Source organism: Cricetulus griseus, chromosome 4, assembly GCF_003668045.3.
Source record: "Cricetulus griseus strain 17A/GY chromosome 4, alternate assembly CriGri-PICRH-1.0, whole genome shotgun sequence".
NCBI classification, from domain to species: domain Eukaryota; kingdom Metazoa; phylum Chordata; class Mammalia; order Rodentia; family Cricetidae; genus Cricetulus; species Cricetulus griseus.
This window is the reverse complement of record NC_048597.1, coordinates 121,936,874-122,008,234: the sequence shown is the minus strand read 5'-3', so window position 1 is coordinate 122,008,234 and position 71,361 is coordinate 121,936,874. Positions and strand designations below refer to the sequence as shown.

The window sequence follows — 71,361 nt, the reverse complement described above, 5'->3', positions numbered from 1 at the left end:
GCATCATACAAACAGAGGTACAGCAAAGCAGAACGCCTAAGCCAAGGTACGTGTGTGCAGTGCAGGGCTAGTGAGATGGTGCAGCCCTGAGTTCCATCCCAGGGACCACACAGTGGTGTGCACATGGACATCACACACGTAGATAACTATGAAATAATTTAAGAGATTAAAACACCATGGCCTTGAGAGCAGCTCAATGCTGAGTCACTTCCAGTGGGGGTTACTACTGTTTATCTCATGATATAAATGCCTGCAGTGGGACTAGGAGGCTCAGTCAGAAACTCCAACTGTTTCTACTTCACAGCCGGTTCTGCGGGTGTTTTGTGTGCCCTATTTGGTGCTTTGTTGTCTATCTGCCGCTTGTTCTTTTACTGGAAGTCTCACCTAGAGGACATTCTGCTCTGCATCAACTCTCAGTTGGGACCTGCAGCTGACTTCTAGGGGATACTTGCCTGGTCCTGATTTGACGCTGTTAACTTTTTACTTGATCTCTCAATGGGGGTATCCAGTCATCTCTGCTGGCTTGATAATGCTTTGCTGTCTGCCACTCACTATTTATACTTTTACCGGTTGCTTTTCTGGACTTCATAAACTCGAGCACTCAAAACTGAAAACACAGCTATTGTTGCAGCAAGGGCAAGGCGACTGGGCCAGCCCTCTTGACACAAGATGCAAGTCTCCAAAGTTCCATTCCTGCTGTAGTCACACAAGATGTCTGTCAACCAGGCGTGGGTTGAAATGACACATATGAACTGATGATGATCAAGGATGCTCATTAGTGATGCAATATCTAGGATTTGTTTTTCTCCTTTTTGCTAGAGTCTGGTGAGACGCTCTGTGTGCCAGCCTCTGCCTGGCACATGCCCAGGGTTCCAGAAAGAAAGCAAGAGTTCAGAAGTAAACTGTGTTGTTTGCACAAGCTGTTCAGGCACAGCAGGCACAGTGAGTCATTCTTATCTGCTAGCAGTGTGAACCATCTGAATTCTGGGTTTCTGGAGGGCAACTAAAGTCCCATTTTATCTGTCTGTCTGTCTGTCTGTCTGTCTGTCTATTTTTTGTTTTTTGAGACAGGGTTTCTCTGTGTAGCTTTGTAGACCAGGCTGGCCTCGAACTCACAGAGATTCGCCTCCAGGGTGCAGGGTGCTGGGATTAAAGGCATGCACCCCCCCACAAGTCCCATTTTATAAGCAGAGATTTCCTTATTTTAAAGAAGATCCATTTTTATTTGAAATTGTGTGTATGTTTGAGGTGTGTGTGTGTGTGTGTGTGTGTGTGTGTGTGTGTGTGTGTGTGTGTGTGCAGATCCAGAGAGTCCAGAGGAGGAACTGGAGTCACAGGTGTCTGTGAGCTTCCTAGCATGGGTCCTGAGCACTGAACTAGGTCCTCTGTGATTAGAGTTTACACTCCCAGCCCGGAGTCACCTCTCTAGACTCTGGAAGACCACCTGAAGATAGCCATTCCCTCATGGCCATTTGTTGCTTCTTCCCCGTGTGTGGCCCTTTGGACATTTGCTGCAAAGGGACTAATCTACCCTGTGGAGGAAGGCCCCTTTGCTGCTTTTGGAGAGAGTCTAACTCTCCTAGAAATACCATTCTGTCTAACCCTGGAAGGGTAGGAAGAGCCACAGAGGAAGAATCTATAGTTATAATAAATTAAAAGCAATTCTTCAAATGGGCCAAGTGAGAATCTTGTCCACAGGGGCACCACAACTTGACCCAATAAATATCTTCACCACAACCCTCCATCTGCCTTGACTGCATGTTGGAACAGGAAAATACACTTGTGCATGGCCTGGGTACACACGTAGAAGATCCTGCGGCTGCCAACCTGCCCAAGTGCTGCCCTCAGGTTTAATGCATAGTTATCATATCAAACAGTGTGTGCTTGCCAGGTCTTCGTGGGTTTGGCTCTTACGGCAAGCTTCTGTGTCCCACCTCCTCACCCAGATGCCCTAGCCAGCACATGGTCAGAGCCTGATTGCTCTGACATTAAGTGGAAAATCCTCCAGGAAACCCTGTGGAACTAATACCAACATCTTTCTCCAGTGAGGAAAGGAAGACACAGACAAGAAGGCAATTACGTAAGCGCACGATTAGCAGTATAAAGGGGATTGGGTGCAGGCATCTAGAGCCTTCGATGCCTACAGTGTCCTAACTTACAAACCCTCTGCATTCCTGTAACTTTCCATTGGTAAGCGGCAGGTGTGTGTAGTTCCTGAGGTAGGCATGCAGGGTGAGCAGGGAATGTAGATGCAGCTTCAGCTTTTCTGATGCTTACATCCTGAGGTAGGCAGCTAAATGCTTCAAGCAATTGCTCAGAGGAAAGGGGTCCTGGAAGAAGTGACCATGTTAAGTACAAAGGGTTTATGACAGCTACAAACTTGGTTAAGTGAGCTACAGCCTTTGTGGAAGAAGTCACCATTGATCTTCTGAACATTAGCTTTCTCACATGCCCTGGGATTGCATATGGGGCCCCAATTTCTGAGATACCAAGTAAAGAACCTTTGCAGGACCCCACAATTCGTGGGGAGCTCTGGCCTGGAGATTTTAGGGCCTGCCTTAGCTCAAATGTCAGGGTGTGAATGCCATCTAGTGGGAAAGTGAGGGAACACACTTTGTAACCTGAGAATGGGATTGCAGGTGTTTCTCAGCTCAGCATTCTGTTCCTTCCTCAGTGCTGTAAGTGCCAGCATTCCCTCTGGCCTCAGAGGTTTTGGCTACAGTAAGAGAAATTGAGACACCTCTACGTATTGTTTATGTTTTTGATAATCTTATGTCTAACCACAGAGAGCTTGATTATAAATGTCTTTGGACAGACTTGTAAATTAAATTTGGCTGGTGAGCTTTGATCCTCTCCACAGAAACATTTGTATCTTTCTCAATGCTTAGGACGTTTTCTGCTATGGAATCGGCTTTCAACCTCTTTGGCTTCCTCATCTTGGACCCTGATAACGTGAATATTTATCATTTTAAAACATTTACTTTGTTTTTAAACATGTGTGTTGCTCTGTGCACACAAGTGCTGGTACCTGTGGATGCCCAAACAAAGGCTCCACATCCCCCTAGAGCTGCAGCGACATGGAATGTGAGATGTCCCACATGGGTACTGGGAAGTGAACTCAGGTCCTGTGAAAGACTGGTGCATGTTCTTAACTCTGAACATCCTTCTGGCTCTTTTATTCTTTTCACACTGCTCCAAAGTTGCTGACATCTTTGTTCCTCCACCTGCCTAGTGCCCGATGTTATAGGCTTGTGCCACCACGCCTGGCTCTCAATTCACCAATACTTTCTTCTGTTTAGCCTATCCCATTGTAGGTATTTTCTATCAAGTTTTAAATTTAATTGAATATATTCTTCTTCCTTAATAATTTCTATTTTTATTATTTAATGGCTCCATATGTTTCTTCTAGTATTTAATCCCCTGTATTAAAAAGGAAACATGCAAACCGCTACTCCATGGTGTTTGTATTCTCTGCAAAGTTTCATTCTATCTCCTATACCTTTGCATGTATGCTATTTCCCTTGTGAAGAGACAGAGCTGAGAGGCCATAAGGAATGATACCCTATTTGCCACAACAGCACACTAAGGAGAGGCTCCCCCCTTCTCCCCCCTCCCTTCACCATTTCTCCTCTGCCTCTCTTCCTCTCCCCTTGCCTGGCCAGCAGTGGAACTGCCCCTTTATGGGCAGGCAGAAAGGAGTCTGCTGCAGGTGTTGATTTAGTCCTCTGAGCACAGCAGAGTCGAGAGGCCACTCAGCTGCTTATCTGTCTGCTCAGGATTTCCTCATAATTAGATCTTCCCACAGCAGGACAGGATGCTTTAGCCAGTAGACACACGTCTGTCATGATGAGGGGAGGGAAGGACAGTTTTCCCAGGCTATGCCTTGAAAACATTTGTATTTTAGTGCTTGCCTGATCATTCTTTCTAGTGTCCTCCCATGTCCCTGCATTACACACCTGGCCTGATGAACCCTACCTTCCTGGACTGGGAGGCAGGTGTTGCTCTCTACCACATAGTAATTCATGTGTGATTTAATATATCTCTGCTATCCTGTCAGAATGGCTAAAATAAGAAAAAAAACACCAATGACAGTTTATGCTGGAGAGGGGTTAGGAGAAAGAGAAGGGGAGAATAGGAGGGGGGAGGAAGACTTGAGGGACCAGAAAGATTGAGTCAGGGGAAGAATAGAGGAGAACAAGAAAAGAGATACCTTAATAGAGAGAGCCATTATAAGTTTAAAGAGAAATCTGGCACTAAAGAAATGTCCAGAGGTATACTAGGATGACCCCAACTAATAATCTAAGCAATAGGGAGATACTATCTTAAATGCCCTTCCCCTATAATGAGATTGATGACTACCTTAAATGCCATCTTAGAGCCTTCATCCAGTAGCTGATGGAAGCAGAAGCAGACATCTACAGCTATGCACTGAGCTGAACTCCTAGAATCCAGTTGCAGAGAGGGAGGAGTGATGAGCAAAGGGGTCAAGACCAGGGTGAGGAAACCCACAGAAACAGCTGGTCTGAACAAGGCAGAGCTCATGGACCCCAGACTGACAGCTGGGAACCAGCATAGGACAGATCCAGCCCCCCTGCATGTGGATATCAATTAGGAGGTCAGGGCAGTCTATGGGGCCTCTGGTAGTGGAACAACATTTATACCTAGTGTATGAAACGACATTGGGAACTCATTCCCATAGAGGGATAATCTCTCAGCCTAGACAAATGGTGGAGGGTCTAGGCCCTGCCCCAAATAATGTGACAGACTTTGATGATCCCCCATGGAAGGCCTCACCTTTTCTATGGCCCAGAAGAGGGATGGGATGGGGGTCAGTGAGGGGCATGGGAGAATGGGAGGGAGAGAGAACTGGAACTGGTATATAAAATAAGATCGTTTATAATTTAAATAAAAAGGAAAAAAGGTATCTTTGTTATGTGTTTCTTTTTTATTATTTTTATTTTATTTGCATCAATATTTTGCCTGCATGCATGTCTGTTTGAAGGTGTCAGATCTTGGAGTTACAGACAGTTGTGAGCTGCCACGTGGGTGCTGGGAATTGAACCCGGGTCCTCTGGAAGAGCAGCCAGTGCTCTTAACTGCTTAACCATCTCTCCAACCCTGCTATGTGTTTCTTCACAAATTTGATGAGCTAGTAATATGCTTAAATTATTTTCTATTTTATAAGTTTTCAGTAGAAGGATAATGTAAATATCAACCCACTATTACCATAAGCCCTTTTCTGCACAAGTAGATAAATATCCAAATGAGAGAAGGGCAGTGACAATAATTGGCATCTATTGAGTGTTAATTATCAGTGACCTAAACTCTAGGTTTCCCGGTTTGGTGGCTTTGTTCATGTCTTTTCTCTCTACCATTATGAGTTCTGACTTCTTTAGTCTTTAGAAATATCCTCTGCTCTAGGTTCCCCCAGTCTGTCATCCAGGAACCACTTTGTCCCTTTTATTCTGTCCCTTAAGAATTTCTATAGATACATGAGGATAATGTGGTGAACAATGGCTGTCAGCTGGGCAGCCTGCATGGGACCCGGCTAGGCCCTCTGAATGTGGGAGACAGTTATGTGGCTTGGTCTGTTGTTTGTGTGTGTGTGTGTGGGGGTGGGGGGCGGGGCAGTTGGACCAGGACTTATGGAGCTGGCCTGAATGAACTGGCCTTTTGGAGCTGATTCCCTATGGTGAGATACATTGCTCAGCCTTGATACAAGGGGGAGAAGCGTGGTCCTGCTTTAACTTGGTATGCCAGACTTTGTTAATGCCCCAAGGGAGGCCTTACCCCTTCTGAGAAGTAGATAGGCAGGTGGGATGGGGGGGTGGTTGGAGGGATAAGAGGAGGGAGGGGTAACTGGGGTTGGCATGTGAAATGAAAAAAAATTAAATAAAAGAAAAACAAAAGAAAAAACAATGGCTGTCAACTTGACAGGGTATTGGTTGAGCCAGGAGGCACATCTGAGAGAGGGAGTTTCTAGATTTGGCTAATTGAAGTGGGAGGACCCAACCTACACAAGAGCATCACCCAACCTTCATGTGTGCAGCACCCAACCTACATGTGTGCAGCACCCAACCTACACCTGTTCAGCACTGCTATGTGGGCTAGGGTCCTGGACTGAAGCACAGCAGAGCAGGGACGCATCTGTCATGCAGGCTCAGCGTGCACCCTTTCTGCTTCCTGGCTGCAGCTGTAATGTGATTGGCTGCCTCAAGCTCCTATTGCCATTGTAGGCAGAGTCTTTGATCCACCATCCTACACAAACCCTCCCTTCCTTCAATTGTTTTGTATTGTATTGTGTAAAACTACCACAAAGCCTCTGTCTTAATTTTCTCTCCCCCTTTTACTTTCTCCCTTCCCCTTCCTCCTTCTCTTCCTCATCCCCTCACTGTTGCAGAGGTTCTTATACCACCAGGTCCTGCTGCCCTTCTCAGCCCCAAATAAGTACACAGACACTATATTAATTCTAAAATTATTGGCTGGTGACTAGGGATTCTTATTAGCTAGCTCTATCTTAATTATTAACCCATTTCTATAAATCTGTGTATTTCCACATGGTGTGTCCTTTCTTCCTGGTCCTTACGTGGGGACTGTTTGGCTGTCTTCCCCTGCCTACCTTTCCCAGAATTCTCATCTCCTCATCCCACCTATCTTGCTGCCTCGTTGGCCAAACAATGTTTTATTCATTAACCAATAAGAGAAATATATATATATATATACATATATATACATATACATATGCATATACATATACATACATACATACATACATACATACATACATGGACACCCCCCATCACCTCACCCCCTCATTACTGGCCTAAACCAAGGCACACTCTTCCTAAACCAGTCCTGCAGTGTGTCTTCTTGTCTACTCTCTGGGTGCTTGCTTGCTGACCTCCAGGATGGACTTTCTCTTCACCTCTCTCCTCCAGGAAGCTGCTGAAATCTACAGCTTGCCCCTCATGCAGGGTTCTCTTTTAAACTCCAACAGTTGTCCTCAAGCATTAAACAAGTCTTTATGACAGCTCATGAGATGGCCCAGCAGGTAAAGGTGCTTGCCACCACGCCTGATGATTATCTATGGTAGCTAATTTGTGTGTATGTGTTCAAGTATATCTCTCGTTTAATTTCCAGAAGCAATATGAAGTAAATCAAAAGTTGTGTTTCTTTTAATAGTCCATCACCATACTTCAGGTCTGTGTTAGCAGGACAGGGAGTGTCTTTAGTCATTCTTATATTCTCTTCATTAAACAAATGCGTTGTTGAGCTCAATGCCCTTCTTCAATTCCCCACTGCTGAAAGACCAAAGTCCCAAACCTCTACCGCCATAAAACATTCATGTGAGAATAAAAAGAAAAGAAGATTAACACTTTTTTAAAACTCATTTCTTGAATTCTGAGTGAGGCTGATGTTTTCTACCAGTTCCTGTCCATGTCACCGATGATTTTATTGGCTTAATGCTCATTTTCTTGCTGATATTAAAAGACCTTTCAACATTAAAGAAGGAAAAAAAATCCCTTCCCATAAGAAATTTAACACTTTGGTCTTTGTAGTTTTTTTCTTTTGCCTTGTAAAAATTTCAGTTTTATTTGGTAAATTCTTCTGCTTTTTCATAATAATTTATTGGTTTGTGACTCAGGCAGAAAAGAAAAAGAAACAGTTTAATAATCCCTCCTGTGTCTTCTTTTGTTATTTTAACACTGTAACTTCTAATCCCAGTTCATATCTTTTTACTCCAAGTTTCTTCTGGAGGGTAGAAGTGTGAGCATATTTGCAGAACCCTGGACAAAGTTGGTCCCCATCCCAGTCCCTGGTTCCTGTCCTAGTCCCTGTCTCCATTCTTTCCCCGTGTCCCCCTAGGCCACTTCTTGTCAGGAGTATGGTCACAGCAACAAGAAATTAGCAATGTCTTCCTTCACAAGACTCCAACCCTGAATCAGGGAAAGTGCTCAGTGGCGCCCTTCTTGTAAAAGAAGCTTGTAAATGAAATTGTCTCACAAACAGGCACATCCTGTTCCCCTCCTGCCAACCCCAGGCATCATGGTGGGAAGATGCTGCCTGCTCTTGTACTATCATAATAAACTCCCTTTCCAAGTTGTTTATCATATTGATTTAATGAGGGTCCATGAACTTCAACTAGATTCCAGCTCTTGGGGCTCAGCTGGGTGTTGGCCCTTTCTGGAAAAGATGTTTCACAATTGGCTGCAATCACTCATGCTTGCAAAGTCTCAGCACCAGCCAAGACTCCAACCCTAAGTGCCCACCCTCTGTAGGGACTGCATGGCTGGTAGTGAAGGAGCCAGGGTGAAAGCAAGGCTGGCTTCCACTTCATACATATGTGGCATTTAAGCAGGAAATTTGGATGGGAGACTGCCTGGGTAGAAGCCAGCTGCCTTTGTCTTGATCCTGAAGTGAAGTTGACGGTGAGACCCAAGAACAGATAATGGACGGGAGCGCCCCGCCTGTTTCCTTGCTCTGCAACGTCTCGGGGTTCTACCACTGTAGCCACTATGGAGCTAGAGAGGTAAAAGGGGACACTAAGGATGGGCTAGAAAGGCACCAACCATAGTGTCTGCTAAGTCTGATCTCCAAGGGCATGCTGCCCATGATGAGGGTTGCTTTTGCTAGAAACCATCTCTTAAAAAGGACATATATATGTACACACACACACACACACACACACACACACACAGAGAGAGAGAGAGAGAGAGAGAGAGAGAGAGAGAGACACAGAGAGACACAGAGAGACACACAGAGACAGAGAGACAGACAGAGAGAGAGAGAGAGAGAGAGAGAGAGAGAGAGAAAGAGAGAGAGAAGCTATGTACTGGGCTTACACCGGGCTTACAGATACATCTGACTTGGGAACAAACCTTTACCTCCTGAGAGCTTTAGGGGAAATTCAGAATTCAAATAATTCTATCTGGGAACCTGTTGGACATGCAGATTCTGGAATTCACTTAAGACTGACTGACTAGAAAATCTAGTCACAGTGTCAGCCATGCTTGTAAACAATCCCTCTAGGTCATTTTGACACACACTAATATTTGCAAATGGCCATTTCAGAAGTAAGGGCCATTGAAAGAAAGCGAGAGGGGAAACAGCACTTTTGAAAACTTGCTAGAAACTTCTCAGGCCCCACCCTCCTGAGACTCTGATTCAATTGCTCAATAATTGGTCGTTTCTTTCTGTTGATTCTTACTGAATCAGGGATTAAGAACCTCTGCTTTAAGACAGTTAAATGCCAGGAGAAAGATGCACCCTATTCACAGAGAGAACAGGCACGAGGCATTTTCCTTTGTACTGCGGTTTAGCTGGAATAGCTTGGTCAACACACCCTTTTGCATTGAAGGGATGGTTCAGTGTCAGTAATTGATGAAAACAAGGGGAAATCAAAGCAGATGTGGTGAGAGCGGCATTAGGGAAGCTTACTTTTCAGCTTCTCTCATACAGTGAAATGAAGCAAAAACCGTCAAGGTCAAGTTACCACCTTCGTAAGGTGAAAGCCAGGAGCAGCTGAGCTGTAGATTAAGAAAAGGGCCAGGCAGCCCCAGGTCAACTGTGCAGCCGAGGGTCAGCAGCTTCAGCCAAGGGGAGGCTGTGTTTGCCTCAGGTTAAAGGTGTGGGCGCACGGCTAGGCTCCACTTGTGCCCACTGCAGCGCCGGTCACTGCGGGAAAGCCTTGGCTCTGATTGTGACCTCTGGATGGCAGCACTGCGCTCCAGTTTCCACTGCAACCACGAGAGGCCTGCACAGCCCGGGTCTGCTGTCTGGTGCTGGCCTTTGCTTTCAGTGTTTCACAGTCCTTGGAATGCCCCTCAAGGCAGTGACGCCTTTTGGTATTAAAGTTTATAAGTTCTGAGTGTCCTCTTTTTCCCACTACATAAGGCAGTCGGTTGTCATTTTAAAATTCCCAATCAGCACTGATACTGTGGGCCTTTGCTTATCAGAATAAACACAGGGAACACGAAGACACAGTCAGGGCCGCGGAGTTACTCGTTTCACTCCAACATGTGCTCATCTTATTCCACACACTCCTGAGGCCTCCTTGGTCTTGGCCAGTGCCGTGGTCTCCTCTCTGTTGCCATGATAAACATTCTGACCAGAAGCTACTTGGGAGGAAGGTGTTTATTTGGCTTACACTTTTATAGGTCATGGACTGTCATTGAGGGAATTCAGGGGGAAAAATTGAAGCAAGAGATAGAAGCAAAAAAAAACATGCAGGAGCACTGCATGCTGGCTTCCTCTCTGGCTCGCACACTCTCATGCTTAGCTAGCTTTCTTATTTATGGCCTGCTTTTAGGGATGGTGCCACCTATAGTGGGCTGGGTCCTCCTGCATTAATTAATAACCAAGGCCATGTCTCACAGATATGGATGATCACAGGCCATCCTGATCCACACAATTCTCAGTGGAGGCTTTCCTCTCAGCTGACTCTAAGCAATGCCAAGCTGACAATGAGGGCCAACAAGGGCAGACATTGTACAGAATATACAGAAGCCAAAGGCACACTCCCAACATTCAAGCAGGGTGGGGGAGTGTGTCATAGAGCCTGAAACAAACAACAAAATTACAAACTGGAAGGTAGACATTGTTGTATAGGAAAAAACTGAAGTAAAAAGAAGATGGCCACTAGCCAAAGTATGCAAATTCGAATCTCATCTTTGCCATTAGTGAAGACTTAGTTTTCTCCTTTGTTACAGGGTGGAGGGATCACCCCCTGTGTTTTCCTCCTTTCTCTGAAGGGTTGAGAACCAAACAAGATCATGGGCATACAAAAAAAAATTAGTGAAACACAAGCTTTAAATAACTACTTGAATATCCCTATAATCCATTTCTACACAAAACCCCTGCAAAACAGTGTTTTCAGTCACTTGTATTGTGAGTAGAGAGTCGGAGCTTCAGTAGCATTGCATTACTTTTTCTGAGATGTGAAAAAATGTCTGTCCACCGAATACAACCAGTGTTGACCAAAGCAGCGGTTCCCAACCTTCCTAATGCTGAAACCCTTTAATATAATGTTGTGGTGACCTCCAATCAAAATTATTTTGTTGCTACTTCATAACTGTAATTTTGCTACTGTTATGAATCCAAATGTAAATATGTGATGTGCAGCATATCTTATATTTGATTCCTAAAGGGGTTGTGATCTACAGGCTGAGAACTGCCGGATTAAAGAAACAATCCATCCTCATCCAGCATAGCAAACAGGTTGGTAGGTCTTACCTACAGCAGCATGGGTGAGGGGTCACCTGCAAGAGCATAGGGGAGGGGTCACCTACAGGAGCATGGGGAGGACTCACCTCCAGGAGCATGGGGAGGCATTATTTATAGGAATACGGATGACCCCAAACAGGGACATCACTGTAACGTTCTATCACAGCACAGAAGAATGTACATCAGTGGAGCCCATCCCTCTCCGCTTAGCTGTCTGTCTTCTGTATAAGCCAGGACCTCCAGGAGCTATGTGCATCTATGGTGGGATTCTGTGCAACTGCTGAACGGGTTGGCAGAGGAGAGATTGATTGACTGGAATATCAGGTGAGGGTTGAGTTACCTTCCCCACCTGCTGCTACAGGGACTTGCTAATTATGGGCTGGATCTTTGAGGCTATGTGAGGGTGGGCGAACAGCTTCACTCACTGCAAGATGACAGTGGCTTTGTCAAGGCTGGAGAGTTGAGTTCCACTCAGGTTCTCCAGAGCTTGTTTGTTGACCACATTCTTCAGGGAGGCCTTCATGAATGGACCTTGGAGTTGGGGTCAGCATAGTCTGGGTTACCCTCACTTCTCCCGTACGGCATTGCACGATTGCTTAATGGGGAATGTAGCGTGCTTCTTTTTTCTTTACACATCTTGAGAAAAGAAACCACAGCAATGATGAAATGAGAGCTATGGTGAAACACATTGCAGAAGAGCAGGAAACTAATGGAGCCTGCTGGGGTCGGCTGCAAGTTCAAGGGTAAACAGGAAAGTCAGCTTCTCATGGGAAGCTGAGTGGTGAGTGGAGGGCTCCTGTCCTGCCTGTGATGTTGGGGAGCAGTGCAGGCCATGATGCTGCAAGAGTCTACATGTTCCAGAAGACTGTAAATGACATGACACAGATTTGGGTTCTAACATGACATTTTGCTTTAAGTGAGAAAAATCTCCTCCTTACGTGCCATCTCTTCATTTTAAAGCAATAACTCACATGCTGGGGACACAGTAGTCAGTCAGTAAAAGGCTTGAGCTCTGCAAAGTCAGGTGTTGGGGCACAAGAGGTTCCGTGGCACACTAGTGTAGTTCTAGTTCTGGGGAATTGGAAACCAAGGTAGACCTTGGTGCTTTCCAGGGATCCAGACCAGCCAGAGACCTGCAAGAGCAAGCACTCTTAACCACTTAGCCATCTTCTTCAGCCCCCTGACCTTAATTCTTTAAATTTATGATTTTAATTTGTATTGAAAATATATTTTTCCATACAATGTAGTCTGATCATGGTTTGCCCTCCCCAAACTCCTTCCAGATCCTCCTCATCTCCCCACTTATTAAAATCCACACCCTTCATTTCTCTCCTTAAAAAACAGGTATCTAAAAACAATAAAATAAAATAAAAAACAAACAAGAATAGGACAAAAAACTAAAACACAGAAAAAAATGAAAGAAAAAGCATAAGAAATACATACATGTGCAGACATACACACTTGAACTCATAGAAATCCCATAAAAATACAAAACAGGAAACTATAATATATAAGCAAAGACCGTAGGTTAAAAAAAAAAAAAAGCCCAGACAAAGCAGTATGAAACAATGTATCATTGAGTTCATTATGGTTTAGGTATCAGGATAACTGAGGGCTCTTAAAAGGCTGTGTTCCTCTGGTTTCTGGTGCAGAATATTTGGAGGAATACCAGCATTAATTCTTTGAGTTCTTCTTTCATCTGGGTGAATTCTGTGCGAAATCCACCTGGCTCTGAATTTTTGTTTCCAGCTAGGAGACATTTAATTACTTCTTCTAGTCCACTAGGGCTTATTGGTCTGCTTAAATTGCTCATCTTATCTTGATTTAACTTTGGTAGGTGGAATAAATCAAGGAATTTATTCATTTAAGTTTTCTAATTTGATGGAGCATAAATTTTCAAAGTATGTCATTGTGATCTCTTTATTTCCCTGGTGTCTGTGGTTATCCCACTTTTCACCTCTAGCTTTGTTAATTTGGATTTTCTATCTCCACCTTTTAGTTAGTTCAGCTAAGGGTTTGTCAATCTTATTGTTTTTCTCAAGGAATCAACTCCTTTTGTCTTTGCATTGTTATTTTGTTTCTCTCTATCTTAATGATTTCAGCCCTGAGTTTGATTATTTGTCATCCATTCCTTTGGGGTATGATTTCTTCTTTTTGTTCTAGATCTTTCAGGTGTGATGTTAAGTTGCTAGTATGAAATTGCTCCGTGTGTGTTTGTGTGTGGGGACTTTCCTCTTAGAACGGCTTTCATTGTGTGCTATAGGTTTGGGTATGTTGTATTTTCAATTTCATTCAATTCTAAAAAGTTTTAAATTTCCTTTTTAATTTCTCTATTGATTCATTTGGTAGATAGCTGTTCAGTTTCCATGAGTTTGTAGGCTGTCTGTTGTTGTTGATAGCCAGCTTTAATCCTGGTGGTCAGATCTGATACAGGGCGATATTTCAATTTTCTTATGTCTGTAGAGACCTGCTTTGTGTCCAGATATGTGGTCAATTTTGGAGAAAGATTCATGAGCTGCTGAGAAGAATGTGTGTTCTTTTTTGTTTGGGTGATACATTCTGTAAGTATCTGTTAGGTCCATCTGGTTTATAAGGTCAGTTAACTCCAGAATTTTTGTTTAGTTTTTGTCTGGATGACGCGCCCATTGGTGAGAGTGGGGTTATCAGTGTATGAGGGTCAACATGTGATTTAAGCTCTAATAGTGTTTCTTTTATGAACTCACGTGCCCTGTGTTTAGTGCATAGATATTAAGAATTGCAATGTTCCCTTGGATTTTTCCTTTGAGGAATATGGAATATCCTTCCCTATCTCTTCTGATTAGTTTGATTTGAAGTCTATTTTGTCAGATATTAAAATGACTACAGCAGGTTGCTTCTTGGGTCCATTTACCTGGGGAGTTTTTTCATTCTTTTACCATGAGGTGATGCCTATCCTCGATGTTCAGGTATGTTTCTTAGATGCAGCAGAAAGATAGATCCTGTTTTTAAATCCAATCTGTAAGTCTGTGTCTTTTTATTGGTGAATTGAAACCATTGCTATTGGAAGCTACCAATGAGTGGTGCTTGTTGATTCCTTTTATTTTTGTGTAATAGTGTGAGTTTTGACTTGCTGGTCTGGGATGACTTTTGACTTGCTGGTCTGGGATGATTCATTCCTTTTGTTTTCTAGGATGTGGTTAACCTGAACAGATTGAAGTTTTTCTCCTCGCTCCTTCTGTAGAGCTGGATTTGTAGATAGATACAGATTACATTTGATTTTATTTTGAAATATTTTTCTTTCTTTATCTACTGTGATTACAAATTTCGATAGGAGCCTGGGCTCACATCTATGGTCTCTCAGACTCTGCAGCACCTCTGTCCAGGTCCTTGTGACTTCTAGTTTCCATTGAGAAGTCAGGTGTAATTCTAATAGGTCTGCCTTTATATATTGCTTGATCTTTGTCTCTTGAAGCTTCTAATTTTCTTTCTTTGTTATGTACATTTAGTGTATTGATTATGTGCCAAGGGTAGGTTTTTTTTTTTTTTTTTTTTTTTTTTTCTGGCCCAGTTTATTTGGTCTTCTGTAAGCTTCTTGTATCTTGATAGGCATCTCTTTCAGGGATGTTGTTAAAAATATGTTCTGTGCCTTTGATCTGAGTCCTAGTACTGTTCATAGATTTGGTCTTTTCATAGTGTTCTAGATATCCTGAAAGTTTTGTGCCTGGGTTTTGTTGTTTAGATTTAATATTTTCTTTGACTGAAGTATCTATTTCTTCTGTCTTGTCTTCAGCGCCTGAGATTCTCTCTTCTGTGTCTTATATTCTGTTGCTGAGACTGGCCAGGTTTTTGTTTGACTTTCCAATTTTTCATTTCAAGTTTTGTCTCAGCTTGGGTCTTCTTAAGTGATCTATTTCTACTTTCATATCACTAATTGTTTTTATTATTTTATTCTACTGTCTGATTGTGTTTTCATAGACTTCATTAAGGGATTTATTCATATCCTTGTTAAGGTCCTTATATTAGCTATTTTGAAGTCTTTGTCTTGTACTTTGACTACACTGTATTTCTAGGGAAACCTAATGCAGTAGGTTTCCTGGGTTGTGGCACAGGCACATTGTCTTGGGTGTTGGTGATTGTATTTTTGCACTGGTATCTGGCTTTAGGGTGGTTGTGATTCTGGGTGTTGATACCCAGTCTTTGTTGATTGGGTGTTTCTGGGTTTCTGTTGCCCTCTCTGGATCTCAGGAAAGTGTGGTGGCCATGGGCTGTCTGGTAGGGAGTGCTTCTGAGTTACTGCTAGATGTGGTCACTGGGGGTCCTAGGTAGAATTTATTTCTAGGTATGGGGGCGGACAGGAAGGAATGGGGGTGGGCTAGAAGAGAGGGACTGAGAAGATACTTAGGAAGTAGGAAACTAGGATCTGGATCTCTAAGGCATAAAAATTAAAACTTGGAATGTTACTTTGGCTTTCATAGAATCAACTTCAAAAGGTAATCATCCAACTTTGGGGTAAGAAAATTTATTAAGAGGACAGAAAGATAAAGCCCAACTTTCAGAGTTCACAGACATAGCAAATGCTTGGTGTGAGCAAAAGGAAATGAACTTTTTGTCTGCAGGCTCAAGTGACACCCACATGTGGAGCACATATGAGATTAATGTTCACAAAACTTGATTTCATATTATGCAATAAATTGCTAAAATGCATCGGGCAATGTATTGAAGGATTAGGGGGACATTTCTTTCCTACTCTATCTAGCTCCTTAATTGTTAAGAACTTGCTTCAAGTTCAGTCATCTAACCCAGGTGATCACTCTACTTTTGGGAGGCGAAATGGTTTATTTGATGGGTGAGAATGAGAGATGCAGTTTTCTGGGCCTTTGAACTGGCCCCCAAGGGCCAAACAAAATGGAATGCTGAAGATTGGATTAAGAATCATCCTTAGTATTTAGTTTTAAGACATTTTGCTTTTCCAAGTCTACAAAGCATGAAGTAGGTTTAAATAAGTCAGAGATTTTGTTCATATTTAAAACCCCACTGTTAGAAGAAGCAGATGCTCAGACTGGTTACTGAGTCTTTACCCAGCTATTAAGTAGGATTAACAACTTGCTGTTAAAGAAGTGGTTCAGTTTTCTTACTTTCCTTTTCATTTTATGTGTATAGATGTTTTACCTGCATGTATGTCTGTGTACCATGTGTGGGCAGTGCCCTTGAGGCCAGAGAGGGCATCAGATTACTGTGGGCCTGGAGGTATAGACAGTTGTAGACTGCCATACGGTGCTGAGAACCCTCTGGATCCTCTGACAGAGCAGCCATGCTCTTAACCACCGAGTCATCTCTCCTGCTCTGGAGTCTTTTTGAAGCAGAGTTCAGGTTAAAAGATTCTTTGTGGAATTTATTGTTAACTGTACATTTTTGTCAGCACATGAACAATACTGAAAATGAACAAGCTTAAACTTTTATGATGGGATATCACTGCTCCAATTGAATGTGCTCTTTCTTTGATGTCCACATTGAATGATGAGTTTAATGGTTCTTTACACCTGAACCAAGTATTGGTTCTCATCACTCGGGTGATATTCTTTGCCTTAATGTCATACTCAAATTGCCTTGATCCACGGAAGAAATAGAAGAAGCCTAGAATTGGAGAGGCATGGTTAGTTACCTTGCATAGTGCAAACTGCTCCTCTGTGTTTTAATTTTATCAATGCAGAGTCCAATAGCATTGTAAAGAAAAAAAGTCACTGTGGAGTTATCGACATGTATTGTGCTTTTACCTCACTCTATGCAAATTATGGAGAAGGAAGCCTAGTACAAGTTTCAAAGTGTTTTTGAGTGTGGTAGCTAGACCCCAGCTGTCAGGCTAGATTTCAACAAGGCATCTCACTGAGGGGAAAAGAGGGGTCCCCTAGGTTTATGCATGGACCCTACCCTGATTTCTATAGATCAGCAACCCTTTTAATCTATTTCAGGCTTTGAGGTGCTGGTTTGATGTCATGCAGATAACCAATTGTGGCATCAAATGTTTTAAAAAGTAATCATTATAAGTGTGTGTGTGTGTGTGTGTGTGTGTGTGTGTGTGTAAATGTGCATACCATAGTGTATGTGTGGAGGTTAGAGGACAACTTTGAGATTCAGTGATTAAATTTGGGTCATCAAGCATGTAGCATCTATGTCCACTGAACTGTCTCACTGGTACTCAATTATTTCAGTTATTTCAGGCCTAAGTCATTGTCTTTGAGGATCCAGTATGTGGACTTTGTACATTAAATTACCTAAGGTTCTGGACTGAGGTAGAACATCTCAGTGGCAGAACATTTACCTGGTACAGTGGGACTTTCAGTTCAATCTTCAGTACATTGAAGGACTGCAAACTCAACAAAACAAACCCAACCAACCAACCAACAAAGCCAACTGCCAAATAGTCTTTTTAAATATCCTGGGTCTCATCCTGCTGCCTCAGATACTTGAAACACATAGTTGTCTCATACATGCATTCCAAGCTATGTATCTTAAAGTGTGTGTGTGTGTGTGTGTGTGTGTGTGTGTGTGTGTGTGTGTGTGTGTGTTATGAATACATCTATATGTATGTTTGAGAATCATTGTTCATCTTGTGAGTTTAGTCATCTTTCACACATTGGGGGCTCTTTTACGGAGTATCTTAGGTCAACAGAAACTAAAATTGATTTTGGTTCTCTTTATTCAGAGTTCAGTTCAGCATTCCTGGTTCAGTTTAATAGTGTCTGCAAGGGTAATGTGTATCAACTGGTGTTGAGAATGATAGTTATACTAAAATAATATGTTTGTTGCTTTCTTCTTTTGTAGTCTTCCAAGCATCCACACAGTGGAAGCACTGACACTCACCTTTGTGCTGGAAGGCAGAGTCCACATGGAGACCAATTCCTGGAAAGTGCTTCACTATCCTCTGCGGGAACCCTCTGTCCATGGCTTGCGCTGTCTCATCAAACCTGCATGAAAGGGTTTCAAAGGCTTCTGCTTGATGCCTGTTTGGTGAATTTAATCAACTTAATCTTTCTACTGCCCAGTTTAGAGTCAAGCAGGGTTATGGGAACTGAGAAGGCATAGTGGAGGGAGTCATCTAATAGGACCAATGATAAAACATGGCAAAGACTGTTTGATTGAATTATTTCCGTGTGTGTGTGTGTGTGTGTGTGTGTGTGTGTGTGTGTGTGTGTGTGCATACACATGATTGCAAATGTACACGCATATATGCTAATGTACCCAACTTTTGACATAAGTTCTGGGAATTGAACTTAGGTTCTCACATCTGTTGACTGCACCATCTCGCCACCTCTCTTACCATCTCTTAAAAACAATAACGACACTGCTAGGGGCCTAAGATAAAGCTTTGTGGACAAGGACTGTAAACCATCACTACCACCATCACCAACAAAGTAGTTTAGGAAAAGGGCCACACCTTCTGTCAGAGTAGTGCTTTCTGAGGGATTGCTAAAGCAAGTGGAGACCCACTTTGTGCCTCTTCTAGATTCTGAATGGCTATATTTCTGTCATGGAAAACTTGGTTGGCATTGATAGATTCATTATTTTTTCTTATTTTTATTTAAATTGGAGGGAGATCATCATCCAAGCATCTTAGTTTGATAAATGCCATACACTGAAGATGGCCCTCAACACGATCCACCAGGAGACTACAGACTCATTTTGTTTTTGTCTGTGTGTGGGTGATGCTGTGGTAGATGATGTCCTTACTAGTCATCCAAAAGGGTTAATTGTCAGAGTTACCTCCAGCACCAGATGCCCACAAAAAAGAAGGTTTTCCTTGTGTTGTGGTCACAGACAGCTGCATCAATTTTCTTCACTCGTCTTGGAAACCCAAGTGTGTGGATGGATTTGGGGTAATCAGACAAGACAGCATATCCCCTGATCACCCAGAAATTCTCATCTAGAGAGAGAAAGAGGTTTCTTTATGTTTTCTGCTTCATGTCTTACAGGTAGAAAGAGATGACTCAGGAAGTGTGAAAACAACTGGATACTCAGTTCCTCAGCTCCAAGCCCAGTTATCGCTTCTCTGCTCTTTTTTTCCTTGTTCTGTTTATTTTATTTGCTAAATAAGACAATACTGTAAAAGGGAACATAGAAGTGAGATAGATTGTCATCTTTACTTGGAAGAAAAAGAATAGACTTCCATAGTTTTTAAAAAATATTTATTTTTATGTATGGTAAGATTGTCTGCATGTGTATCTCTATACAGTGGGCGTGTGTGTGTGTGTGTGTGTGTGTGTGTGTGTGTGTGTGTGTGTGGTGTCCATTGTCTTAGTTATGGCTTTTATTGCTGTGAAGATACACCATGATTATGACAACTCTTATAAGAAAACAGTTTCAGAGATTTAGTCCCTTATCATCATGGTGAGGCATGCAGGCAGACATGGTGCTGGAGGAGGGGCTGAGAGTTCTGTATCTTGATCTACAGGCAACAGGACATGGTCTGCCACACTGAGAGTAGCTTGAACAAAAGACACCTCAAAGCCCACCACCATAGTGACACACTTCTTTGAAAAAAGTCACATCTACTCAAAGTCACACCTCCTAATAGTGTCACCTCTCTTTGGGGGCCATTTTCTTTCAAACCACCACACTCACTGAGGCCAAAAGATGTCATTGGATCCCCTAGGACTGTCATGAGTTGCCATATGGATCCTGGAAATCTAACTCAGAACCTATGGAAGAGCAGCCAGCACTCTTAACTGCTGACCAGCTCTTGACTTTTATGGTTTTTATCATATGTATTTCTTTTAGTGAACTTGGGGTGATGGAAATCATCACAGCCTAGGGAGAAGCCTAGCTCATTGTTACTTTTGACAGAAATATAAATTAGGTGAGAAGGTCTATCATTCAACTCATGATGAAGATTGTATTTGACTGAAATACCCATTGTCCTGTTTAGGAAAGAGGAGGAAGAGGAGGCAAGTTTACCTTTGAAAACAAGGATCTGATCTCTGGGGTTTTCATAGGCAGCTTGAAGGTCAGTTGGCAGAGATGGCCAGAAGGAAGCAATGAACTCAAATTCAACATCAGCGATATCAGAGTAGGTCCTCCATAAATGCCTGAGTTAAACACAAAACACTTCATGGATGTTGCTTGGGTGTCTGAATCCATCAACATGTTGTCATCTTTGGTTTGTCTTTTTTTGTGGCATGTATATGTATGTCTGGTATGCATGCATATATGTGCATGCATCTTCTATATGTGGGGCACACATGTGAATGCATGTGTGTGTGCCTGCGTGTGGAGGCTTCAGGTTGCATCTGGATGTCTTCTTCGACTGTCCTCTACTTCATTTATAGAGGAAGAATCTCTTGCTGTGGTGTGCTGATATATGCTTAGCAGCTGGCTCTCCAGGTGGTGGAAGGCATGAATGTTAGTATATACAACCAGTTTCAAGGAGATGTGAACTGATGTGCAAAGGTCCCCAAAGTTTAACAATAGGCTCCTGAAATCAGCTGGACATTGACTTTGAGATACTCTTCAGAGTGTTCATCAAGAAGCCATTGGACATAGACTTTTATATTATAATCTCTAGTAAATTAAATTTGATTAAAATTTTTCAAATTAATTTACCAAATGAGTATGAGATGTATGCATATAGTAAAACATTTAAATAGTATGTGCATTGTAAAATGTGAAGCACACATGTTCTCACAGTGACCAGGACTTCAGTTTGCCACCATTTCCTTTGAAAAGAAAAGTCTTCATATGAAGGTGGAGTGTCAAAGGTTTACCTGCCTTTAAAGAACATGACTTCTCTGCGGAAGGTAGTGATAGCATCCATAGCCAGGCCTGGGTCTGTACAGGCGTGGGGCTCGGGGTTTGTCTTTGGCTTGGCAGGTGTCTTGGGTGGACTTCCTTTGGGGAGAAAAGAAAGACTATGGTGGGTTCAGAAGGGACAAGAACTGTGCCCACATCAGGATCTTACCTAAGCACGGGTTTACTTCATGATACTATTTCAGGAAGCACGCATGCCAATTTCCTCTCTGAAAAGCTTTCTGCTTAGTTACATAAGTTCAGTTACACAATGCTGCTCACCATAGATGGACTGAATCCCATCAATATCATCCTGAGAAAGTGGGTATTTGCTAGGATCCAGGGAGACATAATTGGGGAACATCAAAGCTGTTTGATCACTGGAGTGAGAGAGCCCCAGAGAGTGACCAAATTCATGAGCAGCCACGAGAAACAAGTTGAACCCTTGATAAAAAACAGAATACATGTCCATGTGAGTTCATGAAGAAATTTAACTCAGTAGGCAGATGGCTTGAGACCACTTACTCAGAAATGGGTAGTATTAGTTAGCTGGCAGGATTGTATACACTTTTATTTCCAGGATCCAGGAGGCAGAAGGAGGCAGATATCTTTGAGTTCAAGGCTAGCCTGGTCTACATATGTTCCAGGCCAGCCAAGTTTACATGGTGAGACACTGCTTGGAAACAAAACAAAACAAAACAAGTGGATAGCATTATTTTAAGAAATTTAGTAGCCAGTTTTGACTTTATCTGATCATCCTTATGTTCTTCTGTGGTCCTCTATCAACCAGACTAGAAAGCCCTAGTTTCCTACCTTAGCCCTTAGCAGTCTAGCCCTTGCCTTTTTCCAACCACAGACACGGCTGCACAGCCCTCTGGCCTTTCTTCCCCATCTCACATTCATTTCTCATCTGTACTAAGTTCTTTTTCTTGATCTTTGAGATGGAGTCTTGAGTTTACCTGGCCGTCCTTGAACTCACTGTGTAGTAGAGGCTGGTCTTCAACTTCTAATCCTCCAGTCTCCACCTTCCAGGTGGTAGGATTGCAGACATGCACTACCACCAATAGATTCAGTCCTGGGGGTTGAACTCAGAGTCTTGTGCCTACTAGTCAAAACTCTTCCCACTGAGCTTTATCCCCAGCCCTGTGCATTTGTTTCTCTGCTAGGTCAGTGTATACTAGCTCCTACTCTCTTCTACTCCAAAGGAATGCAGTACAACCGGCAGATGACAACTCCCTTTGGGCTTCCAGCCCATGTGGAGCCTAGTTGAGGGTTATATTTCTCCTCTTCCTAGGAAAAAAAAAAACAGCCTTTCTAAACTTGAATCATAACTTTGCCTTTTTGATAGTTCACCTCACACATGGTCTTCTGCAGAGGGCCAGAAGTAATGTGCAATGCAGCAACTAACACTAATTATTGGTTAAGGATAGTCAGATGGTGAAATCTTCTACTTCTGGAAGAAAAGTCTACCGGAGGAAGGTTTCCAGTTATCTGTTTGGCAAGTGCTTAGACCATTTCTTATAACTGATAGAGCACATGTACTCTGGCTTTGAACCAAGATGAAATCCTATGAAATAGTGGTTGTTCTTCAGTAGAAGATACACAACAGTTATGTTCACTCTGCCTTTCAGCATAGAGAGCAATGTTCCGCATTCTGTCCTCTTCTCTGTGATGCTGACTCATGTGGCAGTAGTCATACCTCACCCCAGACTCCTCCTGTTGCCTGGAGATCAGCTACTGTTGACTACTCTATCTGTCTCAGCAGCACTGGAAGGTAGTAACTTCATGTGCCCAGTAGAGAGAGAGGTCAGTCTTTGTAGAAAATAAAACGGACACAAGCAGCGTATTTGGACTCTCAGAATCAGGGATGATCTGCAGCCTTGTGTGATGCTCATCAGACCCCAGACCCCAGATTGTTGAGTCACTGATAGGGATAAAAGTATGGTGAGATCCAGAAGTTCTGCTGAGCCTGCTCCTTCACTTAACAGACACAGTATCATCATGGGGAAGTTTGGGTGTTTTGTTCTAAAAAATTTCAGTACACTGAGACTGGAGAGACTAGTCAGCAGTAAAGAGCACTAGTGCTCTTCCAGAGGACCTGGGTTCAATTCCCCAGACCCACAAACTCCTGTTCCAGGGTATCTGGTGTCCTCTGAAGGAATCATGCACACATGTGGTAAGTACATAAGCAAATGTGTAAGCAAAATACTAATACATAAAACAAAACAAATAATGTTCAGTGCTAGTCAGGTCCTTCAAAGAAATAAAGTCACTTACTTGCCTTAAAGTAAATATCAAATGTAAGAACTAGGGTCCAATTCTATTGTTGATGGGGAGGTGGTTAGGAGAGAAGGGCTATGCTTTCAAACTGATTCTTTATGGGCCATCTACCCACAGAGTATTCTTTACCTCAGGCTTAAAAGCACCAGCCCTCTTAAATTTTGTTGCAGGCTTCAAGCTACAGGTGACTGCAGCCAGTGGCTCAGTGTGCAGCCTGGTGGTGAGCATGGGCTCAAAGCTTCACATATCACAAAGGAATTCGAGTATCCATCACAAAGGCTGGGATTTTTGAGCACACCTTTGGGTTCATATAACACCTTTCGTAGCTTTATGCACACAGTGAAACCGAAAGCACTGTGGGCATTCAGTGTTATGCTAACGAGCGTATGGCTAAATGGCAAACGCTGTTCCTACGTCAGAACTAGTAACACTGTGAGAGCTCTGTTAGGACAAGACTACCCAATTACAACTATCATTAATAGTTGTTAATCACTTTACTGATGTGATCTGAGAATATAGAAAATTATGAGAGAGAATAAATTTGGACTCAGGCATCTAACTGCACAGAGATTCTTTAGATTAATGCAATATTTTTCATAGTGAAACTTAGACTCACCTCCTCCATCCTTGGCCGTCCAGTTTTCATCTTCATCAAAGTGAGTGTCACCACCTAGACCCAGACCAGGAGGAAAGGCATGGCCAAGGACTCCCAAGGGACCATCAAAATAACGAGGACACCAGCCATGGACTGAGACAGTTGATGGGGAGAAAAGTCAGCTTCCTGAGATCTTAGAGTTGGCACACCCCCTCCCATTGCATGCCTTACCTCTAGTCCTAAAGGCTATCATGATGTCTGCAACCCCTTTGGAAATCTTGGTGAACATCAATGGAGTGACCTTGCTCCAGACTTCTAGAGCTTTCTGAATGGCCTCATCCACATCAGCTCGTGTCATGTCTGGAGTGTAGTTCATTATTCTGAAAAATAGGCCAATTACAGCAATTGCAATATATATTCAAGTGATCTGTCTATAATCTATCTCTACCTATCAATTGCATATAAATGTCAAGTGATCTGTCTATAATCTATCTCTACCTATCTATCACCTATCTCTATCACTTGTACTTTCTAGTCACAGGCTGTAGTAACACATCATTGTGCTGCCACCTAACATTTGCTGTCACTTTATTTAAATGAAGTAGTTTTACATAACCTAACTCAGAGTTCCCCTTGCTGTAATAAAACACTTTGACCAAATGCAGCTTTACAGGAGGAAAGGTGTGGTTTGGTTTACACTTGTAGGTCACAATTCATCACTGAGGGACTCAGGGAGGAATCCAAGGCACCATGGATGAGCACTGCTCTTAGTTCACTCCCGGCTCATGCTTAGCTAGCTCTCTTTTTCTTCTATTTATTTGTTTGTTTATGTGGTGTGTGTGTTTTTATGTGTACTACATGTGTGCAAGGGCCTGCAGAATTCAGAAGAAGGCATCGAATCCCTTTGAACCAGAGTCTCATTCGATTGTGAGCTGTCGTGTATACCAGGAATCTCTAGCTTCTTAGCTAGCTTTCTTTCTCTTTTTCACTCCATCTCTTGTAGCCCCTTATCCTTAAATAGCTGAGGGAAAAAGCCTTTTTATACTGGGACTCATTCAAGATTTGAGATTTGACAGCTTTAAAATACACACGCACATCATGAACATACACACACAGAGATACACTACACTACACACACATACACACACGCACACGTACGAAACAGATCACAAACACACATGCACAGAGATAAACCACATATACACACACACATCACAAACACACACAGATACACACACACACACACACACACACCACACACATCACAAACATACCACACACACAGAGATACATATACACACCACAAACACACACTTAGAGATACACCACATACACACATCACACACACATTACTAACCTACACACACAGATACACTATACACACTCACACACAGATGCACCACATACACACAGAATTACAAACACACTCAGATACACCACACCACTCACACATACACACATATATATACACACATCACAAATGCGCACACACACACACACAGGTACACCACACACAGATACACCACACACACATTACAAACCTATGCACACAGATACACCACACATGCACAGATGATGCACCACATATGCACACACATCACAAACATACTCAGATACACCACACACACACACACACACACACACACACACACACACACACACAATCACATGAAGCCTTCCTATTTTTCCGTACACTTCATCTTGCCTCCACACACTATAGCAGAGGGTGGTTCTTTCCATCCTGCACTCACATTGGGGAGGAGAGCTTAAAGAGTAGAGCCTATCTGTCTAAGCCAGTGTCCTCTGCAACACCGGCTGCAGGCAGGAGCCTTTGGATTTGGTTTCTCTGTGGGTAAAGTGTCAGTAGCAATACTTCCCACAGCATAGGTCTAAAGTGGGGATAGGATTCTTGGAGCCCGTAAAGTGGCATGCACTTGTGAGGTGTCAGGCCTTAATTATGGTTGCTTCTTGGAGATGATTTGTTTGGGTTAGTTAATGTAAGTTGGTAGAGACATTACCTGTATGTGAGGTTGGTTTTTCTCCACCCAGGGAGGGTGTAGCCATATTGCCCCACATCGGGCACCCCACATCTGGGCACCTTCATGATCTCAAGGGTGTCTGAGTCCAGCTTTCCTGTCACTGCCAATCCAAAAAATGCCTGCATTTCCCGAAGTTTGCTGTCCAAGAGACTCCTGTTCCCGCTTTGGACAAGGTGACTGCCTTCTACTTCAGGAGAGTAGAACTGGTTGAGATAAGCCTGACCAAAAAAAAAAAAAAAAAAAAAAAAAAAAAAAAAAAAAAAAAAAAAAAAAAAAAAAAAAACAAACAAAGACAAAAAGAGGATGCAGGCAACAGGAGAGCAAATATTCTCTCCTGAGAATCAAATGACCTGAGAGCAGGAAATAAATAGCAATGGGAAGAAAGGCAGGACGCAAAGGGAAAGGAGGAGTCACTTAGTCCGCCAGTGCCAGGAATCATCGATTTGTGAGTGCCTATGTTAGACCCCCGAAAACTCAAGTATCTGGGGTCCCAGGCCACGTTCGCAGTCACCCCAATCACCAGTCAGATTTGAGAGCTTGCTGCAAACTGCATGAGGCTTTATTGTAATTTAACGAGCTAACCCCATGTTAGCTCGGGTCTTTCACCCACCCGCCATGGCGGATGGCCAGAAAAGACGGCTCCTAGGGGCTCCCAAAAGATCTTATAGGGCAGCGTAAGGGGAGTGTCTAGGGGTACGCACAGGCTCACGATTGGTGTGCCTCTAGGCTTGGAGGGCGTGCCCTGTGTTGATTGGTCAACTGGTTGTTATGGCCCACAGGCCCTCCCAGGGTGGTTGCTATGCTCTCTACATCATTGCTGTGCGCTTGTCCATAAAGCACACCCAGGGTCGTAAAGCATAGCACCACCAGCTAACTTCTGATTGGCTTCTTGTCACGAGACAGGCATCTGACTTTCTAGTGACTAAGGTTCCTTGTCACGAGACAGGCATTTGACTTCTAAGTGACCAAGGCAGGTTTATGGCAAGCACGTGTTTGACTGTTATGGCTGCCGAAAGGGAAGCTGGTTCCTTCACCTAGAGTTAGCCAAACCACACGGTCCATGCAACACGGGTCCTCTGCTAGCAGGCGGCCCACTCTGCTTGTTCAGGACTGGCACAGAGTATGCAGTTTTGCTGTTTATCTTGTAAACTTTAGGAGACATCAGGGGTGATTATCTACTTTTCACACTTAAATTATTTTATCAAAATACGATAAACTAACCAGATTTCAGAAGGAATTGCTGAAGCCACATACTTTTCATATATACATTTATATATGCATATATACACATTTCTACATTACATACATTTGTGTATCTCTCTGTATGTATACACACACAAACACATAAAGTATGTGTGCCTAAAGAGTTCTAGATTCTAGATTTGTGTGCTTGGTTGTCTTGAAATGTATTTGTGCAGATTTCTCTCCTCATGAGGTGTTCCTTTCTTCTCTCATTTTGGCCCCTTGGTGACCACTGTTTAAAGGTGTGGTAAATTCATTCTCCTCTCCGATGTCCCTTCCCTCACCTCATACCCAGTTCATATCCTTAGAGTTAGACACATGGAAGGGACCTCATTCTTCTGGGAACCTCTGGGACGCTGCAGGAATTTGGAAAGTCTGAGAACAGCTAGAGAGAAGCTAGACAAGGAACATTTTATTGCTAGTTGCTATCAGCATGCATTGAGATCCTACCTGGGCCAGTTGATCGTTTCCCCCATCTTTATCCTTGTGGTCTGGAGGAAATGCAGAAGAGAATGTTATAAAGTTTAACAGCAGGGTCAGAAGGCACTTCATCCCTGCCTCTTCAGTTAATGCTTGTTCCTGTTTGCATGGGATTTAGAGAATTCACAGTGAAACGTGGCACAAAGTGCTCATTTAATTAATAACAGCCAAGGACACTTGCCAGGAAGTGTCCCGTGACTCCCCCGCCCCAGAGAGACGGGAACTTTGCAACCAGTGTCTGCTATCCTTTATCCAGCATACTGCTCATTTTTGAATTGAGTGTATTACATAGCAAGGCCCCAATTAGCTTTCTCTTTTCAAAATTGGTAGTTTCCAACATGAATTTTGAAATGTTTTTCTGCTAGGAAGCGCTAGCATATCTTGGTATTTTGTGGCTGCTCTTGGCCACTAAGTCTGAGTATTGGGCTAAAGCCTGGAGATTTGGATGAACAACAAGACTCCTGGTCCTTTTCTGAGAGAATGTCTCCCACCTTTATTGTGGAGATACAAACTTACAAAAACCCCAGGTCAAAGGGTTCACAACAGGATATTGATCCCAGTGGGGTGAGGTCAGGAAAACAGGAGGTACTTGTGGTTATGCTGGAAAACAACTCTTAGAGACCTCATGGGGGCTGGGTTCTAACAGTATTTGATGTGCAAAGACAATTGATTTAGGAATTAGATTAAGCAAACTACAGCATCGTGCTACGTTCCGGCTTCTACATGAGTTCTGGAGATCCTAGCTTATCTCTTCCATGTGTCCAGCAAATGCTCCCCACTGAGCATCTGCTTGGCTCTGTGTTATTAATTGTAAGGAGTACTGTCTAGATCCACCTGCTATTTATTTTTATGTATTATGGTTTGTATTTGGATGTTTTCTGTAATACGTCTTTTTATGGTAGTGATGTTAAACATTCTTTATTTTGACTTTTTTTTTTTTTAACAGGACTGTCTCTCATTTCTCAAACTTTCTTGTTTGGTCTCCATATTTCACATTGCAAACTTTCTTCAAATGTTTGGTGACTCTGTGATGTACAATATGTTTGGACTGTGGGGAAAGAAAGTCTTCTGGATGCTGTTATATTCGAGGATGGACTGGGGAGTTGGAAAGCTTTCTTGAAGGAGGTGGCTGTGTCTCAGGCCTGCCATGTATCGAATAGAGTGGGATTTAGCTGAACACAGCAAAAAAATTCACAACAGTAGATGGTTAATAATACTCAAATTTATTTATGTTTTCCTCATGTAAGGACAACCTAGATTTGATAGTCTGTGGCTTCTAGGATGACTCTGTGTCACCTGGGTCTGAGTGGTTTCTCAAGACTGAGCCACTACACCTACATTGCAGGCAGCGCACCATACGGAAGGAAGGAAGGCAGCTCTTAATGTCCTTTAAGAAATTACACACAATATTTAGCTTGCACATTTTGGGTAAGAATTAGGTACATGCCACACCTATCTGTAGGGGAGGCTGTAAAGTCTTAGCTGTATGCAATGGTATCACTGACACTGGATCGCAAAAGAAGTGGAGGATGTCAGTCAGGGCAGCCAAGGCTTCCAGGGCCAGCATCTGTAGCTCTGCTTTTCTCAGACTGCTAAGTTTCTCAGAACAGACTCCTCCAGTTTCTTGCCATCACTGTCTCCTAGCAGCAAATTCTCAGAAGACATCTTTGATGTCTTCCCTGAAACACTTCCCCTTTGCACACCTCCGCTTTGCACAACTCACCTTCTTGTGACAAACTATGAGTCTTTCTGCTCATGGGATGACAGAGTTGCCACATCAGTTTGAAATACAGCATAGAAGTTTAGGAATTAAACACTCCCAGAAATAATCCTCTCCCTGTCAGGGCTGGGAAATGGCGAAGTATTATTCTGCCTCCAGTATGAAGTATTCTGTGGGATTCTCAGTAGGTCCTGGGGGAATCAAGCGCCAGATGCTCACAGTAGAAATCGTCACGACACATGCTGTACTCTATCTGCTTTCCCTCCTTTCCCCCCTCATCCACAGGCTGCTCCCCCTTTAGTCCTGAAATCATGCCACGCTCCCAAAATAATTGCACCAAAGTCTTCACTTAGGGTTTGCTTTTGAATAAATTCAAAATAAATGCAGAGGGATCTCATAATGTAAAATCTAAGCTTAGCTCCTTGTTTCTCTTGTGCTCACAAAAATGTGACAGCTAGAAAATGCCTGTGACTCTGAAATACAGATAATAAAAGAGCAGGAACTGAGTTCATATCGCAAAATGTAAAAATGATGTTTTGGTCAGCAATCTGTCAAGACCAGCCCACAGAAGTAGCAGGTGTCAGGAAACATGTTCTTGTTTTCATATCTTTAAGACCTGTCATGTCAGGCAGATTCAGAAACAGGGCATCTGGCACTGTGGTTCACAGTGGAGGAGGCAGCTGATGGGCACCTGACACAGACTGTGATTGATGGAAGAACAGACAGCTTATGTGTTTTCTGCTCTTTCTGGTTTGGCTTCTTAAAGGAGAGAGCAGAGAAAAAGCGGGGAGGAAGTGGGCCTGTCCTTCTGTTACTGTACTGAGAATCCACCTCAGCGTCCTCAGCAGGGTGTGACTGGACCTTCTCTGTTGATTTCTTTTCTTAACTGACATGTCAATGCACCTGATCTTCATGGTGGCATTTTCATTTCTGTTATTGTTGTGTTTTTAATCCTGCTACCAGGAATTGAACCTAGGACCTCTTGCATGCTCTACCACTTAGCAACACACCCCAGTGGTCTTAAGTACTGATGCACTGTGTTGGCTTTCCAGGGCTTCTCTAACAAAGAAACACATATTCGGTAGACTAGAAAAATAATTTTTTTTCACAGAAGCCAGAACCCCCAAATCAGTAAGTGTCTCAGTACCAGGATCTGCTTGCTGAAGGCAATGATCATACTTGGCCCCTTCCCGCCTGGCGTTGGCTGGGGAAGTACTGGCAAACAGCCTCACAGATGTACCACTCCTGTCTCTGGTTCTCTTTGCTTGGTCTCTTCCAATGTGTGGCTCTGCCTTTGGTGGTTCTCCTCCAACCCCCTCAGAACCAAACATGTTAGGCAAATGCTTTACCTCTGCGCTATATGTGCACCCTCCACCTTTTCTAGAAGGGCACACATGTGGGCTCAGGGCTCACTCTTAACTCTATAAAGCCATCTTGTCCCTTACACACAATTCTATCTGCAAAGACTCCAGGATCAGATAAACATCTGGGGTTAAGATTTCAATGTGGTTTTATTTATTTATTTATTTATTTATTTATTTATTTATTTATTTATTTATCTTGGCATGACTCAACTCGAAAAATATATTCTCACAAGGGAGGAAATAACAGCACTTTTTTTTTCTGGTAAAGACTGGGAGTGGGGGGTAATCTCTATGTTGTTTATAATCCTGTGTGTAATCAAAATCCATTGCTAGATTTTGAAGAGATTTAGGAATACTGGGAGTCCGATAAGCAAGTAGTAAAATGGGAGGTTTAGGAGGCAGAAGGCAGAAGGGCAGATAATGAAACAGCTTGGGTTAAGCTGACTGAGCAGCTTGCTGTCTCTTTGTGTTCACTAGCCAGGCACGGGGTGTGCAGAAGGAATCAGCCGAGAAAGGGAGATTACAAATACCAATTCTTCCAGGACCACTGCAGAGTTAGCCACGCCTGAGGAAAGTATAAGCAGGACACACAGGATGAATATGCGGACTGAGCTTCCCTTTTGTATTCATAGATTAGAGACAAGGACATTTGACTTTACTTCACCTCAATGGACAGTTAAGCCATAAATTGCTTCTTGCATTTCTAGTGACTCTGTGAGTGACAAGATTAAATGCAAAATATTGTGGTCCACTGAAGAAGAGGAAGAAGGCTGTAAGAAAGAGACAAATGCCAAGTTAGCTTAGACATCTCAGGCATCTGAGTGAGTGTCCCACCAAGTAGACCAACAGTATACAAGTGTAACTGTGCTATTTTACAAATGTGAACAATTCTGTTAACTTTTTTCCTACTTACAATCCTGCAGAAAGACTGCATCAACTCTAAAGTTTATTCCTGGGAAAGCACTTGATATGCTTCTGGGATAACCTGGGTCCATGGATCCTCTTCTATTGTCATATCTAATGAGAGCAAAGCATCATGCAATTTAGAAGCAACACACCTGACAGTTTTCTTTCAATTTTTGTACATTATGAAGTAAAGTATTCGCTTACACATTTTTACATTAAGTCTTAACTGTGCCCTATTCGCTGAGTTTAAGAAAGCTTAACTTCTCTATCTAATTTTGTTTGTAAAACACATGGGAGTCACTGATTCTAAAATAGCATTCTGATCACTAATTAGGGGTTATTTCCCCAAACTAGAGCTTATATTTTCTAAATATTTTACTTACTTGGTAAATTAAACACAATCTTGTCTATTTATATACATATTATATAATGTACATATTGTTTTATTAATATATTTCTTAGCATGCAAAATCATGGGCCTGATTATGACCCTTTCACACTTATTCACCATTGTTCATTTGTATTCATGTCTCCATTGTCCTCCCTTTTAGCCCCTCCCATTCATCCTCGTCCTTCCTTTCTGCTTTCTTGTTTTAATAACTTCCTCTTGTGCACCAAATTCTGCCATTCAAAACATTCATTTGAGAACATCAGAACTCAACTCATAGTAAGAATCAGCCTTCTTCTTTCTCTATGTCCCACCCTCAAACTTTGCAAGGGCATGAGATTTTCACGATACAGAATCCTCAATACATTTGTGTAGGCATCTTAATATGATAAAAATAAATATTCAGTCTGTAGCAACATCATCTTGTGTTAAGATCATGTCCTCCTGAAGTCTATCAAAGACCATGTAGATCAGAATATCTTCCATGTCCATGTTGATGGTTTGTACTCAGGGAAGAGAAATACAGATTTCAACTTTAATGGAAAAACTCGTTCATCTCACCTCCAGCATTGGTTGTTTACAAAGAAGTATGTCTTCCCGCTATAGGAAACAGCTGCATCAATGGATTGGACGCTGCTTGGAAATCCATAGTTGGAAATATCCCTGGGGTAACCTCGCTGAATGTCATAGCCCCTTAGAGCCCAGTACTGTCTGCCTGTCAACAATTCAGGAAACATCTTTAACAAAGCTTTTTTCCCCTTAGAATATAATATGTAGCACTTTGTGATCCTCACAGTAATGAAAATGGAGCAGTTAGTCTGTGAACAGTGAGAGTGTCAAAGAGGAGCTCCTGAGTGCAGTGGCAGCCCCAATGGTTCCTTTCTTAAGTGGTAAAATAGCAAACATTTCAACCTGCCACTCAAGGCCCCCAAACCAGATGTCTTGCCTGGTGTGACTTAGGTATAGAAACTAAATCACAATCTCGAGTCATCTTAAAAAGCAGTATCTAGGATGAGGGCAGAGAAACACCGAAGATGGTCTCATGAGTTGTATTTGTTGATGACAGTACTAAGACCTAATGAGGGTCCAGCCTGTTGTTTGTGACCATGATGGGGTCTAAGCCTGGACTCCTGACAAAGGGTCTGGCTAGCAGCATGCTCTTTCTGGATTGTCCTCTCTGGAAGTGCTGTGAGACAAAGAGAAGTTGAGCCCCACCTTTCAGGAAGAACAGAAGGAGGAGGATATAGTAGGAGGTTACCTTTGAACAAGTAAACTAGGTCTCTGTCAAAATCCTCATAGGCAGCCTGAAGACCACTGGGTAGGAATGGCCAGAACAGAGAGATGAAATTGAGTTCAACTTCTCGAAGCTGAGGGTGCCGCCTCCAGAAGTACCTAAAGGAGCATAAGAACCAGTGTGAGGGTGGGGAGGGAGAAGGAGAGAGTGTCACTTTCTGTGGTGCTTGGCTACAACTGATCTTTGCATGGTTTTCACAGTATACAAATGTATAATGCATGCATGATTTATGGTATTGATGTTCATCTGGTGTTCCCTTGACAGATTTTGGAGGTCACGGGCATGCTCTTATTTAACCGCAGATGGCATTGTACCCTCTTCCTACCCTCACAAATCTCACTTGGATAGGGCCTCTCAGTGTTTAATAGGTCTAATACTGAAGGAGCCTAACCATGTCATAAATGTTTGGATGTTTTAGTTTCCCCATCCTCTGGATGTTTCATGATACCCGGAGAACACTAAGAATTTCAAGGAGATGCCTATATGGTGGGTCAAAAGGAAAGCCGTGTGACATGTTTCATTAGAACCTACTTTTAAGGTCTCAGAGAGAGAGAGAGAGAGAGAGAGAGAGAGAGAGAGAGAGAGATGCAAAGAAGGACAGCTCAATTTTATACTTGTCTTTAAAGAAGTAAATCTCCCCTCGGAGTGTGGTAATAGCGTCAAATCTCAGGTGGGGGTCACAGGCTGTGGGTGTGCTGGGCCCTGTAGGTTGGATAGGGCTGTTTGAAGGTCCTAGGAAATGAAGACATTTAATTAGTGTGAGCCTGTGCTACTTTCAGTGTGTTTCAAATGCTTAGGAAGGTAGAGTGTCTTTTCATGAGGAAAAAGCCACCAGGCAATTCCACAAGACACAGCAAAGTCTGTACATGTGATGCTTTTAAAGGCTTGGTCTGTTATCAAGAGTAACACGGCTCCTGTGCAAACTGGGAAGTCACTGGAGTGAGATCTATACTTCCTCAGACTCTGACCCACCTTTCTCCCTCCTACCTTTCCTCTTTCTGCCTTTTTTTTGTCATTGAGAATCACTTCCTTGTTCCTCACCAAAATCCAAACACAAGGATAGATCTCATATTAGTATTTTACCCTATAAAATGAATCTCAGGTTTTTTTTTTTTGTATAAAAATTTACATCTTGGCTGGACATGGTAGCTGGAGTGGTTTGTAAGAAAATGGCTCCCAAAGGGAGTGGCAGTACTAGGAGGTGTGGCCTCGTTGGAGTAGATGTAGACTTATTGGAGGAAGTGTGTCACTGTAGAGGCAAGCTCTGAGGTCTCATACATGCTCAAGCCATGCCCAATAAGACAGACCACTTCCTGTTGCCTGCAAGTCAAGATGTAGGACACTTGGCTACTTTTCCAGCACCTTACCGGCTTACATGTCGCCATGTTGCACCATGACATTAATGGACTAAACATCTAACCATAAGCGAGCCACCACAATTAAATATTTTTCCTTGATAAGAGTCATCATGATCATGGTGTCTCTTCACAGTAATAGAAACCCTAAGACATTATCACAGGCTTTATGATCCTAGCACTGTGCATACTGAGGCAGGAGGATTGTAGGTTTGAGACTAGTCTGGACACAGAGTGAGACAATGTCTCAAAATATTAAATAAACACACAATAATTTATATCCTACTGAATTTTCTCATTGTGGAATTAAGGGGTTGTACTTTCCACTAAGAAACACTAGAACACCAAGAGAATTGAAAACATTGGCAAACAAAGCAAGTGACTGTTAGCATGTGTTGGGGGATTTGGGCATTTGAGTAAAGTTCCTTGTTCTTAGAAATTCTGCAGTGATGAAAAAATTCTCTGACATGATATTATAGGGCGATCCCACCACAGGAGGAGAGAGCACTTTCTCCCCATCCCACTGCCTCCCATACTCTCAGGGAGCAGGGGGCAAGAGGGAGGGGCTAGATCTCCCCCTGGGCCCTCCATCTTCCTCCACCACAAATCATACTTCACTAAACATTCTTGACAGGTCTCACACACATGTCCACTTAGGATCTATGTGAGGATTTCTTCAACAGATGATTCTGGGAGGAGAGACGCTGTATGAAAAGGGGTAATCTCATTTTTTCATAATATATAAAATTGGAAAGCATAAAGATGGAGGAAGAAAATTTCCCTTCCATTTAGAGATAATTATGGAGAAGTACTTCTATACATTTTCTAAGTCTTAACTCTCTCCTTTCCCTTCCTTCCTTTCTCTTCCTTCCTCCCCTCTTTCTCCCCTCTCTCTTCCCTCTATCCCCTCTCTCTCCTCCCTCCCTCCCTTCCTTCCCTCCCTTCTTCCTTTTCCCCATTTTTTCCCCTTGAGACCAAGTCTCACCATGTAGTCCAAGTTTGCCTCAAATTCCTGATTCTCCAGCCTCAGGTGCCTGAGTGCTAATATTACAGATATAGGCCAACAGACCTGTCCTCCAACTTTCCCTTTAAGGCAGTAATAGATGTTTAATAACTAAAAGCCAAGCTGCAGATAAATCACATCAGAGGCTCAGTGTGGTGATACCTTGCTTGTACAAATAAAGCCTCTTTTGCCAACACTACATTGCTGGTGACTTTCAGAGATCAATTTGAGTTTCCCTTGTGCGTAGCGTCCAGAGATTGCAAAGGAGAGATCCTTGGATGCTGGATCTGTTGGGTGGGTTCCCAAGTCCTGCTGTGTCCTGCTGTGTTGCCCACATGACTTACCATAGAGTGTCTGAATGCCATTGATATCATCTTGAGGGAGTGAGTAGGTGCTGGGCTCACTGTAAGCATAGTTGGGATACATCAAGGCACCAGGATCAGAGGAGTGAGAGAGTCCTAAGGAATGGCCAAATTCATGAGCAGCCACAAGAAACAGGTTGTAATCTGAAATGCAAGAAAATATGGTGAATGCTCTAATGGACTCTATGGATCGTGAAAATATGATCTCAAAGAATATGACCTTGAGGCTGAAACTGCCCAGAAAGGACACTTTCATAAGTTCATCTTTTTCTTTTTCTCTTGAGGTATCTAAAGAAAGGTGATTGGGAGGCATCAAGGTAGACTCCATATGCTTCTTAACAAATCTCAGAGCTGATGAGATCTGCCTTTCTTCTCATTTCTTCTCCTTACTCAGGCAGCCTTGACCTCGTGTGAGGAGGCTCCTGAAAAGGATGTCTTGTTGCACAGACACACACTGCTGAAAAGGGGGCCACAGAAGTGAAATTACTAAAAGAGAGAGTGTGGCTGCTCTTTGAACAGGCTCACTTTTCAAATGAACCCTGTATTTCAACATTTCCAAAGATGTGAAGAACAGGCCTTTTCAAACATTAAATTCAGACTATTAGAGAGGGAGGGGGAGCAGGAGGAGGGAGGGAAGAAAAGAGAGACAGAGAGAGAGACAGAGAGAGAGAGAGAGAGAGAGAGAGAGAGAGAGAACCAAAGCAATGGTTAGCAAACCTTTTTTTTGGGGGGTGGGGAGCTAAGAAGCCCCTGTCTCAACTATTCAGCTTGGCCATGAGAGTGAAAGCTCTCACAGATGTGTGAGTAACTGAGCATAGCCTCCCTCAGCGCAGCCTTGTGTGTACACCCAGGTCCTAGGCAGGGTTTGGCTGTGGTTTGCAATGCTAGGTTCTCTTCACTGCCTGCTGACTTGTGAAGGCTTCTTTCAGAGATCATTAGTTACAAAGTGAAACAATGCTAGAGGTGACCCTGATAGGAAGAGTCTGGAGTGACGATGCTGTGAGAAGGGCTGATGGCTTCAACTTCATTAGTTTTGTCTCCCCTGTCCTCCTACCATGTGAAGATGCATTAAAAGAACCTCAACCCTGGGCTTCCCAGTGCCTTAAACACCAGAAGACAGGCTTCTCTCGTTCATCAGTTAGTTAGCTCCATTTATTCTGAGACAGTAACACACATAGACTTTGGCACCGTGCGGGAAATAAGGTCAATAATTAGCTTCGGATTTTTTGTTTTGTTTTGTTTTTTGAGACAAGGCTTCTCTGTGTAGCTCTGGCTGTCCTAGAACTTGCTCAGTAGACCAGGCTGGCCTTGAACTCAGAGATCCACCTGCCTCTTCCCCAATAAGTGTTGGTATTAAAGACATGTACCACCACAGCCTGGCTTGATTTTTTTTTTTTTTTTAGGTCTAAGTTGATTTATCTTTAAGTAACAAAAATGTAAATGATTGATTTTTGTTTGAACTATTATAGCAATGTGAGTGGGTGTGTATTTGTGAATACATCTTGGTTTTAATGTGGGAAAGGTGAATTTAGAAGCTACATGTGAACCTGAGAATGACCCACTTACTTCTGGAATCTTGAGTCCATGTTTCTTCTGAATCAAAATGGGTATCTCCTCCAATCCCCTGACCTGGCTGAAAGGCATGGGCGAGGATCCCATTGGGTCCATCAAATGGAGAATTGTCACCATGCTCTGAAATGAGATGGCTTACAGTTAAGCCTCTGCCTGTAGTCTCAGGTTAGCTAGGGAAAGCAAAATCCTTTGAAGCTACCTCTTGGGACAAAAGCAATGTTGATGTCTGCTTCTCCCTTTGAGAGCTCCGTGAAGGTCAGGGGTGATGCCACACTCCACACTTGAAAGGCTTTCTCAATTGCTGTTTTCACTGCAGCCTTTGACAACTGTGGGGTACAGTTTATAATCCTTGACAGTAAAGAACAAGAATGCCTTGTTATTATGAGCAACACCTTTGAACTACACAGTCAGTTACTCCATTTTGGATTAAGCTGCTTTTTCTCTCTGGCACTCTATAAGCCTCTTTTGGACTTAAAGGTGAGTGACTTAGAGAGAGGCGGTCTTGTGCCGACATAGTCTTTTTAGATTTTTTAGAAAGACAATGTAGTAAGCTATGTGGGTGAAAGACACAGGGCCTTCTGCCTTCTCAGCCCCATTCTCACTCCCCATTGCACAGGCATCTCACTCACCACCCACACTCATCCATACTCTGCAAGGGAAGGGTGTTTGTCCATTCATCTCCAGGGTTCCCAAGTGCTGCAACACATGCCTGAGCTTTCACAGGCTCTCATTCATCACCAGCTGGGTGGATGAATCAGAGGACTCCAGCAATGTTACCTGTAGGTCAGGTTAGTGTGTGTCCACTTGGGGCTTCCTGGGGTTAGCATGAAATCACCAGAGTCAGGCACTCCACATCTAGGCTTTCTCATCATCTCCAGGGTAGCTGCATCTGCCTTCCCTGTCTCAGCCAAGCCAAAGAAGCGCTGCATTTCCTTAAGCTTCTCTGTCACCATTGTGCTGTTCCTCCTTGCAGAGCGAAATTGATTGCTTGGTAAGTGGTAGAATTTTTGTAGGTATTTCTGATCAAAATAAACACAAGAGTCTTTGCTGTGAAATTGCCTTTAGTGCTCTGGACATTTTGCAGTTCTGTCTAAGTCACCACATAGTGCAAAACAGGACCTGACAGACACAGGCACAATAACAGAAACTGTAGAGGCTCAGTGGGTAAAAGTGCATACTGCCAAGCCTGCCAAGACAAGACTGATGCTCACCACCCACACAGTAGAGGGTGAGAGCTGACTCTTTCAAGTTGTACTCTCTCTGCCACACGTGTGTTGTGGCATGCAATACCTTCCACACATAAATAGATACATTTAATTAAAATAGAGAAATTCTAGATTGACTTTGAAAAACAATGTAAAGTATGAAGCCTATGTGTACATATTACATGCTGTATGTGTGTGACCACCTGGTACATGAGCTGACAGAAGGCAGAGCTCACATTTTGGGATCTGACAGGTTTAAATAAATCCTAGCACTTTCTTTTGTCTCTGACGTGGGAAAAAGAAGCTTTCTGTTACAGGTTATTGAGATGAGCTTTGAGGGTGAACTTCTATAGAATAAACTTAACACACTCTGAGTATGAATTAAGGGTTACTGTGCCAGTCACAAAAAATACCAAGAAAAGAAAGAGCAAGAATGACGCTTTCCAGAAATTTCAACACTAAGAAAATTATGCACAAGAAATTTGTGATCACATTCCCTTGCATGAAAATCAAAAGCAAAAGCAAGCAAACAAACAAAAACAACTGGCCTCACTATACAGTGTGCTAACTTTAATTCCTTATAACCCACCCCAATCTCTAGTCCATCTTCTACACATGATAGAATTTTTGGCTGCAAAGAAATATCCACACAGGAAACAGTAGGCAGATCATAATTGGATGGCCCTCTCACCATTGTTTTTTTAATTTTAATTTTATTTTATTAGTTCAAATTAGGAACAAGCTTGCTTCAGATGTCAATCCCTTCTCCCTCTCCCTCCCCTCCCCCCCAACATCCTACCTGCCCCTAACCATCCTCCCTCCACTCCCCAGGCAGGGTAAGGCCCTCAAAAGGGGCTCCCCAAAGTCTACCATCACCATTGTTTTTCTGTGTGGGGACACTAGCAAGCCTTTACCAGTCTAGAATTGGCCTATAGAACATATAACAACTGGATTACAGGGTTACTGGGAAAGAAAAACATAGGTAAAAACTTCAGTTCATTTTATAAATAAACACACTCTCTCTGAAAGGGTCATAGCCGCAGCAGCCCCACAGCAGTGGCCTTCAAAGTATCCGCTGTTTTCACATCTAGATTTCCCAGGGCCTCGCCTTGTCAGCTTGGAGTCCTCCAAGTTCCAGAAGGTTATGCTGAGCCTCTGACAAGGCATCCAGAAAATCTCTGTCTGGCTTTTTAGATCAAGAAGGGGAAGCCATTCTCTGAATTCTGTAGCCATCAGCAAATCACCCACAAATGAGAGTTCGTTTACCTCAACAGTTTTTACATTTTCCTCTTCCAGGTTTTCAGGGGGTACCGGAAAGGCCTTGGCAAGCTGTATGTGGAGTAAGAACAGAAACGGAAGCATCTTCAGACAAAGCATGACCTTTCTTTCCAAGACAACCTCTCCTGCCTTCCTCTGCCCTGTCTAACAAGTGCCCTGAAGCTCCCAGCATCCCTTGCCAATCACTGCTCTAGTCTGGTCCCTTATAAAGCTGCACCTTGAGCAACTGCTGCCTCAGCAGAGTGAAGCAACATAGTTAACCAGACTCAGACAGTTCTGCAATGCTCGAACGTGATTTGGAACCTAAGAGTGGCGTGGTCCTTCAACAGGAGAAAAGAGTATGGGTTGCTACGGCAAGCTGTTAGGAGCAGGAGACTGGCGGATGCAGTTCCGTTCTCTTGTGTGTATGATGTGGAGGCTGTACTAGTTAATATTCACAGATCATCATTGGAACAAATTTTACACCTGTAAGCCCCCTGTCCCTAATCTACCACTGATGCCTGTGAGTATGTGTCATAAAGTAGTCTGTGTGGGGACCACAAGCATCATCTAGATACGGCTCAGTTAGTGCAGTGCTTGCCACACAAGCGCGAGGACCTGGATTTGACTCAGCATGCAGGTAAAACGTTGGGTGTAGCAGTACATGAGTGCAATCCCAATACTGGGTGGTGTGTGTGTGTGTGTGTGTGTGTGTGTGTGTGTGTGTGTGTGTGTATGTTGGGGTGGGGAGTTTCTATGGGTAGTTGGCCAGCCAGCCTAGTCTACTTGGTAAGTTCCAGGCTAGTTGGCACAAAACAAACAAAAGTCACATGACAGCATTGAAGGAATGGTGCACAAGGCTGTCATCTGTCCTCCATACATATGTGCATGGGCACACAGGCACACCTAACAATATGTACATTTAATGCACACATACATAAACAGTGGTTTCTGTAGGGCAGGGCTTTGCCATAATGTACTAAAACATTCACTATCTATAAGGAGGTTTGTTTTTTTTCAAAGAAAGGACAAAGATTGGGATATTTATGATGCAAACTAACATTTGTTGAATATTTACACTGTTTCACACATGTTCATGCCACCTAAATTCCCTGACTTCTCTTGCACAGCTATTGTTGTCATTTGGAGGAGAAGCAGAGGATGGAAGACACATGAGAACCACATGCTCAGTTTGTGGAGGACTCAACCCCAAGGGTACTGAGAGAGAGAGAGAGAGAGAGAGAGAGAGAGAGAGAGAGAGAGAGAGAGAGAGAGAGCCCATCCTACGCCAGTCTCTGGTTCATCAAGCCCAAATTTGAATTCCAGGCTGGACCACCAGTACCTGCCATCTCAAATCAAGCAGAAAACTTGCCTAGATTCATGGATGAGAGGACAAGGGAGACAATGACATAGATGTCTAAATATCCCCCAGAGCGATAGGAGGGTCAGTGGAGACTTCCAGACAGGCTACACAGGGCACCTCACCATTCTCTCTGCCCCCTGGCCTCCACATCTGGGTTCTGGGATCTAACCCATGTCTTCATCTTCACAAGACAAGAAGTACTTCACAGATTATGTAACCTTCTCAGCTCCTAAACTGAACTTTAAAGTGGATTTAAAATATATTTTACAGAGGTGTCTAGAACATAAGCATGCAGTAATATTTTCAGTCTGTGAGGAAGATGGCAAAGGAGGACCAGAGGCCCCACTTGGAAGCCTGAGCTCAAAGGAAGCCTTCGGCCTTGTGTGTCTTCTACTCCAGTCCAAATGGACTCCATTGTTTTCCTTATCCCACTACACATGGCACAGTTTCAGAGTTGGACTGAAGTAAGGGTGTCATTACCTGAGTGTCTTCACCTCACCTCTGTTTCCCCTCCTTCCTCTCCTACCAGGCCCCCATCCACATCTTGTCTCAGCGTCCCCTCCATCCCCTCCTCCCCCATTTCTATTCAGAGGCCAGGCCAACCCAGTCCCTGCATTTTATTTGTTTTCTGGCTATTGGGCGACCCCTGCTGGCCACAAGGAATATAATTACCCCCCCTTCATTTCCCCTCATTTCTCTTATGTTCTCTTCTCTGTACCCCTCCCCCTCCTATCCTCCTTTCTCCTTCCATTTTTAATCCCCTTGCCACCTTTTTCTCCTTTGTTGGATTGTCATGAAGGATATTACAAAGGTTACAGATGAAGGGACACACAGAGAGAGGAGTAGAAGAAGGCACACGGCTTCCTTATGCCTTATGCTTACTCAGGCACCTGCTCTCTCTGTCTCTGTCTCTGTCTCTGTCTCTGTCTCTGTCTCTGTCTCTCTCCTTCCTTCCTTCCTTCCTTCCTTCCTTCCTTCCTTCCTTCCTTCCTTCCTTCCTTCCTTTCTTTCTTTCTTTCTTTCTTTCTTTCTTTCTTTCTTTCATCAAGACAGGGCTTCTCTGTGTAGCTCTGGCTGTCCTGGAACTCGCTCTGGAGACCAGGCTGGCCTCCAACTAGATCCGCCTGCCTCTGTCTCCCGAGTGCTGTGATTAAAGGTGTGCCCCACCATTGCCTGGCCATCTTCTCCTTTTTGATAGAGACTTAGTTGCATAGGCAGAATTGCTAATAAATTGTGCGGGGGGAAATTCAGCAAACCTTGTCTATCTAGACTCCTCTTGTCCCCAATGTGTTGTTGCAGAATATTTGTTTGTGCTGTGTGAAGATGTGTCACTGTGGTTGGTTTAATAAAGAGCTGAGTGAGCAATAGCTAGGCAGGAGAGAATAGGTGGGCTTTCTGGGGAGAGAGAGAACGCTGGGATGATGAGAAGCGGGGAGAAGCCAGAGAGATGTGGGCGAAGTCAGACGTACAGAATTATGGAGAGGTAAAAAAGCCATATGGCAGAACATAGGTTTAAAAATGGGTTAATTAGGGTGTTGGTGGATCATGCCTTTAATCCCACACTCGGGAGGCAGAGGCAGATGGATCTCTGTGAGTTCGAGGCCAGCCTGGTCTACAGAGCCAGTTCCAGGACAACCTCAAAGCAACACAGAGAAACTCTGTCTCGAAAAACAAAACAAAACAAAAACAAAAACAAAATGGGTTAATTAAGTTAGCTAGCTGGAAACAGCCTAAGCTGAAGGCCAAACTTTCATAATTAACAAGAGGTCTCTGTGTTGTTATTTGTGGGCTGGTGGTCCCGGAGAGAAAGTACAACTACAACGTGTAGCACAAGCCTATGGATTATGGAGCAGGACTTCTCAGGAATGAGAAGGTCTAACAAGAGAACTTCTCTGTGGCCAGCTCCAAGATGAAAGGTGGGAGAAAAGTGGAGTTTCTGTCACCTATCTTGGGGAACTAGTTTCCATAAACTGTCTTGGGCAGAAATGAGACAGAAATAGTCAGTCTCTCTCTCTGTCTCTGTCTCTGTCTCTGTCTCTGTCTCTGTCTCTCTCTCTCTCTCTCTCTCTCTCTCTCTCTCTGTCTCTTGGAAAATCTTATTTTATTTTATTTTTTTTGCCAGCCTTGGCAACAATGGTTCTCTCCCAGAGGTCCCAGTTAGGTATAGAATTATAAGACTGTTTCTGTAGAACTGGGTAGAAAGTATGTAGACACATTGTGTTTTTCTTTCGGTACTAGCTGCAGACACCCAGACCTTTATAGAGAGGCTACTCAAGGTTGTTCTGTGTTTTCTTTTGAGGCTGTCATTTAGTACAGTGATAAGCAGACACACATTGTTGATAATCCTTCCTATTTCTCAGTGGGAAACAAGGCTTGTCAGGATTTGTAAGGCAATCCATTAGGAACAAAGCACACATCTAGATTTTGCTTTGCAAATTAAATGAGAGACATCCATGGAGAAGTGGGCAATATCTCTTGCATGGTGGGGACCATAACAGGTACACACCATTTAAGCATCATTGCCCTTCTGCCCTTAGTTTAATTTAAAAAATGCATCTTTCATAGCTTCAGAACAATGCTTCCCTCTGCATGTTCAGCTGAGCTTGGGGTGCAGCCTGCCCACCTTGCATCTGGTCCAAATTCAGTCCTTAAGATTACTGCTTAAGTTTCATTAACAGACACTCAACAGCTATTCTATGAAATCATCTAAGACTCCCATTCCCACTTTGTGACTCTCCCCAACCTCATATGAGACTATCTTTGTGGTGTTAACTGGAGACTCTAACATCTCTCTGTGGCAGGATTTTTCAGGGGCAAAATTTCTCACCCCACCCCCCCTCCACTCTTGGTGTCTAGTCACTCTGACCCTCCTTCAGCAGAAACCCTACCAAGTTTCTTCAGTTGCACAGTATGAAATTTGGCCAGAAACTTAGTTTCCCACACACTGACACCCACAGTGCTTCTTGGCTATAACCCCCCGCCCCCCAGCATTTGGTGTTCACAGTGAAGCCCAGGCACGTCTACAAGTACATCTCTTTTTTTTTTCCCTGTTGAAATAATTCTGGAATAAAAACTGTTTTTGTTTGTTTGTTTGTTTTTTACTATCTACTGTCCAGTTCTGGCTCTCTCTTCCTCTCCCCCTCTCGTGTTCTTAGTTGATACATAATGTTGGCTTTCATCGTGACATTCTCATAGTCTGCTCCCTCACTACCCTCGGCTGGTTCTCTTTAACAAAGGAATGGTGGTGACCCTCAAGACGGTTTCTGCCAATGCCCCATAATCCCACAGGGTGGTGGAGAGGATTGGGTTGCTGGCTTCTAGAATTCCAGAATCCTATTGCTTGTACCAGTGAGTTCCCGCTGGCATAAACTGTCACAGCTCAGATTAGACAGACCTAAAACGCCGCCTTTCTCTGTGCCCCTCCACTTTTCAGCTGTAGTGTAATCCCATTCTCCTCTCTCTATTGTCGGGGGATTTCTCTCACAAATTCATCTAGAATAAAACTTTTATGCTTCACATTTGTCTTCCATTTCCCACTTGGGGTGCATGCATAACACCCAGGAGGAAAGTTGCTTAGCCCTGACTGTAATAGGAAGTACTGCAGACAGTTTCGTTGCTGTGGCGTCCCTTGCTTTGCCACTGCACTCCATTTGTGTACTTGTTTCTTATTGAGTTGTGACAAAATACTGGATAAAACCAACGTGGAAGGCAGGAAGAGTTTATTTTGACTGACAGTTCAAGGAATACACTCATTATGGCAGTGGGAGCGGGAGGTGGCTGGTTACATTGCCTCCACAGCTGGGAAGACAGAGCCTTGGATGAATGCTTGTGCTCACTTTCTCCTTTTTGTTCCATCCAGGATCCCAGTTGGTGTGTTAGTATTGTCCATATTAAGGTGGACTTTCCAACCGCACCTAAGCCAAGCTCTCAAAGAGCATGGTTTCTGAAGTGATTCTAAACCACATCTACTTGACAGTTAAGACTAACCACCACATCTGGTGATTTTGCTTTTTCATTACACGTTAGTCTGTTTTCAGTGGGATGTGCCTCTTTGCCCACCCCTTTAACTCTGGAAGACACTTTACAGCAGTGGTTCTCAACCTGTGGGTCACCACCCCTTTGGCAAACTCCTATCTCTAAAAATATCACGTTACAACTAATAACAGTACCAAAATTACAGTCATGAAATAGCAATGAAATAATTTGTGGTTGGGGTCGCCACAACATGAGGAACTGTACTAAAAGGTCGCAGCATTAGGAAAGTTGAGAACCACTGCTTTACTGTGTCATAGTCCTTCAAGTTCTAGTGAGATACATTCCTTCTTTATATACTTTAGGGAGATTTTATACTATCCCTTCCATTTTCCTGCATGGCACTCATGAGATAACTCATAGCTGGTGGCAAAGTGAATGGATGAAGAGATGAGTATCTGAGGATTAGCTGTTTGCTCTAGTGTGGTATGATCGTCATTCTTCCTTGTCAAATGAGGAATTACTTAAATTCTGACAGTTGAGAGTACAGGCAGAAAGTGAGTGGAGGGGCTGGAGAGATGGCTCAGTTGTGAAGAGCACTGGCTGCTCTTCAAGAGGTCCTGAGTTCAATTCCCAGCCACCACATTGTGGCCCACATATCTCTTGGGGGATCTCATGCCATCTTCTGGCATAAATGCATAATGCGGTTAGAACACACACACAAAATAAAAAAAAATCTCAGAAAAACCTATAAAAATTTTGAATGAAACATCTGCAATTAGGGATTAGCCCAACCTGCTAAAATCATTTCACCTTAACTTTGTTCTATTCAACTTGCATACAAATATGTCCTTTCTTGCATAACTGATGAAACAGTTCATGGTGCACTTATTACCACACAAGGAACATGACTTTCAGATAGATCAGTGTCTCTTGTATAGTTACTTTTCTTTTTTTTTTCTTTTCTTCCTTTTTTTTTTTTTGGTTTTTCGAGGCAGGGTTTCTCTATCCTGGCACTCGTTCTGGAGACCAGGCTGGCCTCGAACTCACAGAGATCCACCTGCCTCTGCCTCCTGAGTACTGGGATTAAAGGTGTGCACCACCAACGCCCAGCTAGCTTTTCTTTTTTCAACATTATTTGTCTTTCATATTTATTCTTAGGAGTTCATTTCTAATAACCATCACAAATTACTATCGTTCAATACAGCACTTGACCCAACTTATAAATTTAATCAATGTGATGATAAGATAGTATCTGTATACATACTTTTGTATGTATTCACACACACACACACACACACACACACACACACACACACACACACAGTGATGTTTTGGTATTATAAAAATATGGCTAGAAAGAGACTTCTGTGGAGAATAGATGAAAAATAAAATTGTCCTGATAATACATAAGGCAATACCAGTCCAACATCCATTATGTATATACAACAAGTTTCAAGTAGATATAGGAAGTTGCTTTATTTTATTTTTATTCATTTTACGTACCACCCACAGTTTCCCCTCCTTCCCCCTTACTTCCCCACTCCCCACTCCTCAGAGAGGGTAATGTCTCCCATTGGAAATTAACTAAGCCTGGCATGTCATGTTGAGGCAGGACCAAGTCCCTGCATCAAGGCTGAGCAAAGTGTCCCACCATAGGGAGTGGAATCTAAAAGGCCAGATCATACACTAGGCATAGATCCTGGTACTACTGGCCCACCGACAGACCAAGCCACATAATTATCATCCACATTCAAAGGGCCTAGTTCAGTTCTATGCAGGATCCCCTACTGTCAGTCCAAAGTCCAAGAGCTCCCACTAGCTCAGGTCAACTGTCTCTGTAGGTTTCCCCTTCATGATCTTGACCCCCTTTGCTCATATAATCCTCCCTCCCTCTCTTTGACTGGACTCCCAGAGCTCAGCTTGGTGCTTGGCTGTGGATCTCTGCATATGCTTTTATCAGTTACTGGATGAAGGTTCTAAGATGATAATTAGGGTAGTCACCAATATGATTACAGGAGAAGGCCAGTTCAGGCAACATCTCCACCATTGTTAGGAGTCTTAATTGGGGTTATCGTTGTGGATTCCTGGGAATTTCCCTAGCATCAGGTTCTCCCAAACCCCATGATGGCTCTATCAAGATCGCTCTTTCATTGCTCTTCTTCTCCATTCCTCCCCCAACTTGACCATCCTGTTCCCTTTAAACCTACAATGGCTCCCTCTATTGTGGTATCTCTTTTCTTACTCTCCTCTATTCTTCCACTAACTCAATCTTCCTGCTCCCTCATGTCCTCCTTTCCCCTCCCTTTCCCCCTTCTCTTTTTCCTAACTTCCTCTCCCCTCCCCCTATGCTCCCAATTTGCTCAGGAGAACTTGTCCCTTTCCCCTTCTCCGGGGGACCATGCTGTACCCATTTCTTAACTGGATTATTTAGTATTTTGATATCTAGTTTCCTGAGTTATTTATTTATTCTGAAGACTAACCCTCTGACAGATGTGGAATTGATGAAGATCTTTTCCCATTCTGTGGGCTGCCATTTTGTCTTATTGACTATATTCTTTGTCTTACAAATTCTTTTCAGTTTCAGAAGTTCCCATTTATTGATTGTTGCTCTCAGTGTCTGTGCTACTAGTGTTATAGTTAGGAAGTGGTCTCCTGTGCCAATGCTTTCAAAGCTACTTCCCACTTTGTCTTCTATCAGGTTAAGTGTATTGGATTTATGTTGAGGTCTTTGATTCACTTTGAATTGAGTTTTGTGCATGGTGATAGATATAAATCTATTTTCATTCTTCTATGTGCTGACTTCCAGTTATGTCAGCACCATTTGCTGAAGATACTTTCTTTTTCCCATCGTACAATTTTGGCTTCTTTATAAAAAAATCAGGTGTTCATAGGTATGCAGATTAATGTCAGGGTCTTTGATTCAATTCCATTGATCCACATGTCTGTTTTTATACCAATACCAAGCAGTTTTTATTGCTATAGCTCTATAGTAAAGCTTGAAGTCAGGTATGGTGATGCCTTTGGAAGTTCCTTTATTGTACAGGATTGTTTTAGCTATCCTGGTTTTCTTCCATATAAAGATGAGTATTGTCCTTTTGAGGTCTGTGAAGAATTGTGTTGGGACTTGATGGGAATTGCACTGAATCTGTATATTGTGTTTGGTAAGACTGCCATTTTTATTATGTTGCTCCTACCTATCCCAGAACATGAGAGGTATTTCCATTTTCTGACATCTTCTTCAATTTGTTTCTTCAAAGACTTAAAGTTCTTTCATACAGGTCTTTCACTTGTTTGGTTAGAGTTACCTTAAGATATTTTATGTTACTTGTGGCTATTGTAAAGGGTGATGTTCCTCTGATTTCTTTATCAGCCTGTTTTATATTTGTATATAAGAGGCTACCAGTGTAACTCTCAGTGTAACTGCTTAGAAACTCTGCAAAGGGGACACAATTGCTAGTGAACTCTGTAGTCACGGCTAATGGACTATCAATAGAAACTTGCACTTTAAAGTAATCTCAGCTCCATGAGAGACAGAGAGAACTGTCAACTTCTATTTGATATTTCACATATAGAATTAGTATCCCAACCTACATAAGTTTAGTTTTCTTGTCTTGAAAATGCAATGACAGCTTTCCATATGATTTCTGGGAGGGCTAGATGAAGTAGAGTGAACTGTATTTCACAATGAAGGACATTCAATGATGGCTGATTGACCTTAGGGTGGACAAACAGCCTTTTCCCCTAGAAAATACCTTTTAAAAAACAATCAGCTAAAAACCCTCTCATGTGAGGTGGTAAAAATGAAATAAAAAAATGAAATTCAGAATGTTAAGTTGTTTCATTTCTTAGAAAAGTATATAGAAAGAAATCATTTGAGAAACTGAGTGAGGTCATTGGAAGTGGGTTCCAACCTCTTAAAGTAAATTTCCTGAGGAAACAGTTTCTTGATGGTTGCATGAATTTAAATGGAAATATCTTTTAGCTGAATCAACATTATGAACCACAGAATACATCATCTCCTGTGTAAATTTGGAGCCTGTTTAGGGAGAACTTCACATGACCAGAAATTCCCACACCATCGTCATTGCTATGAGCTGAATATTGAGTCTAAGAATGTCACAGTTCCAAAACAAATACTCCCCAGCCCCGATCACAAACATCTACAGCTGAGCATTGGGTTAGTTTGTGACAATTCTATACCATCCCATCAATCTTACTGTGAAAACTCTATCAATCCAATCATCTCCAGATGAACTTCTGGGTACTCAATGCCATGTTAGTGACTGAGAGACAATACTCCACACAGATCAGCTTCCCACTGAATGCTCAGGGGTCAAGTTTGCACACATCCTTACATAGCTATAGTAAAAATGATTTAGAGTGCACTCAAATCCTATTTCCCCTCATTTGGGAGATTAGGTCTATGTCCTTTCCTCTTAAATTTCGGTGGAATCTATAAGTACTTTGGCTACAAAAATAAGCCAAAGCAAGGCAGCACCTGAGAGGCTGGGGGCCCCATATAAATTGCTTCAGAATGCTGGTATCTGTGGGAGAAGGCAGGCTTATCTGAAGTCACACACCATGAGCAAGTCCAGCTGTAAGGAGTGAGGCAGCTGCAGCTTTTCCAGTGAGGTACCAGACGTGTGAGCTGAGAAGCCAGAGATGAGTCCAATTCCACTAACATTCTGACTGTGACCACACAGTAATAACCCCACAGCTTGAAGCCATCAACCACATAAACAGGGGTGGCTGCAGTTTTCAGTCATGACATTTGGAGGAGCATTTTGTTGTTATTATTATTTTTTCTTTATACATATATATTTTCTTTTTTTGGTTTTTCGATATTTTTAATTTTTTTAAATTAAAAACAATCTTATTTTACATACCAATCCCAGTTCCTTTTCCCTCCCACCCCCAAGCCCCACCACCAACTTCCCCATCCTACCTCCCACTCACTCCTCAGAGTGGTTGAGGACTCCCATGGGGGATCATCAAAGTCTGTCACATCATTTGGGGCATGACCTAGGCCTTCCGCTGTGTGTCTAGGCTAAGAGTATCCCTCCACAGGGAATGAGCTCCTAAGCCCATTTGTGCACTAGAAATAAATACTGGTCCCACTGCCATAGGCTCCATAGACTGACCAAGGTCCCCCAACTGTCACTCACATTCAGGGGGCCTGGTTTGGTCCTATGCTGGTTCCCCAGCTGTCAGTCTGGGATCCATGAGCTCCCACTTGCTCAGGTCAGCTGTTTCTGTGGGTTTCCCCAGCCTGGTCTTGACCCCTTTGCTCATCACTCCTCCCTCTCTACAACTGTTATGTAGTAAGATCCAGAAAATTTCCTGGACTTAAACATTGGGAAACTAGGTTATTCCTTCCACTGCTCATCGAGTTCAGTATTGTTGACCTCTCCAGCTGTAGAGAGATCCGGTATGCTCATAGCAGAAGCACTTTGGGTCGTTTGCTAGTGGGTGAATTAATCCTTTATTTTAATGTTTTTCTTTTCTAATGTTTGTGTGTATGTGAGTGTATGGTGTGTGTGTGTTGGGGGGGGGGACGGGGGACGACACTTGCCATGGCATGTATATGGAGGTCAGAGGACAACTTCAGGTGTTGGGCCCCATCTTCCATTTTCTTTGGGTCAAGGTCTCTTGTTCACAGCAGCATACATCAGACTGGTTGGTCCTCAAGCTTCCAAGGATCCGCCTGTGTGCCTCCCATCTAGCTCTAGAAGCCCTGGGGTTACAGACCCACACTACTGTATCAAGCTCTCCACGGATTCTTGAGATGTGAAGTAAGGTCCTCACCCTTGGGCAACTGGCAGTCTATCGCTGAACCACTTCCCCAGCCACTGTTGCTGTTTTGAGTGTGGGTCTTGCTCTGCACCTCAGGCTGACCTTGAACTCTCAGTCCTCGTGCCTCATCAGAGTGCTGGGGTTACAGGCATGCTCTGCCATGACCCTTTATTTTTAACTTATAACCTATTAGCTGAGATAAAATGATTACTGACTGAATAAATTGTTAAGCACTTAAAGTGGAGACCTTCAATGCAATTGTTCCTCATATTAAAGGTTCATACTCTCAGCTATCAATTGAAAAGCTGAATGCTTCATATTTTTTCTCAAAAATATACCCCAGCACCCATCCCTCTAGACTCTACTAGACATCGCCTTGGAATTTCCCAGATACAGCCTGTCCTCTAGTACCTCCCAGACATAGTTCATAGAGTTTCTTGGGACATTCTTCCTCTCTGGACAATGGCGTGACAATCCCCACTCATTCTTCATGTTAAATATCACTTCCTCCCTAGGCTAACAGTCCACCCATTCATCCCACAACACTGACTGGGCATACATCACAGACCTCTTGACTGAGCACAGCAAATAATTTAAAGAAATAGCAGTTTGATGGAGAAATGGTTAAAGTCAGTAGTTACACTGGAGCATGGTGAATATTTGGGAGCATTTCCAAGTGATTTCACAGAGCCAGGAGTACAAAGGTAATGATATCTCAGTGAATATGGGGTTGTTGCAAATGAGTTGAAGATTTGCAGTAATAAAAATGCTACAAAGAAAGGTCAGCACCTTACCCCCAATTCCAAGTACTCTCAGCTCTTCTGGTTCTAGCTGCTGGAATCCCACTATCCCTAACAGAAATACTTCTTTCCCAGTAACAAGCATGGTGCAGATTCTACTGTACCAAACACTCAGACTTCTAGACCTGGCTTTCTGCAGCCTAACCCAGCAGATGGATACAGAACAAGTCTCTGGCAGTAGAGGGTTCCAGTGCTTTTCCCATCTGTAATGCATGGCTTTACTTATGGACTATAGACCAATATTGCTAAAAAATACAGTCTTCTGGCTCACAGATTGTTTACTATTATTCTATAATGGGATTTATACAAAACTAGAGAATAAGTACCCAAAAAATAAGTACTTAGAGTAGCTTGGCAGGGTGACAAATATGTATGAATGTAATTATTTAAAAACAGGGCTAGGGAGAGAGACAAGGAGGATCCCAAGAGAGACATACAGGGTCCCTTGGAGAAGGGAAAAGGGATAAGATCTCCTGAGCAAATTGGGAGCATGGGGGAGGGGAGAGGGAGATAAGAGATAGAGAAAGGGAGAATAGAAGGGAGGAAGAGGACATGAGAGAGCAGGAAGACTGAGTCAGGGGAAGAATAAAGGAGAGCAAGAAAAGAGATGCCTTAATAGAGGGAGCTATTATAGGTTTAAAGAGAAATCTAACACCAGGGAAATGTCAAGAGATCTACAAGGTTGACCCCAACTAAGAATCTATGCAATAGTGGAGAGGCTACCTTAAATGCCCTTCCCCTCTAATGAGATTGATGACTACCTTATATGCCATCCTAGAGCCTTCATCCAGTAGCTGATGGAAGCAGAAACAAACACCTACAGCTAAACACTGAGGTGAACACCTGGAATCCAGTTGTAGAGAGGGAGGAGTGATAAGCAAAGGGTAAAGACCAGGGTGAGGAAACCCCCAGAAACAGATGACCTGAACAAGTGGGAGCTCATGGTCCCTAGATTGACATCTGGGAAACCAGCATAGGACAGAACCAGGACCCCTGAATGTGGTTGTCAGTTAGAAGGCCTGGACAGTCTATGGGGCCTCTGGAAGTGGAATGGTATTTATCCCTAGTATATGGATGGACTTTGGGAGCCCATTCCACATAGAGGGATAATATCTCAGCCTAGAAACACAGGGGAGGGCCTATGCCATGTCCCTCATGGAAGGCCTCACCCTCCCTGGGGAGGAGAAGGGGCATGGGATGGGGAGTTGGTGGGGGACATGGGAGGATGGGAGGGGCAGGGAACTGGGATTGATATGTAAAATAAGAATGTTTCTAATTTAAATAAAAAAACTAGAAAAAAACACAGGGCTTTAGACATAGTTCCATTGGTAGAGTTCTTACCTGGCATGTACAAAGTTCTCTCCCCAGTAAGACATAAGCCAGGTTTAGTGGCACTCACTGGTAATCCCAGTACTCAGGAAGTAGAGGTAAGAAAACAAGAACTTCAATGTCATCCTCAGCTATGCAGTGAGTTCAAGGCCAGCTTGGGTTACATGAAACACTGTGCAGAACAAACTATGTGACATTCTTAATATCTTTGTAATTTTATTTTCTTACAAATTTCTCATCTTTGTTATTTTACAGAAGTATTATTCTGTGACTTATTGGAAATGTGAAGACCAAAGGTGGTTTGAGAAATTCTGGTAGGCACTAGACTTGAACACTCTCTGCTGTTCCTGTTTCCCTGGGCACCACCTTTCTCCCCCTTCCCTCCTGTGTCAGGTCCCAAAGAAACCAAGGATAAGTGTTACTTCATATCTGTGGCTCTTACCAGCACCTCTTACCCCATCCCTTACCTAAACCTCTCCAGACTAGGGGCTAGGCTTCACTTCCTCTACCCCAGCTTCTAATTCCTTACAGAACCTCAGATATTTTGGCCATGTGCTCTCTTGGCTCTCTCTCTCTCTTAGCCTCTTGTCTCTCTTGGCTTCTTCATTTTCTGCGGTTGGTCTCTGGTTTCCCATGGACTCTCTTGGTCCCCTCTCTTCTCTTCCTCTCTCACTCTCACAACCTCTCTGGCCATGTTCAGTCTGGACTCCACCAGAGGCCTCTGGCTGTTTGTTCCCTCATAACTAAATAAAAACCTCCTCAATCACACCTAGGAGTGGTCGTGTCCCCATTTTCATTCATTCTGCTCTTGCCTTTTGCTTTCCCACTTCTATGTCTGCTTTCCTTGAAGAATTCCTGAGACTTGCCAGTATGAAAGAGTGAGGAAGAAGCTCTTTCTGAGTAGATCCTGGGCCTCTGTGTGAGTCTTCAATATGGCCATAGCACAGTGTGTGCATTTCTTACTGTTTCACAGAACTCCATGTCAGGACTGGACCAGTACTCATGACAAATTGATGAGAATTCTTAGGGAGAGGCAAGGTGGCTGTTTCCATGCTTCTGCCTCTGCTGGGTTCCAGCTCAAGGATTTGTGAGCATGCCTGCACCTGCAGGAGGAGAGCCAGTGGCTTAAGCTTTAGGAGACAGAGGGATGCTGAGAGGGATATCTGTGGCTGGGGTTTGCCAACAATAGCCATCGACAGTGACAATGAAAAGAAATCAAACATATGACCATTTTGAGTGAGTTTGAAGTTAAACTTCAGGATGAGAATGCAACCCTGAGGCAGACTCTGCAGAGGATGCAGATGAGTCATGCCCTGCCTACAGAAGCAGTGATCTGATCCGTGGAAGTTGTGGTAACTTTTATTAATAATGGACATTTAAGGAGACAAGTGATCTCTTTATGTGGAGTCATACTTACAGAGCAATTATCCATATAATCAAACTCTAATCCAGTTCTATTTAACATCTGGAGCCAGAACAGTTCCATCGGTTTTGAACCTCACAGTCTGCTGATAACATTCTTGGTATATGATTGTGTCCACGGTGGCCACTAAGACAAATTGGGAAAATTAGTCTTTAATGTACAGACTTGATTTGGAATGTCCTGAGTGCTAGGATGATCTTTTGTTCTAATGTTTAGCCTCTGTCCTATTTCCTGAGATAAGGTCTTAATACCCATGCAGACACCAATGGTAAATGAATGTTTTATTCTAGTATCTGGTCTTTGTCTGTGATTCCTGACACACATCTGACACACGCTTGAAATTTCCTGCATGAAAGGAGCTACTTTTGTTTTCATGGGATCCTGGGCAGGGTTGCTCATCAGAAAGATCAAATTGTGCTTGCAGCACCATCTTCTTTAGAGGGAGGTTATACCAGCAACTGATCATGCCTGTGTGAGGAAGCTGTGGTAAAATTTCCTCAGGTGGGGCCTGGAGAGATTCCTGGGTAGTGGACAAAGCACGCTGACATCTGAGAGGATGATTTTTGGGGAGAGTACCGGGCTCTGTGCTTCTCATATGCCTTCCCAGAATGCCTCTCTATCTGTAACCTTTCTGATGCTCTTTTGACAATGGTAAGATTTCCCTGAGCTCTGTGTGCCACTCTAGCAAGTTATTCCACTTAAAGAGAGCTAATAGGAAGTCCAGAGACTCAGGAGGCCCAGCTGTGCTCTTGGAATCTGAAGTGAAAACAGTGTTATGTGACTGCCTACATGCTAGGTAGGCAGTGCCTTACTTAAACTGTAGGGTACACAGTTGACATAGGGACACCTAGAGAACTGGTTAGTGTGGTAGAAAGCCCCCACCTACCTGGTTGCAGAGTGTAGAGAATACGGAGGAGAAAACAGTTTGGTTTTCCTACACAGATCCAAGTTTGTTCAAACATCCTTGACTGAATCTCCAAGTGCCAGGAGGTTGCATAGTGTGCTACTACCTATCTTCCCCATTGTGTCCTGTTCACAGACTCTTGTTTATACTAGGTTAACTACTGCTTGTCACATAAATGCTCAGATGTATCCCTCCCTCAGCAGCCTTGTTGACCAGTGGCATCTGTCCTTTCAAGTGCCATACTCTATTCGTCTCCCTACACAGCTTACCTTTGGTTGTGTCAGATTGTTCTCAGTGTCCCTCATGCATCCTGGGATCAGGATCTGACATCATCAGACCTCACCTGTTCCACTCAGTTGAGATTGGAGCCCGATTTTAACCTCACTTCTCTGACGGTGTTTCATTCTGTAGCCCCAAAGTTGCCACCTTTTTGCCTTGACCTAAATGACTGCTGAGATTATGCACCACATGCCTGGCCTTTTACCCAAATTCAATGTGTTTGCCCACTGGACTGTGACTTTGTGTCAGCACCACACCCAGGGTGTTTTCAGCGCAGGCTCAACTACATTCTCTGTTCCAAACAGATTTACCATGTGTTCTTAGGAATTCTGTCATGCCAAAATTGATTTCAAAACTTGATAAATACCTTGCAGTTTAATTTCATCTGACTATCTTGGACAAAGTGGTAAAGGAGCCATGTTTTGAAGGAGGGTGAGCTTTCTGTAAGTGAAGGAGAAGCTTGACTTGGAGGTAGACTGTTACTAAGGTTGAGTAGTCTCTTGGCCACTCTGCCATTTTTACAGTGTATCACTTAATGCCTCCACCCCCCACCCTCAGACTGAGGTGCAGTGCATAGGCTGTGGTAAACCATAGAATATGGTCTGTAATCAGGGTGAAGAAGACTGAGGTTTCAGGACAGAAGAAGGACGTGGTGCTGTTACATCCATGGGATCATGGATGAAGGAGCCACTCTGCAGAAGGGTCGAAGAGGACTCAGAGCTTCTCAGTTTTAAATACATAAAGGACACCTTCTGATAGCACTGAGTCTAAATCAGCAAACACAAGAAAGGGCACAACTACAGTACTCCACTAGTGCCCCTGAGTGTGAACTCCCAGTGGTATCTGAACATGACACATAAACATACCACACATATACACCACACACACATACAAACACCACAGACAGACAGACAGACAGACAGACAGACAGACAGACAGACACACACACACACACACACACGCACCATATACATACACAGATATCACACACAGATACACACATGCACATACACGCATAGACACACACACCCCACACACATACACACACAATACATACATATAGACAGAGTGAGATCCATGCACACAGACACACACAACACATACATATACACACAGAGAGACACACACAACACATACATTGCACACACGAAGACACACACACACAGACACACACAACACACACATATACACACACAGACACACACACAACACATACATACACACGCACATTAAATCCATTTGTTTTTCTGAGTGTGGCTTATTTAATATGGTTTCCAGGTGCATCCATTTTCTTGCAGATGTCATGAGTACATTTCTCAAAGGCTACACAAAATTCCATTATGTACACGTACTGCTTTGTCTTTCCCCCTTCGTCTGTTGATGGCCATCCAGATGGGCTCTGTTTCTAGGCACATGAACAGTGCTAGCAAGGAGTGTGGATGTGTTGCTGTCATATGGCTCTGGGTAGATCCCCGGTATTGGTATAGCTGGGTCATATGGCAAGTCTAGTTTCAGTTTGTTTGTTTGAGGAAGCTCTGCACAAGTTTATACTTTGAGCTCTCCTTTCTCCACATCCCAGCCAGCATTTGTTCGCATCTGTTCTCTTGATGATTTCCATTCTGACCCAGGTGAGATAAAGCTGTAATGTGCATTTTTCTGATGGCTGGTAGCTAAGGGTGTCAAACATTCTTCTAAATGTATTTATTGGCCATTTGTAGAGAAATAGACTTTTGTCAGGGGTGGAGGAAAGCCCCAGACACATAACAGGTTACTGCTTCCCTATCTCCATTGTTAAAAGAAGAGATGCAAGTTCCTTTGTCACTAAAATGTGGACAAATCATGTTTGTTATGCCCACAGGATCTTTAAGAGGCAGTATAATATTTACTAATAATTCTTTCCCCTCCATAGAGAAGGGCCAGGCCAAAACAGTTCCATTAGACATGGTCTTACATTAGGACTTGGAGTAGAGACCCTGGTGGGATATTTTAACACACCTTTGATGGTAGACCACTAGAATTCAAGAGCTGTTCAGTACCACAGAGTGTCCTTACCTCTGGACATTTTATGTGACTAGGTTTCATTCTGAAACATTGTCTCTTTTCTCTCTAGTTAACCTGTAAATCTGTGTTCAGTGGGCTGAGCTGATATCACCAAATCTCCCTTTCACCCATTTTGAGTTCCATGTTTTCTTCTTTCTTTCTTTCTTTCTTTCTTTCTTTCTTTCTTTCTTTCTTTCTTTCTTTCTTTCTCTTCTCTCTCTCTCTCCTCTCTCTCTCCTCCCTCCTCCCTCCCTCCCTCCCCCCTCTCTCTTCTTTCTTTCTTTCTTTCTTTCTTTCTTTCTTTGGTCTTTGGAGACAGGGTTTCTCTGTGGCTTTGGAGGCTGTCCTGGAACTAGCTCTTGTAGACCAGGCTGGTCTCAAACTCACAGAGATCTGCCTGCCTCTGCCTCCCGAGTGCTGGATTTAAAGGCTTTTGCCACCACCGCCCGGCCCATGTTTTCTTATTAAACAACTTATTAACACCTTCATGTGGTTACCTCTTAGAAGTCTATATATGAGATTAAAAATGAGATTATTCTCCTGGGTTGTTGTCTGGTCTTCCCTGGATCATTGAAGCCACTACCCTCCAAGAAGTTACTCAGACCACAAATCTAGGATTGCTTCTTTTACTTCTGTCCTTTCCCTAGGAACTCTCTTGTCTATTTATTATAAAATATGAATGTTATAAAATACAGCTTGAATCTAGAGGTCTCATGCAGTCTTCTCCAAGCATCTCTGTCCTTAATATCCAGCCTGTTATCTACACAGCCCTTTATTTTTTCTTTTTAAACCTTTTTCATTGAAAAAATTCATGCAATATATTTTGATCATGTTTTTCCCCTTCCCTGATTCCTCCCTACCTTCCTACCCAGCCAATTTGTGTTCTTTTTCTTTTTCTCTCCTAAAAAAAGACAAAATGAAACCCATACAAAAAACACTTCACAAAAATGGAAATCAAAATAACAAGAAAAAAATCAATAGGCAAAAAAAAGTTCAAACAAAGCAAAATAAGACAAAAAAATCTACAAAAATACCATTGAGTTTGTTTTGTGTTGGCCAACTGTTCCTGGTCATAGGGCCTGCCTGGAAGTGTGGTTAGTATACCCAGTGAGACCCCACTTGTGAAGACTGGATTTTTCTTTGCCTCTAGGTACCAATTGCAGAGAGCATCTTGGGGCAGATAAAATGGTTTACAAATCCCTTTTATCTGTGTTCCAACTTTTATCATTGCTTCCCTCCCCTTCCTGTTCTTTTCAGGTAGAGTAATTGTTCAATATACAGTAGATCATGTCACTTCTCTGTTTAGATTTTCTTCAACACATTGTAAGTAAATTATACTTCTATGGATATCTAGATAGCCTGGATGCCCGTTCTGTCTACCTAATATTTTCTGCATCTCCTTTCCAACACTCTTGTGAGCCAGTTGTATCTACTCTTTTAGTTTCATTGGTCAGAAAGCTTTCTCCAGCACAAGAATGGAAAAATGCATCTATCCAAAAGGATGAGTGAGAGATGGGTCCATGCCATGAAAATATAAAATTACTGTTGAAGTCACATAAGTTTAAAAAGTCTCGTCATGTTCAAGGAGCTGAAAGAGTAGATACTTTAATAAAACCTATCATTTGTAGTTATATAATAATTTACTTTTTGTTTGCTCAGTTTACTTCCCACCATTCCATATGAAAATCAATGAGGTTGGGTTAAATGCATTTTGACTCAGTTCTGTGCCTCGCATCTATGACAACAACAGGCATTTATGTGAATCAACAAGAATATACCTTGTATGGAATAAGATACATCTTAGTGGTGTCAATGCTGCCATACAATTGAGATATGTGTGCAAAACCATGTGACCCAGGAGCATCTAGAAACAAAAGTCTAATGAGACTGTTTTGATGAAGGAGTGAAGTTGTTATGAGAAATTCAGTCTCTGTGACAATCAGGAATACCAATGACTAAACCTCCAAATTAATTTTTTTTGCCTACATGTAAAGTCGTGAAGTGGACTAACCCATAACCTCGCTTTGTAGGCTTTAGTATTCTAGAAAGCTCTTTCCCCAGTCTTACAAGACAACTACTGATATATCTCATTCCTCTTTAGATAATAAAGAATACAATGTATGTGAGGCAAAAGTAAAGGTTTTATTGTACAGAGGATAGGAGAGGGTATTGACAGCCATGTGGCCCCGTTTGTGGCTTATGACTTCATTGCCCCTACTGCATTATTATCTTTCAGATGTTCAGGACATGGCATGATTAATATTCTGGGAAGGAATTACTCTAGGAAGCAAGGAATTGTCCAAAAATAAAGCTCTTTATTAAACAATAAAATACACACTGAGATGCATCCTCTCACCTGCTAAGATGAGAAGTTTTCACTTCTGTGCAACACAACTCAAGAGCAAGTACAGGGTTCAGGCAATGCTCACTAAGAAAGCTGTCTGCTGGGCTCATCTTCGTGAGCCACACAGCACACAGGAATAATTAGTCATTCTGACACATAATAAATTAGGTAAGAAATGCTGAGACTCATTTTCCAGTGTTTGTGTATGTCTTCTGTGACAGTCAGCAGAGGAGCCAGCTGTTACTCTTCAGGGTGTGTGTCACCGTCCTGGCATTGGGGTCAAACTCAAACTGTGATGATCCATGGAAGAAATAAAAAAACCCTGCAAGCACAGATGAGAAAAATGAGTTTATGATATGAATAACTAAGAAAGAGCATGAGCTGATGCAGCAGGGAATGGGTTAGGTGATGTCTGTCTGGCACCAAGCTGAATGATTTGCATGATTTTAACTCATTGATGAATCCTTACCAAAAATGTCTGCCAAACCAAATGAGGACAAACTGAAAATTAGGAAAGTGCTAGCATTTTCTCAAGGCAATAACACAGTGAACAGCATAGTGAGGATTCCATCTCATTTCTCTGGCTCTGAAGCCAGCGTGCTAAAGCAACAGAATATACTACTACTTAACAGAGAATTCTAAGGGATTTTAATATTTATGGCTTTCCTCCTTTCGTTCCAACCTTCTTGCCTGATGAGCTCTTAAATCAAGGTGTGGGAGGCAATGGACCTAAGGGAAGGAGATAAACGATGAAACTCATCAGAGGGTCACTTTCTTTTTGTGTATATCATGGGCAAGTTGTTTTAATAACAACATCAATGGTCTCATGATCATCATGACTGAAGTCCAGGAAGATCCCCTAGATATGTCTTCAGAGGGAGCAAGCAAATGTTTTATTTTCTCATAAGCCCATTAACAGCAATCAAAGTTTGTCTTTTGAGCATGGGAAAGGATGGTACTATTTATTTTCTAGTGAACAATGTAAGTACTTTCAGACTGCCTCAGGAGCCCACGCACAGTAGATGGGATAGGAGACAAGGGCTGGTGGGGAACGGATCCAGCTTCCAGCCAACCTGGCTTGCACTTGGCTGTGTGTTAGATGACACAGAGGTGTGGAAGATCACTCTGAGGATGCCCCAGTATTATGGAATGGAATCTTGACAGTTGTTAAACAAAAACAGAATTTTCGACCCAGTTTGCCTCAATCACAAGTTAACATTTCAGGATTTGAGTAAAAAAGACATAAGGCAAAAGATCTGAAAGCTTTCCCATTGATTTCTCACTTCATATTGACATTTTAACAACCTTACCAAGACTTGACATCACATAAAATCAACCAACCTTGGTAAGTTTTAATGAATATTATTTAAAAATTTGTAGGCAAATGTTTATTGTGACATTTTTATAGTAACCTATGAATTCAAACAGCCCCACATACACTTAACTGTGATACCATAAAATACCCAAATGCCCCCATTGTCAATGACATGAAGTTCTTCCTACCAAATGCCTGCAACACCGCATCAATTTGTGGCTCGATTCCTGGAAAGTCATCTTTTATCAGCCTGGGGAAGCCTTTATCCATAAGACGTCTTTTCTCGTCAAATCTACAGCAAGCAAAAGGAATTCAGATCCACATCATGATAAATCCCATCACACACATGGTGTGATGCGGTGTGAACAGTCTAGTGCGGGGCCTTGGACAACTTTTCAAATTGTGCAGTGCTAAATACTTTTTGTGCAGGAGAGGGTATGATAACATGTGAACTTCCTGGGTGTGTAAACATCTCTTGTTGAATAATGATGCCCTGAAACAGGGATATCATGCTATAGTCTATAGAAATTCCATGTATGTACCTAAGGTCAATTTTCTAAGGCTGGATAAAACCCAAGAATCTACCTGTCATAAATACACAATATCTATATAAATAGAAGATGGAAGCTAAGTTAAAAAGTTGGGGAAAAATAGATTTGCTGTTTACCAAACTAGAACCTGGTAGACACTACAGTCTGTTAGACCTGGCCTTGCATGACAGCCACATGATGAGTGACAGTGGAGTGAGAAAGCAATGTGCTTGTGGCTCTCAGGTTCACTGTCCCTCATGTCCTTTGGTGTCTGGATACATGGCCAGTAACACACACTGGAAAATCCCTTTGTGTTTGTAAAATTGAACCACCATGCTCTCTTTTGCTTAATCTGAAAACTTGAGGTTTGGGAACGTTAGAGGGTGGACAGGTATCCTGAAAGAAAGAAAATTAACTTCTGTACTTAGGCTTCAAGCCAATTCCCCCACCCTAGCTCACCTCCAGTATTTGTCCTCAACAAAGAAGTACGTGGTCTTCTTCTCCTTATCACTAACAGCTGCATCGATCTTCTTCACAGTGGGAGGGAAACCCAGAGTGTGAAGTGCTTTTGGATAACCTGCTTGGACCTCATTTCCTCGGACTGCCCAGAACTGATTTCCTGTTGAAATATTTCCCAAGAAATTTTGTCTGAGCGAAACTAATTGGTTTTAGAAATGAAAATAAGTGAATTGTTTAATAAAGATGCAAGGTGAAGTCTTCGTTTTTTATTCCAACCCCTAACTCCATGCTTAGTCCCATAGCTGGTATTTTAAAAAATGTTTCCTGAGTGTGGTGACAGACACCTTTAACCTTAGCTCTGGGGATTCAGAGGTAGGATTCAGAATCTCTGTGAGTCTGAGGCCAGCTTGGTCTACACTGTGAGTTTGAGATCAGCCAGAGCTACATAGTGAGACCTTGTTTCAAAAATAACACTTTCTGAATAAAGGGAAAATGGTGAATAAACAAATTGATGAACAGATTAATCGACCTTTCTGTGTTCATTTTTCTGTATTAATTCTGTATTTCTCCCTTCATTTATTGTCTGAGTTACAGTAGCCAGCTCTAGTCTTTTCTTCTAGTTACCTCTTGGTCTACATGAGTTACAGTCGCCAGCTCTAGTTGTTTCTTTGAGTGGCTTCTTGGTCTACACTTCTAGGCTAAGGTTCCCCCTAGGTAGGTCAGGCTTTTAAAATGCTTATTTACAATCACCAATTCTGATCTGCTCATCTTCCCATAAAACATTTAAAATTCAACAAATGGAGAAACTCGTACTTCAAAGGTTTTACAGTAAGATTTCAGCAAAATAAAAAATTGGCACAGTTCTTACCTTTAAAAATGAAAACGCTATCTCTGCTATGAGCTTCATAGGCAGCATCTAAGTGTGAAGGAAGAGAGGGCCAAAATGCCGAAATCAAATTGACTTCAGGCTCAGGATTCCAGCGGGATATGCGCCAAAAGTACCTGTAATATATGAAAACGGCTACAGTCTTTCTCCTTAAAATAGTAAACACAGAAGGACACAGTCTTCTTTCTCATCAATGGTGATTCGCCTGTCCACAGCAGCACACAAATTGTCCCACATGTGATTCCAGGTGTTGGAGACAGCCAGGGTGACAGGGATGTAGTCAGCACCCTAGAGAACCCTGTTCCAGCTTGATCCCATTCATAAGTATGTAAAATAGTATATATTGTATGAATCTGTTAATATTTTTAAAATGTTGTATACCCTTTTAGATGTGAGCACGTTGGTAAGGTGGTACAAAGAAAATTGGTAGCAGTAGATACACACAGGCAGGGATATGGGACAGCAGAAATGGAAGGGCTTTTTCTTCTGTCTTTTGGTGCTATTCAAGTATTGTGCACGTGTATGTATCACCTTTTCTAAAAGGAGTTCATTGAAATAACAGCACTTTCTAGCAAGAGTAAAGATACTTGTCTGGTCCTAAGGATGGCTGGCACTTTCAGAAGTTCCATAACTTATGATATATAAAGACTGAAAGATAAAAATAAGAGATGAAGTTCCCTGATTTTATGCATCTTTTAGTCTACTGACCAAAAATCATCTTCTGGGAGCCTAGAAAGAAATATGCTGGATAATTCCAATGGGATCTTTAAAAATGCAATATATACCAGAGATGTTAAAACATGTCAGAAATATTTTATAATCATATTACATTTACTATATAAATACATTATATATAACCCCAAGTTTATTTTCCTTTCTGAGCATTGAATCAAAAAAGTAGCTCGGGAAATAGAATGTTGCATTCTAACCTGTCTTTAAAGAACAGCAGTTCCCCTCGCAGGGTGCTGACTGCATCAAAGGACAAAGCAGGATCACACTTGGCTGGGGTCTCAGGTCTTGGAGAGACAGAGGACATGGGTACCACTGTGGCATCAGAGGACGGATGTGGTCCTGAAGGGAACAGGTTAGGGGAAGCAAATGTTAGAAGATCAGGTATGCATCTAACAATTTACACACTGTCCAAACTTCTTCACCTCTGAGTGGACACGGAGAGCACAGTAGGAGCCATCTTGTCCTCAGGTACACCCCAAGCATTGCCTTCTGGCCATTTCATCCTCTGGCTTTCAGACCCAAAGCTTCCTCCCTAATAGTCCATCCATACTCCATAGCTCTTTGTAAATGCCTGAGTGCCCCAGCCTTAGAAGGGCTTCTTTTTTCTTCTTTTTTTTAAAATTTAAATTAGAAACAATCTTATTTTTACATATCAATCCCAGTTCCCTCTCCCTCCCATCCTCCCCCATCTCTCCACCCCTCCCACCCACTCCTCAGGGAGCTTGAGGCCTTCCATGGGGCGATTATCAAAGTCTGTCACATCATTTGGGGCAGGGTCTAGATTCCCCCTCCCCTGGGAATCTAGGCTGAGAGAGTATCCCTCCATGGGGAGAATGGGCTTCTAAAGTCCATTCCTACTCTAGGGCTAAATGCTGGTTCCACCACCAGAGGTCCCATAGAATGCGCAGTCCTCCTGTCACCCATGTTCAGGGGGCCTGGTTCAGTCCTATGCTGTCAGACTGGGGTCCTTGAGCTCCCATATTCTCAGGTCAGCAATTTCTGTAGGTTTCCTCTAAGGACTTCTATTCAAGTCTCGGGATCTCCTGACAACCTGCATGTCATCTGGAGTCACCGTCACTCAAGGCTCCTAACAGGGTTTTACAGACATCAGGGAAGCAGACTATCATCCCGTTCAGACAATTCCATCTTCTTGCCTGCAAGTTACTCTTCTCTCCTTACAGAGACATAAATTTGAGCAGGGCACACTGACATATGTCCTTGTGGGCTCCCATTACTTCCAATTTACCGCATTTGAGATAAACTCAGTCTGTGGCCTTGCTCAGCAGTCATCCACTTTTTAAAGACTTGTATTGCCAGTTTCTCTCCTGATCATTTTTTGTGCTCACCCTCATTTTGTGGAGTTTTGGGCTTGGGAACTTCTTAAAGCACCAAGCCTATGTTAGTTTCTGACTCTATCAATTTTATATTTCTCCTGGGTCATACGGGCTGAGGTAAAGATGAACTTAGGATCAACCATTCACATCTTACTGCTTGCTATTAATGACATGTGCAGCATTCTAAAAGAACACCGACAAGAGCAAGCAGGCAAATAAAGAAGACTCTCAGCCAGATTTCCTCATGCTCACCATAGAGGGACTGAATGCCATCTATATCATCTTGAGAAAGCTGGAACTGTGCCGGGCTGGTGGACAACCTGTAGACGGGGTACATCAGAGCTTCTTTTTTGTCTGAGTGAAAGAGTCCCAGGGAGTGGCCAAGCTCATGAGCTGCAACCAGGAATAAGTTGGTCCCTGTTTGAGAAAGCACAAACCTTAAAGTCTAACAGTTACTATTGCACAGACACGCACACACTATTCCTGCCAACCGCACAGGGCACCCTTGGGATCACACACTGCCTTCTCCTCATTTATCAGCTCACTGCAATCACTGCACACTCCATCACGTGTCTTTCATGGTTAACTTGAAGTCAGTGTCTAAGACAGTTTTTCACTAGTTGCTCTCTAGAAGTCTCCTTAGTCAGAATATTAGTTCACTATTCCTGTATCAATGGTGGCAAGTCCTGTTTCCAAAAGAGATTTCTTTGGCAGGACCAAGATGAATCTCATGCCAACAAAAATAAATCTTTATTGTCTAGAAATCAGAAACCATTGTTAAGATTTAGTAACAAAATAGTTTTAACCATACTTTAAATCAAACACAAGCTCTTTATATAGTCTTCAACCTCTTAAGTAACAAAACTATGGGGAATTTCATCACCGTCATCAACTTTTGATTGTTATAAAAATGTTTACAAGAGAGGTTAATGGGAATAAATATATTCACAGTGCATGATATATATTTATGAAACCATAAAAAACTACATTTTGGAGAAAATCCACTTCCTAGCAACGGGTGCTGCATGAAGGGCATAGGTCCCAGTATAAACAGAAGCATGTCCTCTGCCTGTTTCTGTGGTGAACACAGCTGGACTCAGTTGCCTCGCATTATGAAAAGCTCTGTTGGTGCTGGTCATTGAAGCAGAGGTTCAGGCAGTTACAGGGAAGAAATATTGATCATGTCCCGTGGCATTGCTGCAGATCTGCACAATTAATAAAGACTGCTTCATATTAACAGTAACCCCACACTTAGAAACCCAGAAATTGTGATTGTTTCAACAGTCTGTGTCCAAACTTCAAATGCTGTTTACAAATTTTAAGTAGAGTGCAGTTAATGGTAGCCAAAACGTTTGGGGAGGAGAAAGGCTTCCAAGCTAGCAAAGGTGGCATTTTTATTTAAACAGAGCATCTTCCTTTAGTTTCTGGCATTTTCTCCAAATCATTGCGTTTAAAAAGAAAAGAGGCAAATGAGAATTCAAAGTCAAGGGCAACTTTTGGGGTCTTAACCTACTCAATAGCACTCATTCAACACTACTCTTTTATTATTGGGGTGGTAAACAGTAGTAACTTACAACACACTTAACCCTGTACAAGATCCTGAGTTGTCAAAATGACAGTAAATGGCACCCACTGTTTTGTACTTGGGGGGTGCAAAGAAAGAAGCAGTTTACACAGTTTGTTAGTAATTAGATGAATAGGGCTTCAGGTTGCCACACAGATAATCAGAGATTGAAGGTAACAGAACATTCTGTTTGAGTCTTGCTCTAGACAAGTTATTCTTGGAAAACTCATATCTAAACTCATCCTACCTGATGGTCCAAGTGTCCATTTCTCATCATCATCGAAGTGAACATCTCCATAAAATCCAGGCCCAGGTGGGTAGGCATGAGCCAGACTCTGTCCTGGTCCATCAAAAGGGTAAAAGTCTCCATGTTCTGATGGGAAACAAATTTATGGAGATATAAATATAAGACAGCACAGGAACTGTGTGGTCTGAACACTGGTGTCCCTCAAAGTCTTCATGTTGAAATGTAATCTCTAATGTGACAGGATCACAAGGCAGCTCCTGTAGAAGATGCTCAGGGTATGATGCTCTCTGATGGGTGGTGCCTAGGTGAATGAAGCTGAGGGAGTCTCTTGGCCACTTCTGCTACATGGGGAAACAAACTGAGTCTGCAGCCCCTTTATTGTGTGTTTCTAATTTTTTGGAACTCCAAGCAATACCTTTCTGTTGTTTACAGATTTCCCAGTGTGAGGCATTTTGTTTTAGTAGCCTAAACAACTCGAACAGCAGATGAGTGACTGTACAACTGCATTACCTCCAGCTGCGAAGGAGATCATTATGTCAGCCTCTCCTTCAGAGCGCCTGGAGAATGTGAGTGGGGTCACCTCTTCCCAGACTTTCAGTGCTTTCTCAATAGCAGAGTCCACACTCTCTTTCGGTAAATCTGGTGTATAATTCACAATCCTGCATGAGAGAAGAGGAAGAAGGCAGTGTGTGCTGCTCGATGACTCTGACACAGTGTTAACACATGTGAAAACTTCAGACCCGTTACCTACCTGTAGGTGAGGTTTGTTTCCCTCCACTTTGGTGAACCTGGAAAGGTGGTGAAGCCACCGACATCGGGGACGCCACACCTGGGCTTGAGCATCACATCCATAGTGCTGGAGTCCAGCCTCCCTGTCACCTCCAGCCCGAGGAACTTCTGCATTTCTTGGATTTTTTTGACAATGGGACTACTGTCCTTTCTTCTAAATACTTGTTTCTCATTTTTTTCAAAGTTGTAGTACTTTTCTAGATATTGCTAGTTGGGTGACAAGTACAGTTTTAAAGCTGTGACTGTGGATTTTAAACCATTTATACAAACCTCAAAATCCATTTTAATTATTCCCAGTCTATTGAAACACAAGTAGGTGTCATACCTAATTTGATTTTTTTTTCACTAAAATGCCCCATTTTATTATTTCATTGCAATTTAATATGCTACCAAGGCAAGGAGACCAGCATAGGTGTGTAAGTGCATTACATGAATGCATCTAAGTTTTCCCATTTCCATTATTAACATAGAGCTGTTAATACTGAATGGTGTTAGATAAATTCATTTTTTCACACATGAAAAATTAGAGTATGCATAATTTCTTGAAGTAGTAGAAGATAAATAATTCTGAAGCAAGAGAGACTTCAACCTCCCTATTGTCTCTTCTCAACTTGTGCCATGGCCATTGGTATCCACCTGCCCTTGCCTCTATTTCCCTCTCTGTAAGGATGGAGATTCCATCTCTCACTCTCTCATATTTTCCAACACAACTTCTAATCAAGTCGTCTACTCCTGTTGGAAGACCAACGAGCTACAGTTGTCCTTCCACTGGAAGCTGATCCCTCACTTGCTGCTTACCTGAGCAAGATCCATGCTTGGGTGGTCTTGCCTCACTGCTCCATGCAGAGGATATGCTGAAGAGACTGGCAGGCACAGAAGCACCAGGATGGCCAGTGGCTCCATCCAGACAGCCTTTACTTTAAAATGCACTCCTTCTCTAGCTCCCGACTTCTATACCTTCGTTTTAGTGGCCACTCTTTTATAGGGAGTCAGTGTTTAGGTCACTAATGACATGACTCACGTGTGTGTTATTTTTAATCTGAATGACTGCATGCTCATTCACAAACACTCAGCATGAAGATGGAATAGATTACATCAGAGAATCCCTCAACCTACTAAACTTGAAAGAATGTCTAATCTCAAGGAAGTGGTTTCTGTGTTTGTAAAGAGGAAAAGGAACTGACTGGAGAATTAATGTTTTTAGAATATTTAGATATTTTGAAAACAATGGTTTTTGTTTGGTTGGTTGTTTTTTCTCTTTTAAAAACATGCATGAGGCTCAAATACATGCAGACAAGGAGTAAATACATTAATAATGAAAGACCCCAGGAAAACTCAGGCCTCTAGGATCTCAGCCCAGGACTAAGGTCACCCCAATCACCAGGCAGATTCAAAAGCTTGATGCAAACTGCACGAGGCTTTATTGTTGTTTAACGAGCTAACCCCATGTTAGCTCGGGGTCTTTCATCCATCCATCATGGTGGATGGCTACAAAAGACATCTCAAACCGGCTGCATAGAGATCTGTAGGGCAGCCTAAGGGGAGTGTCTAGGGGTACGCACAGGCTCAGGATTGGTGTGCCTCCAGGCTTGGAGGGCTTGCCCTGTGTTGATTGGCCAACTGGTTGTTATGGCCCATAGGCCCTCCCAGGGTTGTTGCTATGCTCTGCGTGTCATTGCTGTGCACTTGTCCATAAAGCACACCCAGAGCCGTAAAGCATGGCGCCACCAGCTAACTTCTGATTGGTTCCTTGCCACGAGGTAGGCATCTGACTTTCTAGTGACTAGGACAAGGTCAGACAAGCATGTGTTCAGCTGTTATGGCTGCCAAAAAGGGCAGGCATCTGACCTTAGTGACTAAGACAAGGTCAGACAAGCTGTTATGGCTGCCGAAATGGGGAGCTGTTCCCTTCAATGGAAAAATATTCCAAAACTAAGTAGAAAGATGGCTATCTAGGAAGATATAAGGATGGGAATTTTTTGAGTCCTTGAGTATAACAGGTATTATTGATTTTTCAGATGGATTTACTGGCCCTTGGGAGAGGGTGGGTTTACTGTGAGAAGGCAGCCAATATGGAGGAGGCAAGGTCCAGAGGTGAAGCTCAGGCGTCCACCCAGGCTCCATTTCCTGACGATGTCTTCAGTCTCTGTTTCATGATGATGGCCCCATGAAGACTTATCAAATGGAAGTCAGTTAATTGCATATTAGATGAAGATGCTCCTTCCCTGTCTTTGCTTTTCAGTTTTTATCCTTTCCCTTCTTCCGAAGTACAAATGATTGAGGTTTACAATGGTATTTCCAGTCCTTTCTCTTCATGTAACATTACCCATTAAAAATATTTTCATTCCTTCCCTTGGCCAAGTTGAGTGCTCCTCAAACACAGAAACTCTGCAGTAGCTGTTAAACCAAAATTAGCTCTTCAAAGAAATATTTAGCCTGGCATTGGTGGCACACACCTTTAATCCCAGCACTTGGGAGGCAGAGCAGCCAGACCTCTGTGAGTTTGAGGCTAGCCTGGTCTACAGAGTGAGTGCCAGGATAGGCTCCAAAATGTACAGAGAAACCCTGTCTCAAAAAGCCAAAAAAAATAAAAGAAAATATATTTTTATTAACGTATATGTGTAAATGTTTCTCTGTGTATATATCACATTTGTTCAGGTGCCCTCAGAGGCTGGAAGCGGGAGTCAGATCCCTTGGAATGGAGTTACAGGTGGTTGTGAGCTGCCCTGTGGGTGCCAGGGACTTGAGCAAGTCCTCTGGAGGAGTAGCCAGTGCTCTTAGCTGCAGAGCTGTCTCTCCAGACCCACAAGCTTGGTTCTTAGTATAGAGGTCAGAGGGTGCCAAAATGTTTGAAGTACATTTTTCTTCCAGTGAAAGGGAAGTAATCCTACCATGTCTAAAGTATAAAATTCAAATTAGTGGGATAGAAACAAGTAAATACAGGAGCGACTTTTTTAGTACCATCTACCTCCTTACCACAGGGAGGCATGTCAACAGAGACTTCCATAAACCAGGAGACTCTGAGGCCCCAGAGCTGCAGCTTGTGAGAGGGGTGCATGCCCTGGCCCAGCAAAGTCAGCTTGTGACTTAGCATAGGTACTACATAGACAATAAGTGAATCTGAAAATCAGAGGCAAAGATGATGGTTAGCAGACTCCTCGGATAAAGTCAGCTAGACTTGAGCAAGTACACAATATAACACATGATCACT

At 42.8% G+C, this 71,361-nt stretch overlaps 3 protein-coding genes across 3 annotated transcripts; all 3 read right to left on the bottom strand.

Annotated features, from left to right (window-relative positions):
• Nucleotides 1–16,600: 16,600 nt before the first annotated feature.
• Mmp27 (matrix metallopeptidase 27) lies at nt 16,601–27,726 on the bottom strand. The gene is made up of 10 exons (XM_027415177.2): nt 27,589–27,726; nt 25,876–26,114; nt 24,089–24,237; nt 23,879–24,010; nt 21,265–21,426; nt 20,961–21,084; nt 20,155–20,285; nt 18,964–19,123; nt 18,064–18,167; nt 16,601–16,836 (listed from the first exon to the last, which is right to left on the bottom strand). Exons 1-10 carry the CDS (start codon nt 27,688–27,690, stop codon nt 16,601–16,603), a joined length of 1,539 nt encoding a protein of 512 aa, XP_027270978.1. The 5' UTR covers nt 27,691–27,726.
• A 3,187-nt stretch (nt 27,727–30,913) lies between these two features.
• Mmp8 (matrix metallopeptidase 8) lies at nt 30,914–40,164 on the bottom strand. Its single transcript, XM_035443436.1, has 10 exons — nt 40,054–40,164; nt 38,360–38,601; nt 37,782–37,930; nt 37,577–37,702; nt 35,993–36,154; nt 33,905–34,022; nt 33,255–33,388; nt 32,558–32,711; nt 31,616–31,719; nt 30,914–31,472 (listed from the first exon to the last, which is right to left on the bottom strand). Exons 1-10 carry the CDS (start codon nt 40,162–40,164, stop codon nt 31,363–31,365), a joined length of 1,410 nt encoding a protein of 469 aa, XP_035299327.1. The 3' UTR covers nt 30,914–31,362.
• Nucleotides 40,165–60,243: 20,079 nt separating this feature from the next.
• Mmp10 (matrix metallopeptidase 10) lies at nt 60,244–69,119 on the bottom strand. The gene is made up of 10 exons (XM_027415182.2): nt 68,949–69,119; nt 68,113–68,357; nt 67,872–68,020; nt 67,362–67,487; nt 65,803–65,967; nt 64,414–64,555; nt 63,467–63,600; nt 62,599–62,758; nt 61,798–61,901; nt 60,244–60,616 (listed from the first exon to the last, which is right to left on the bottom strand). The coding sequence occupies exons 1-10, from the start codon at nt 69,051–69,053 to the stop codon at nt 60,516–60,518; spliced, it is 1,431 nt and encodes a 476-aa protein (XP_027270983.1). The 5' UTR covers nt 69,054–69,119; the 3' UTR covers nt 60,244–60,515.
• Nucleotides 69,120–71,361: the final 2,242 nt, after the last annotated feature.

Coding starts and splice junctions, on each gene's coding strand:
- Mmp10 (XM_027415182.2), bottom strand. CDS start 69,053: ATGGAGCCACTGGCCATCCTGGTGCTTCTGTGCCTGCCAGTCTCTTCA. Junction 67,488..67,871: donor GATCTCCTTCGCAGCTGGAG/GTAATGCAGTTG, acceptor GTTTCCCATCAG/AACATGGAGACTTTTACCCT. Junction 63,601..64,413: donor CTGCTGTTCTTTAAAGACAG/GTTAGAATGCAA, acceptor CATATATTACAG/GTACTTTTGGCGCATATCCC.
- Mmp27 (XM_027415177.2), bottom strand. CDS start 27,690: ATGAAGTGCCTTCTGACCCTGCTGTTAAACTTTATAACATTCTCTTCT. Junction 21,085..21,264: donor TGGGATTCAGTCCATCTATG/GTGAGCAGCATT, acceptor TTCTCCCCAAAG/GAAGTCCACCCAAGACACCT. Junction 19,124..20,154: donor TCAGATCCTTGTTTTCAAAG/GTAAACTTGCCT, acceptor TTCTCTCTCTAG/ATGAGAATTTCTGGGTGATC.
- Mmp8 (XM_035443436.1), bottom strand. CDS start 40,164: ATGCTTTGTCTGAAGATGCTTCCGTTTCTGTTCTTACTCCACATACAG. Junction 34,023..35,992: donor TGGCATTCAGACACTCTATG/GTAAGTCATGTG, acceptor TTCATTTCCTAG/GACCTTCAAACAGCCCTATC. Junction 31,720..32,557: donor GTAAACAACCAATGCTGGAG/GTGAGATGAACG, acceptor TGCTCTCATTAG/ATATGACAATAGAAGAGGAT.